The sequence below is a fragment of the Microchirus variegatus genome (assembly GCF_963457635.1).
Source record: "Microchirus variegatus genome assembly, chromosome: 19".
In the NCBI taxonomy this organism is placed as follows: domain Eukaryota; kingdom Metazoa; phylum Chordata; class Actinopteri; order Pleuronectiformes; family Soleidae; genus Microchirus; species Microchirus variegatus.
This window is the reverse complement of record NC_139820.1, coordinates 4513590-4574537: the sequence shown is the minus strand read 5'-3', so window position 1 is coordinate 4574537 and position 60948 is coordinate 4513590. Positions and strand designations below refer to the sequence as shown.

Below are 60948 nucleotides of genomic sequence, written 5' to 3'. Positions count from 1 at the left end.
CTTCCAAAATTTGACAAAAAAGTCATAAAAAAGTATGTCGTTCAAAATTTGACAAAAAAGTAATTAAAAAGTATGTCGTTCAAAATTTGACAAAAAAGTCATAAAAAAGTATGTCGTCCAAAATTTAACAAAAAAGTAATTAAAAAGTATGTCGTTCAAAATTTAACAGAAAAGTCATTAAAAAGTCATAAAAAAGTATGTCATTCAAAATTTAACAATAAAGTCATAAAAAAAAGTATGTCGTTCAAAATTTGACAAAAAAGTCATAAAAAAGTATGTCTTCCAAAATTTAACAAAAAAGTATGTCGTTCAAAATTTGACAAAAAAGTCATAAAAAAGTATGTCGTTCAAAATTTGACAAAAAAGTCATAAAAAAGTATGTCGTCCAAAATTTAACAAAAAAGTAATTAAAAAGTATGTCGTTCAAAATTTAACAGAAAAGTCATTAAAAAGTCATAAAAAAGTATGTCATTCAAAATTTAACAATAAAGTCATAAAAAAAAGTATGTCGTTCAAAATTTGACAAAAAAGTCATAAAAAAGTATGTCTTCCAAAATTTAACAAAAAAGTATGTCGTTCAAAATTTGACAAAAAAGTCATAAAAAAGTATGTCGTTCAAAATTTGACAAAAAAGTCATAAAAAAGTATGTCGTCCAAAATTTAACAAAAAAGTAATTAAAAAGTATGTCGTTCAAAATTTAACAGAAAAGTCATTAAAAAGTCATAAAAAAGTATGTCATTCAAAATTTAACAATAAAGTCATAAAAAAAAGTATGTCGTTCAAAATTTGACAAAAAAGTCATAAAAAAGTATGTCTTCCAAAATTTAACAAAAAAGTATGTCGTTCAAAATTTGACAAAAAAGTCATAAAAAAGTATGTCGTTCAAAATTTAACAAAAAAGTCATAAAAAAGTATGTCGTTCAAAATTTGACAAAAAAGTCATAAAAAAGTATGTCGTTCAAAATTTGACAGAAAAGTCATTAAAAAGTCATAAAAAAGTATGTTGTCCAAAATTTAACGAGGAAGTCTTAAAAAAAGTATGTCGTACAAAATGTAACAAAAAAGTCATGAATAAGTATTTGGTCCAAAATTTGACACAGAAGTCTACGTCCACGTCTTTTGCAACAATTCAGAGAAACAGCACACAGAATACAATAAGCATAACATATACAGAATGTCATATAAGAATCACACAATGAGCATATTTGTGTGTTTTCCTCACATTATTTACCACCAGAGTGCGCCATTGCAGTAAATACTTCTCTTTTTTCCTCTGCTTCACAGTTTTTTCTGTTGCCACATGGGTCCACCTGGTGGCAACTTGGGTTTACTACATGAATTACACAAGCTCAACACATGAATAAGAGGAAAACACCAGGATTTGAATAAAAACAATTCAGAGGCAAATGAAGATAATAATTGTGCTCATATTCTACATCATAATAAAAATATATATTTTATTTGAACATAACACAACACAAAATGCTACACAAAAGCTGTGTTATATGACATGTTTGATCATTAACGATTTGGTATAAATATGTGGTATCTGGTGTTTTTAATATACATTTTCCACTCTTGAATCATTGACAGTCTATGTGTCAATCATCTTCAGGCGCTGGTGTTGCTAAGTAACTGCATTTTTATGTCTGAACTTCATACATTTGTCAGTGCAGCTACACTGGAAACTTGCTTTTTATATCTTCAGTGCTTAGTGTAGATAGCTTCCTCTACCCATCGTGGATTTGATGTACAGCACATACACCAGCAGCGACGCCACCATCAGGCAAACTCCCGCGATCACGGCTTTCTTCCACAGCGCCATGTGACCTGTAGAGACAAAGAGGAACAATTAAAAGTGCGTCACCATTTTGAACCCTTTGTATGTTGCTTTTTTTTTTTACTATAAATGGGAATATTAATTTGCAAAATCTTAAAATCTTATTCTAACCCTATTCTTATTCTGTTGGACAATCACTCTAATCACAGTTTACACAATGTAAAGCAAGTGAGAAGTAGATCCTCATTTTCCCATAGACCATAGTCCATTCTAACATGCGTCTTGGAATTACCAGCGTTGCCCCCTGGTGGCTATTCAGTATATTCTCACTTCCAGTGTCGTCCTCAGCCAGGAAAACCAGTAAGACTATATCCATTATTTTAAAGGCGCCACATGTAAGAATGTGGCCAAACACGGTTACTACATTCAAATTCAAAATACCGAGGTTTTTTAAGGTTTCGTTTTTTTTGTGACGCAACTGGCAACCCGTGGTTGCTCGGCAGCTGAGACTCTACCGACTGCGATGATTGGTAGACGGCGGTAGGTGGCGCCACATGCCAAAATAATGATTTCAAAACATAAACAAGATTTGCAGTCTGCAAATTATTTTTTTGAATGCAAATATTTTGGCTGTACTGCTGTTTATGGCCAGTTGCTTTAGATTTATTACATAATGCACCTTTTAATATGTCTGAATCCTCGTTTGACATTTTGGAGTTTTGCATTTTGTTACCTGGAGCATCGAGTCTTTGACTTAGCCGGGCGTCCTTGTGATTATTCTTAGCCTCGCACATGTACTTGCTTAATTCTTCAAGCTTGTCGATGGTGACTGTAAAAACTGCGTCCTCAGTGGGCAACTTGACGGCGATCGTTTTCAATCGGTCGCCGTTTCTCAGCAGGGTGTAATTGATCGGTAAATCGCCAGAGTCCGAGTGACAGCGGATCTTGACAGGTTGTCCTGAGATCGCCTGATCGACCACTGAAATCTTAGGAGTGGAAACAGGAACTGAAAAGGGGAGAAAGAGAAAAGGTTTAGCGGTTAGCATTGGAGAAATTAGCTGGATAATATTCCTTTCTCCTCTTAGACCTTTCACCACATGCTAAAGCTAAAGGTTGCAATCGGGCCATGACATGATACAAAAAAAAGTCTAAGGTTCCCCTTAACGACAACTGCACAGAAGTTCATTGTCAGTGTGTGTTGTAATAAACAACAATTCAACATGTTTATATTTTCAAGTAAAAGTTAGGCTACGGTTAGCGTCTGGGGCTAGCTGGGAAGCATATTGTGACAATGGATTAAGTGTGCAGCTGGTTCTCGAGAGTGTTGCGTGACAGCGACGTAGAATTTACAGTCTCCGCATTCACAAAATGTCAAGATCTTTGTAGCGGTACTTAGCGTAAAGTAGCGGCTAAAGCTGTTTTTCCAAACACAAACGGTGTGGAACAGGTAGCGATTGAATACTCATCGGACTCACCCTGTTCAGGGACCTTCTTACGGGGGACAACGTTGTCGGGGCCAAAGGCTGCGTTTATATTCCGTTGTTCTTCACGGGTAACGCCTATGTGCAAACAGAAAGCCAGACTCGTGTAAAGTCGTTGTAACTTATCGTCTTTTTTTTTCAGACATTTGCAAAATCTACATCTTATTCTGTTGGAGAAGACCTTGTAAGACCAATCACTCAATGTAAAGCAAGTGAGAAGTAGAACCTAATTTTCCCATAGACCATAGTCCATTCAAATTATGGAATTAGCATATTAGCATATTAGCATATGGAATAACCCTGGTGGCTATTCAGTATATTCTTACTTCCAGGGTTGTCTTCAGCCAGGAAACCAGTAGACTACATCCATTATTTGGCTTATGTTTGAATGCTTGTTTGACATTTGGAGTTTTGCATTTTGTTACCTGTTAGCGGAGCATCGAGTCTTTGACTTAGCTTGGCGTCCTTGTGATTATTCTTAGCCTCGCACATGTACTCGCTTATTTCTTCAGGCTTGTCGATGGTGACCGTGAAAACTGCTTTCTCGGTGCGCAACTTGACGGCGATCGTTTTCAATCGGTCGCCGTTTCTCAGCAGGGTGTAATCGATCGGTAAATCGCCAGAGTCCGAGTGACAGCGGATCTTGGCAGGTCGTCCTGAGATCGCCTGATCGACCACTGAAATCTTAGGAGTGGAAACAGGAACTGAAAAGGGGAGAAATTGGAGAAATTCTTCTTAGACCTTTCACCAAAATCCACTGTTAATCTGTTTCTCACCTTTAGGACGCACGGTCAGGGTTTCACTGCGTTTCTTGACGCCTCTGGCTTCAGCCTCACAGGTGTAGGTGACATCATGGTCCAGGGCTTTGCCAGAAAATACTCCCGGCTTGGTGGAGATCAGACGACTGTCAGGCGGCTCCAGAGTGTAAATCAGCTCTTCCTTCTTGATTCTCTCAGAGGCAAAGCGCTCACTGTTGCAGGTCAGTGACATCTTTTCTCCTTGAAAGACGTCAGCGGGGAACACGGTGAGCGTGGGCGATGAAAACAGTTCTGTGGATCGACGTCAAACAGACGACAAGTCATGCAATCTGCAATCGGGACATGACCGGGCAACACTGCGCAAACGCCATATTCTCCGTTTAGCTCGGGTTTAGGCCCGATTCCCCCGTAAACTGTCAGCCATAGATGCAAAGATGTTCGACAGTCCGTAAGAGTATTTAGTGACAAATTATAGAATTTAGTAGAAGATTCCCTGTGTTGTGATAAACAACAATTCAACATGTTTATCTTTCAAGTAAAAGTGAGGATAAGGTTAACGTCTGGGGATAACCCCACTATGGTATGTTTTCCATTAAAAGTCACACTTTTATTCACCAAAAAGTTACAAAATGAATAGAAAACACAGTGAAGGCATTGAGAAGGTTAGAAATAATGATTTTTATTCAAAATAATCACTTTGCCCTTCAAAGAACCAGGGTTTTCAAGGGTTTTCTAATCATCCAATAGCCTTCTAACGTGATTAGCAAACACAACGTACCATTAGAACACTGGAGAGAATGGGCCTCTATACACCTATATACATATTCCATTAAAAACCAGACGTTTGCAGCTAGAATGTTATAATTAAATGTTATATTCATTGAAAAAAAAAGTGCTTTTCCTTCAAAAATAAGGACATTTCTAAGTGACCCTAAACTTTTTTACTGTGGTGTAAGTCACTCACCGTTCACTGACGCTATCCATGTGGCGATTTTTGTGACGTTCCCCATCGCTAATCTGCACTCGAAATCCAGCGGGCCCTTTGCCTGTGCAACCATGGTGTAGCTGAGGAAAGTTCCTCCTCTGCTGAGGCGTTTGGTCCTCAGGTACAAGTCGACGAGCATGTTTCTGACCGTGCAGCTGACATCGCATGTGACGTTGAGCTGGTCTCCTTCAAAGACCTTTGACTGAGAGTAGATCTCCAAAGCTGGTGGGATGGAGTCCTCTAGGGACACACAACGGTTACGGGCCATTAGCAGTTTGAGTGATCTGAGGTTTGAACTCACAACTTTAGACACCAAGAGCAAATCCCATTGATTTTTTTTTTTTACCTTAAAAATGATGTTTAAAGATGTAGTTTATGGCTTTATAGATACAGCACTGTTGAGAGGCAAATATTTTCAAGCACAGATTGTTCAAGTCGAATTTTCTGAAGATGCCCTGGAGCAAGTGTGGTGTCAACTGAGCAAAACATGTAGGGGGGAGGTAGGAACACTCTATATACTTAAATACTTAAAGTATTATTCATTAATATTCTACTCAAGTTAAAGTACCATCACAAGTGTACTGGTCTAAGAAATGGACTTAAGTTCAAGTAAAAAAGTGATCTGCCCTGTCCTCGTCGTTCACCTGTCCTCATCATTCACCTTTCCTCAACATTCACCTGTCCTCATTATTCACCTGTCCCTGTCTCATCATTTACCTGTCCTCATCGTTCACCTGTCCTCATCGTTCACCTGTCCTCATCGTTCACCTTTCCTCATCATTCACCTGTCCCTGTCTCATCATTTACCTGTCCTCATCGTTCACCTGTCCTCATCATTTACCTGTCCCTGTCTCATTATTCACCTGTCCTCATCCATCATTTACCTGTCCCTATCCTCATTATTCACCTGTCCCTGTCTCATCATTCACCTGTCCCTATCCTCATCTTTCACCTGTCCCTATCCTCATCATTCACCTGTCCTCATCTTTCACCTGCCCCTATCCTCATCATTCACCTGTCCTCATCATTCGCCTGTCCTCATCATTCACCTATCCCTATCCTCATCATTCACCTGTCCTCATCTTTCACTTGCCCCTATCCTCATCATTCACCTGTCCTCATCTTTCACCTGCCCCTATCCTCATCATTCACCTGTCCTCATCATTCACCTGTCCTCAACATTCACCTGTCCTCATCGTTCACCTGTCCTCATCGTTCACCTGCCCCTATCCTCATCATTCACCTGTCCTCATCATTCATCTGCCCCTATCCTCATCATTCACCTGTCCTCAACATTCACCTGTCCTCATCATTCACCTGTCCTCATCATTCACCTGTCCTCATCATTCACCTGTCTTCAACATTCACCTGTCCTCATCATTCACCTGTCCTCATCATTCACCTGTCCTCAACATTCACCTGTCCTCATCATTCACCTTTCCTCATCATTCACCTGTCCTCATCATTCATCTGCCCCTATCCTCATCATTCACCTGTCCTCATCATTCATCTGCCCCTATCCTCATCATTCACCTGTCCTCAACATTCACCTGTCCTCATCATTCACCTGTCCTCATCATTCACCTGTCCTCATCATTCACCTGTCCTCATCATTCACCTGTCCTCAACATTCACCTGTCCTCATCATTCACCTGTCCTCATCATTCATCTGCCCCTATCCTCATCATTCACCTGTCCTCAACATTCACCTGTCCTCATCATTCACCTGTCCTCATCATTCACCTGTCCTCATCATTCACCTGTCCTCAACATTCACCTGATACAAGGTCTCCTCACAAATTCGGCCTCCATTTTGCTGCAAGTTGGCTTGTGTTAGCAGCCGAGGGAATTTGGGTCATGGGACTGCAGCTACGTGGGAAGATTGGTTTCATTTCATGCAAGGGAAGTAGGACTTCCTCTGCATAGCATACTACGACTACCTCTACTTGTTTCCGACGTTTGTAACCAAAATCACTTGAAAATCTAGTCTGTTGACTTTCAGAGGACACATTTAAGAGACTCTGGAAGAACTGGTTGAGTACATAAGACCATTTAGGTCTGACTTCTGACCTTTTTATATTATGTTTCTTTATTATTATGGTGTCCCGTCTGATGTGTACCAGATGTAAGCATAACATAACATGTTAAAATGTTTCACTAAAAATGGAAATTTAAATAATAATAATAATCAAAAATTTAGTCTGATTACACAAAGAGGCAAAACATTACCTTCCAATTTTAAGATCCTGTTTTTAACGTCCTCCGCTATTCCTCTGAGTTCTTCATACTTCTTAATTTTGAAGACATAATTGTCCGTTGTTAGTGAAGCAATGCTTTTAATCTTAAACCACCTTTGCACATGGATCTGAAACCAGAAATCAGAATTCATGTAGCAGTTTTTAACTGGGTCACACGTTTAATATAAGGACTTGATCCAATTGGACCCACGCTGACAGCACAGCTTACCTGAATGGAAAACTGAATGACGCGTTTCACATCATATCTTATGTTCCATGAGTTGTCACTATCAGTGCTATCTCCATCCGTTATCAGAACAAGGACTTTAGTTGCATTAGGAGAGGCACCTGACGCTGGCTTTTCAAAGATATTCATCCTGAAAAAAATAATAAAAAATGAGCAATTGTAATGCTCAGAATAAACAAACCCACACATATAAACATGAACAATTATAACAATGTGAATAAATGACTTAATAAATCAACAATTAATCACTTTAATGATTAATACTTCCAGCCTTAAGGATTCTTGTTTTCTTAGTATTTTAATTTTGCTGAAAGTGAACTCACAGCACAAATCTGAGGGCCGCGTATGTGTTGGTGAGCTGCTCCATTTGCGTCTCTTTATCAAGTTTACCATCAGCTCTGCCATTTCGATAGTCGTTGAAGTCAAAAACGGTCCTGGATTCTGAGGAGAACTGAACTGCTGCAAACTGAGGCGAAAACAAAGAGCGGAATATAATACAGCATTTGTTTAATCACGACAGCACGTGCATGTCATTCGTTGCAGTGGAAGAAGTGACCTCGATAGATGTGTTCTTCAGACTCTTCATTGTGTCCTTAATGAAATCTTTGCATTGGTTGAAATCGTCCGACGTCATACTTGCTGATCCATCGAACAGAAAAACGAGGTCCAGCGACTTTTTTGTACATTCTGTAAAAAGAAACGGACAAAAGATACGCTCGTTCATTCACTGTCCACCACTTTATTCTCCACATTTTTTTACATTTTATGTACAGACTGCACTGTAAACTCAACATTTCAAGGCAACTTGATGCAATCACGAGTTTTAAAGCGGACCTAGACCGGAAGTTCCAATTAACGCTCCAGGCACTAGTCCGGGTACATCCGGTTGCGTACATTGAACCGCAGAAGAAGAATAACGTCCGTTGTGGAGGTGTTTCACGAGCGACAGTGTCTTCTGAATCTGGGTCAAAGTCATAAAAGGTTTCTGTCTGAAACAGCGCGGCTATCTATCTATCTATCTATCTATCTATCTATCTATCTATCTATCTATCTATCTATCTATCTATCTATCTATCTATCTATCTATCTATCTATCTATCTATCTATCTATCTATCTATCTATCTATCTAGCTATCTAGCTATCTAGCTATCGTTAGCTTAAAGCTGTCTATCTATCTATCTATCTATCTATCTATCTATCTATCTATCTATCTATCTATCTATCTATCTATCTATCTATCTATCTATCTATCTATCTATCTATCTATCTATCTATCTATCTATCTATCTAGCTATCGTTAGCTTAAAGCTGTCTATCTATCTATCTATCTATCTATCTGTCTGTCTGTCTGTCTGTCTGTCTGTCTGTCTGTCTGTCTGTCTGTCTGTCTGTCTGTCTGTCTGTCTGTCTGTCTATCTATCTATCTATCTATCTATCTATCTATCTATCTATCTATCTATCTATCTATCTATCTATCTAGCTATCTAGCTATCTATCTAGCTATCGTTAGCTTAAAGCTGTCTATCTATCTATCTATCTATCTATCTATCTATCTATCTATCTATCTATCTATCTATCTATCTATCTATCTATCTATCTATCTATCTATCTATCTATCTATCTATCTATCTATCTATCTATCGTTAGCTTAAAGCTATCTATCTATCTATCTATCTATCTATCTATCTATCTATCTATCTATCTATCTATCTATCTATCTATCTATCTATCTATCTATCTATCTATCTATCTATCTATCTGTCTGTCTGTCTGTCTGTCTGTCTGTCTGTCTGTCTGTCTGTCTGTCTGTCTGTCTGTCTATCTATCTATCTATCTATCTATCTATCTATCTATCTAAAGGTGTTGCCTTGGAATGGTTTGATTCTTATTCAGCAGTTGGAAGCTTCATGATTGGTGGTCCTCTACGTGGTTGGGAGAGGCGTCTTATCTCCCCTGTGGAGTTCCGCAGGGTTCCTCCCCGGGGCTCTTCCCCGGGGCTCCTCCTGTTCTCATTGTATCTGCTTCCTCTGGGTCCTATCGTTAGAAAATTTGCTATGCTGCTTTTAATTTGATCAAATGTTGGCTCCTCCGAAGTGTAACAATGCATTCTAGGTCCAACCTGTACTCACATTGAAATCGCAAAAAAAGCGAAATTGTGGAATTGTTTGACGCGTCACGTGAGGCAGAAGTCGGTCATGGAGATAGAACAATGCATTTTATAAAGCCTGAGACGTGACCTACCACCAGATCTTTAGGGTTAAAGCGTGACCTCCTGCTTTGATGTAAAGACGCATCGAAGCAGTAATTTACTGCAAAGATGCAGAACTAGTTCTACTCACGTGGCCGTGCGTCCACTACTGTTGCCGGATGGAAGTCTTGGAAGAAGGCAAGAAAGATGGACCAGATTAGACACCCATAAAAAAACAAACAATAAATCCACAGAGAAGTTGCTAAGAGAAGAAGGCAAGGAGTCTTACAGCTGGACAGGAGCGTGAAGGTGAGCAGTCGTAGAAGGACCATCCTGTCTGTCGCTGCTGCTGCTGCCGTACAAGATATTTACAGTTTACCAAGTATGGACGAAAGGGCGGTGTGTGTTTTTGTGTGGAAGTCTGCACGCGCGGGGGGGGGGGGGGGGGTTGGGTCTAACATCACAGCAGAACATCCGCTTGGATTAATTTGACTGGAAGTAATAATGTTCCCTCAGGATGTTCTCTGCTGTTGTGGAATGTTCACCTCTGTCTCCTCCTCCATGTAGTCGTCACTATAAAAAACACCGTGCTGTTGACCTCTGACCTCTGCACAGATGCTTCCTGAGGTTTAAGGTGTTCAGTTTTGGCTCAAATACTGAAATTTGCTCTCGCTTGACATTGATCTGACACATGTGGGCGGAGCTATTCTCAACCATAAACCAAAAACCATAAAAATCTGAACTCACGTTTTGAAGCATTTGGCAGACACCAAGACGTCCCCCCATTGGACGATACCAGCTGTCAATCCCAGTGGTGTCCACTCACACTGCTCGAGACTCGTTTTATTGCCTATTTTTCCGAAGAAGAGCTACAACTCCTGCGTACTGATGTTCTAAATCAGGGGTGTCGTGAAATTTGGTGGAACTCAATTTTGCCTCACCTTGGGGGGGGGGGGGGGGCCACACTCGGGTCCAGGAACTATGCCAATATAGCATCTTCGCCAGACCTAAGTTGTTATGCACATTAACCCGCTCAAAAATGACCGGAAAGCCACGGATATAATAATAATAACAATAACTAGATTGTGTAGAATTGGTGCAAATTCGCCAAAAACGCCTTTACGGCCCAACCTAATGAACGTGTGTACCAAGTTTCGTTTATTTACTGATGTTTTAAATCAGGGGTGTCAAAAATGTTGTCAAAATTTCCTCATGGTCTGTAACATCTTCCCACCAAGTTTCGTGAAATTTGGTGGAACTCAATTTTGCCTCACCTTAGGGGGGGCGCTATAGAGCCCTTGAGCAACGCACGGGTCCAGGAACTATACCAATATCGCATCTTTGCCAGACCAAAGTTTTTTATGCAAATTAACCCGCTCAAAAATGACCGGCCAAATGAAGGCCACGTATATAATAATAATAACTAGATTTTGTAGCACTTTCGCCAATTCGCAAATTAGCCAAAAACGCCTCCATTTTGGTGTTCAATCCAAAATTGTGGCCTTCCTGTAGGATTCACAGGACACTTGTCATTGACTTTTATTTACGGCCCAAACTAATGAACGTGTGTACCAAGTTTGGTTCATGTACGTCAAACCCGAACGGAGATGACCTACTAGATGAGATCCTCAGAAACTGTTAGCGTTAACGAAGCAGAGCAGAGGGGGGCTGGTCTGGCACAGAGCGCGGAGGTTCACTCGTGTCGCTGGTACTTTAGCGAGCATCCGCCTCTGCCTTCACTGAAGCAGGCACAAGCGGTGCCGTGTCAGTCAACACTGTGGTCACGGTTGTCATGACTGTAATGACGCTGCATTATGCACCTGAACGGCACAGGGGGAAAAACGCCACGTCGCAAAGGATCCAGTGTGTCCAACACTGAAACAGCAAACACCTGCCATGCGTATATCACAACCTCATGTTTTCACGCAACGTGCTGCTGAATGTTCCAACGTAGGTAGTTTGTTTTTAAAGGGCGACCTTTTTACGCGATGAATAAAATGTTTTCCCGGTGACATCAGCAACTTGCATCCCAGTCCTTTCCCCCCTACCTGTAATTGTATGTCCTCTCTCCAATGACCTCAAGGACTTCAGGGGTTTTAGCGTGGCGTGCATTGGCATGGCAACAGCACTTAGACTTTCTTTTTTCCCCCTGTGCATCCTTATTAAAATTCCATTATGCTTAATGGCCCAGCTTCATCCGCATGGTCAGAACACTGTGTGTTGATCAGTGTGTCATCATCCTTCGCTCTGTACCTCCTGAACGCTGCATTCGTGCTTTTTAATGTCCTTGCAATTCAATCAAACCAGTTTTTCCTCGTGTTCATCAGTAGCCTTGGATGTTCAAATGCAAAATGATTGTGTTAAAGTACATTTTTCATGTATCTGCACTTTAGCCTACTTTTACCTGATTTTTCCCCCTCACTGTGCAAGGTTTTTTTGTGGTTATATAAATAAAATTGACTTCCTCTTTGAACACTCAGTCGTACACACCTTAAGGTTTTTTTTAATGGAAGCCCATAGATGCCGCGGGTGTTTTGACTCGGCTAACGGGCTAGCTTCGGGTGTTAGCATTAAATTCCTGACACTTGTGGCAAGTTGCAGTCACGTTAGCACTAGCAGCTAAGCCCACGGATGCCATGGGTGTTTTCCCCCCTCCACGTAGTTTCTTGTTTATATTTTTTTGCCGTAGTCATCGTGAAATTAGCTTAGCCGTAGCGCCCACTAATATCCTTTACAATGAATTTAACGGTAAGGTTAGCACAGCATGCTAACCTTCTTGCTTGTTTTCTGGCGCTAGCGTCACTCGCCATTTCGATAAAGTCTTAGCTCGAGCTAACCCTACTGTAAAAGTGTAGAATATTAGCTTTATCTTTATAAAAAATGTAAATGAATTGAGCCACTGCGTTGTTTTTGTGCAGAAAATCTACAATAACGTAAATGTCAACCGTCGTATGTTAGAAAACAACTGTCATAATGCGAGTATAAAGAAAATGAATGCATTTATTGGGGATTTTAAACACAGCATGCTAACCTTCTTGCTTGTTCTCTGGCGCTAGCGTCACTCACTATTTTCGATAAAGTCTTAGCTCGAGCTAACCCTAATGTAAAAGTGTGGTATATTTGCTTTTTCTTTGCTAAGAATATGGATGTGTATTTTCACGAAAACACTTTTAAAGAAGCAAATATTGATTTAAAGGTGCATTATGTAATAAATCTAAAGCAACTGGCCATAAAATCCTCCTAATATGTCACAGAGACTCAGGAATAATGTTCATATAACAAATTGAACTCACCAACAACAACAGTACAGACAAAATATTTGCATTAAAACAAATATTTTGCAGACTGCAAATCATGTTTATGTTTTGAAATCATGTTTTGGCATGTGGCGCCACCTACCGCCGTCTACCAATCATTGCAGTCAGTAGAGTCTCAGCTGCCGAGCAACCACGGGTTGCCAGTTACGTCAGAAAAAGAAACCTAAAAGACCTCGGTGTTTTGAATTTAAATGTAGTAACCGTTTTTGGCCACATTCTTTTACTGCTTTTTGTCCCTATCAGTCGTGTATAAAGTACCTTAAATGTGATACTTTTTGCATTTTCATAATGACTTTGCTAAAACAAATGATAATAGTTTTTTTTTTATAACTCTTTATTTCCTCTTTTGTGACAGACGTCAAAGATTAGAGCTTGTTCTCAGCCAATCAGCTCGTCACACCTGTCACTTTGAGAAGTGTCTTTTTAAAAAAAAAAAAAACGCCGCTGGAAACCGAGGTGTGTGCTGATGACGATGCCTTCCCTTCCAAGTTTGTGGAGAACGTGGCCTTCACTGAGCATCAAACCGCGAAAGAAGTTGCGTTTGTCCAGGAAGGCTACTGTAAAAACACCGTGGCACAAAATGGCCGCTTCCTGACATACAATAAAAGGCTCATCCTGGGGTGATGAAACGCAACACAACAATCCACACAGTCAGGCGATGGACCTTCCAAACCGTTGTGTCTTTCCTGAACACCTTGTGTTCAAAGACTGTGTTTCGAACAAGACGTACAGAAACTGTCAAACTGATAAATATCTTCAAATTCCAGATATTGTGTGGAATTCAGCGAGTTTTGGGGTGGAAACGGAATTTGCTGTGATGTCGTTTGAAGCCGAATATGACAAATGACAAATACAGCATATTTACATACATAGCTCAGTTCAAACGCGTTCAACCAGAAATACTGGAAGTACAAGTGAAATTAAGTTGCTTCAGTTTCAGTGTGAACCACTTTCCATAAACAGTGTCACGCAAATGTAATTTGCTGGGAATGCTGACTCAGCATCTCCAACTGACTATACTGCATTTTTTGGGTGTAATTATGTCTTTTTTTGTGTGTCTTTGTTTCAATTGTATATTAAATGTACACTTACACTTTATTGTTGGTATGTTCTTCTCACTTTTGTCTCATTATTGTATGCAGGTAGTCCGACTAAGACGAGCTGCGGGGGCAAAATCATGGCTTGGTCCAGCCATGGTAATCTGTCACTCCTCAATCACAGATTTTATTTATGTTTTGACATATTGCACAATCTCCATATTACACAGATGTTTGTTCTACGTTTTTATATATATATATATATATGTCATATGGTAGGGGTGGGGGGGAAAAAAGTTGCTTCGATTCTGAATTTTTTTTTTCCCAGTTATTTACAATATTTTATTGTTCTATATATTTATATTGTTTTATAAAGTGGGTTCTTCTTTTTTTTTTACTAAGTTTATATAGTTTTTTTAAAAGCTATTTACAGTATTTTATTGTTCTTTACATTTATATTTTCACATACTTTTTAATTACAAGGTTATTTCATTCATTTTGAAAAAAACAAAAAACATTTTGAACTTGGCGTCAGATTATTTGTGACATAATAGTGATGAACACTGGTTGGAAGGAAGGGCCCCTGGGAATGTTTGCTTCGGGCCCCTACAGACTCTAGAATCGCCTCTGCATTATTTATATATATATATATATATTAAAAAAAATTTATTGTGTGTTTTTTTTTTTTTTTAGATCAAAGTTACACAGGGAGACAAACGCACCACATTTTCCTTTACCATTTTACCATGTTTTCCCCCGCTGCCAGTGTCTGTCTTCGGTGTGAGTTGCAGATCCGCTCCCTCGTCATTCACTTCCAGGTGCTCTCCTCCACGGTCCAGTCACATTTCAACACGAACTGCTTACGGCCTCATAAATGCGCATGCGCGCACCGCTGACGACCCCTCCGGTTTTTTTTTGCGTGCGGTGCCACGTTAGTAGCGGTAGACACAAATATCACCCAGCTACTCTCCCGACCGTGAGAGACGTCGCAGACGACAACGCCGTCGAACCGAGACCACTTTCTTGCACGAAAACCACCCGCGCAGCTCTCCCTTCTCCTCTTCTCGCTCCCGGTGTCAGGAAGAAGAAGAAGACCTCTCCACAACCACCATGTTGAAGTTTCTGCTCGTCTGCACTCTGGCTGTGGCCAGTAGCATCGCTGAGATCGCGGAGGAAGATGACGTCCTGGTGCTGAAGACGACCAACTTCGAAGAGGCGATCGCGGCTCACAAAAACATCCTGGTTGAATTCTGTGAGTAACGCCCGCTGCCGAGTCTCAGACGCCGGCTACAGCCGACATCTGTTCCCCGTGTAGCGGTCTCGGCTAATGTGCTAGCTTCGGGGTGTTAGCATGAAACTTCTGACACTTGTGGCAAGTTGCAGTCGCGTTAGCGCTAGCAGCTAAGCCCACAGATGCCGTGGGTGTTTTCCCACTCCCACGTAGTTTCTCGCACAAACTTTTCAGTGTCGTTTTATGATGCGTTTTTATTTTTTATTCTTTTGCTGTAGTCCTCGTGAAATGCACCCACTAATATCCTCTACAATGAATTTAACGGTAAGGCTAGCACAGCATGCTAACCTTCTTGATTGTTTTCTAGCGCTAACGTCACTCACTATTTCGATAAAGTCTTAGCTCGAGCTAACCCTACTGTAAAAGTGTAGTATATTTGCTTTTTATTTGTTAAAAATATAAATGTATGTATAGCCGCTGTGTTGTTTTTGTGCAGAAAATCTACAATAACGTAAGTGTCAACCGTCGTATGTTAGAAAACAACGGTCATAATGCGAGTATAAAGGAAATTAATGCATTTATTGGGGGTTTTAAACTGTTAAATGCATTTAAAACGTTTAGTAATGGTAATGATGATAATAATAATACGAATATTGGCATTTCTGACAAGTCTGACATCGGAATATCACGTTAATTGCGTGTTAGCACTTTGTAAATAAGCTTCGATTGTGTAGGAATGCAGGAGTCTGACTCGGACATGTTTCGATGAACCTCCTGTGGTTTTGCGAGTATAACTTTCAGTTTCACGACGTGAAATGTCACTTTAGAGTTCACATTATTTCCACACAGACGCATTCTTTTAGTGTGTGACAGATGTGTAAAGCAGCCATAGGTCGTTGCGGGACAGATTCTCCAATGAGATCCGCATGAATGGAGGGAGGGAGGGAGGGAGGGAGGGGTGAAGGGCTGTTGTTTGCCCCGTTCACCCCCCACCCTAAGCGGGGGCGGGATCTCTGTGAGTGTGGAGCTAGGTTGACGTGTACATCCACACACAGTTGATCTGGCCACTTTTCATTGACTCAGCCGAGAACAAGGAAGTTCTTTTTCTTTTTCATAATTCGACGTGTCTATCATTGAGCAGGTCACTTTGCATGACGTGTCATTTATGGTCAGGTGACTCACAGTTATTGTTGAGTTTTTAGTGGAAGCAACTAACTAAACAAAGTAGCTTCAGCAAGTCTAGATATGAAGATTATGACCACTGTTTTATTTATTTATATACACTAGGCTTGCACATTTAAACAAATTGTCCACTTTTTTGATAATCAATTATTATTACTTGTTTTTTTTAACTCCTTACGTGTGATTATTTTGTTTTCTTTGCCTCCGTATAACAAATAAATCATTAAAACTGTGTGTTGTAGACACAACAAGACTTTTATGAACACATTATGTTGACATTTTCTCGACCAAAACTACCAGATACAAAGACAATAAGTGGTACGTTATAAATTAAATATAAAAAAGAGAATTTAAAGGAGGTCAATTTCTCATAAATCCTCTTTCTTAAGTCCGTCTGTGAACAATTGCAGTTGATCAACTAGAATATAAAGTAAATAAACAACGAAGTAGCCTCAGTAAGTCGCAATATCAAGATTTTGACCGCTCTTTTAAAGTTGTATACACTCGGGTTGCAATCGTTCATGGAATGTCAACTATTTTTTAAATGATTTAAACACCCTCACTGTTTTTTTTTGTTGTTTTTTTTTTAAGCTTCTTGCGTGTCAGTATTTCGTGGTTTCTTTGCCTCCATATAACAAAGGAATCAAAGAAAGACATTTAAGAACATCATATCAAGGTTTGGGAGACACTGAGCAACATTGCTTTTTACATTTTATCAACCAAAACAACCAAGTAATCAAGAAATTACTTGACAGATGATAAATATCGTTCGTTGCAGCCCTAAAGTGCACATTCATTGGAGTGTTTAAACATGTACAAGTAGCAGATTTAGGGGATAAAATGAGCATTAAAGGAGCAAAGCTGGGGATGAGCTGATAAGATACTGGTCAAAATGACTTTAAATGCGATCCAGTTCAATAAAAAAACGCCATTTCACATAAGTCCTTCACTAAGCATGGTCTCTAAAAATGTTGGCTCTTTATTTCTATAATTTAAGTACATCTGCACAAGATTTATTCACATTCTACTTGTTAAAAACATGACGATTATTGAAGTATTAGTATTAAAGTTGTAGTATTAAAGTATTGATGTATTAGTAGCAATCTCCTCCCTCTCTTTTTCTGTCTATGGGTTGTTGCAGTGGGAACAAAAATCAAGTTGGGGCCACAGGTTTTGAATAATTATTTCAGTAATTTATGGCAATATTTTTCAATTGTATGATGGAATAGATTCAGTCTCATTTAACAAATGTATTTCTTTATGTTTTTCTTCTGTGCAAGTCTCTGTTTTTCAATATCATCATCTTAATCAACTCCCTGAAATCCGTGATGCTTCACATCACTGACGTAAACCTCTGCTTCCCCCTGCAGATGCCCCATGGTGCGGCCACTGCAAAGCCCTGGCACCAGAGTACGCCAAGGCAGCCGGCACCCTGAAGTCCGAAAGCTCTCTCATCCGCCTGGCTAAAGTGGACGCCACGGAAGAGGGCAAACTGGCAGAAAAGTTTGGTGTGCAGGGATACCCCACCATCAAGTTCTTCAAGGATGGAAAGAGCAAAGATTATGGCGGTGAGCACCAATGTCGTTATTCTCTATGGGCTTTTTTTTTCCAATTTAGAGCAGGGCCATTTAGAGCAGGGGTATCCAAACCAAAGATTTCCACGGTCCAACTCAGCTAATCGGGGTGAGGCTGATTTTCTGCCCCAGTCCCTCCCAGGCCATAAATAATATATCATAAAACCGACAATGTGGGCTGACCCAGGGCCGTGATTGGGCTGGACTTTAGACATGCCTGATTTAGAGGATAGCATTGATGGGTTTATGTTGATGCAATTGATTAGTTTAAGGCCTTATCCATATGGAAACATAAATTTCTCTTTATGATTTTTAAAACGTTTTACTTTAAAAGCATTGTTTGAAGAAATGTTTCATTTACCCGAAACACCCAAAAATGACTCCTAATAGTATGAATGTATATATGCCTGGTCTGTACGTGGTGCTGTAACTCTGCTACAGAAATGCACCAAAAAATGGAGCATTCACACCGTGTGTGCAGACGGGAGACAGAATGAAATAAAAATACAATTTCATAACAACATAAAGCAAAACAACAAAACAAACTCCAAAGACAATAAGATGACCCAGCAAGAGAGGGTGGAACTGCGACATCATACCTTTCCTAAAGTAGCGTATAGGTCGTATACATGAAAAAATAAGTGTGCCGTTTTGAGATTTTCACTCTTGGACCAGTTTTTAAAACAAAAAAAAGCAGAGGCACCTAAACTTTTAAGTAAGTATAAACATTTAAGCGTCTTGTCATCTTAGTTCTCTACCGAAAGCATCTTGAGGAATCAATTAATGCTTTAACTGAGTGACTAAAGAGCAGTGACGTAGACAAAAGTCAATCACATACATTTGCCTTGATGGTGTAATGTGAATATATTTAACATTTGTTGTATTACTATATTACTTAATATGTTATTGCCCTAATCCAGAAGTAGTTTTCTATTCTTTATGGATTTTTTTTTAATATTGTCATATCAGATGGCCATAGGCTTTCTCTAAAGTAATACGATCTACAGAGCTGCAGAAATGTTGGCTCGGCCAATCGGCTGTCGGCAACACGACTGAGACCAAAAGTGGGCGGGTCCTTGTCTGCACGTTTCTCTCATGCTCCCTGTGAGTTTGTTCCGTCAGCAGAGTGGAGAGAGATGTGCAGCTCCTCACGTCGTCGCCTCCTCCTCTGCTGCTCTGGGCTCGGCCCGAGTTCAAAAGGGAGGGGAGCTACGCGTTTGACCGTGGGTGCTTTTTCAGTGTGGAAATAAACGCACCCTTCACCCGTATCTCACTCACCGCACCAAGACTTTGTGCTGTATCACTTCATTACTGTGGGTTTTTTGGTGGGGGAAATTGCCTGTGTGTTGCATCAGTAAGTTGCTTAATTGCAGCAGACCGAGTTCAGAGTGACTTGTTATTTGCAGCGTCAGAGAGCTGGTGACAGGATTCCTTTATACTGTATGGTGCTTCAGTTTGAATAAAACAGAACGTCATTTCTAGGTGTTTTAACATTTTCTGACGTTTTTGGACCGAGAAAATAATCATCAGATTAATCAACAATGAAAATAATCGTTTGTTGCAGCTCTCGTTTTTCTTTTTATTCTTTTTTTTTAAAAAATATGGGTTAATGACATGACGTGTCTAATGTAGACACCTTAAGGGATAGTTGCCAAATAATTAATTTTAAAAATATTTGGTTGTGCCACCTGACATTTTTTTCATTTTGAAGTGAAAAATACTGTTAAAAATGAGATAGAATAGTTTTTCAATATATGAGACCTGTTCAAGCACATTGTTCTGGACTCAAAAATATGCATTTCACCTATATTAAAAATACTTTATACTTTATTTGTCATTGACCCATAAATATTTAAAAGCACTCCATGTTCAGCTTCTTAATGTGAATATGCTCCGTTTCCTTTGCTTCAAGTAACAACGAAATCACCAAAGCTGAATCGTTTTGATTCATAAACAAAACAAGACTTTTGGAAACATTGCAATTTCAAGGTTTTGGACACGGAGATCAAGATTTTCTGAGATTTTATTGACTAAATTTGCCGACGCTTTGTGGACCAAACAAGTACTCCATTAATCGAGCAATTAACTATGACCACCGCACTGCTATACATGTTTCTCGGTTTGACAAGCGTTGAACCGCAGTCTCACTATTTTAGCTGTTTTCAATCCTTCCATCTTTTCCACCTCAGGCCAAAGTGTTTGTCTTCTTGACAGGACTTGTTGTGTTGTTGTTACAGGTGGCAGGACGGCCCCAGAAATCGTCAGCTGGCTGAAGAAACGCACCGGCCCACCCTTCACCACCTTGTCCGACGTCGCCGAGGCTGAGGCTCTGCTCGAAAAAGAAGTGGCCGTCATCGGGTTCTTCAAGGTACGAGCGACGCGTCAACGTTTTTTTAACTCTTTTTATAATGAGTCCAGATTCACGTTTGAGCTCATTCCCTCTTCTTCTTTTTTTGTCGTATTGTGTTTTTTGGCCTCGTTCTTGGGACAGTTGTTGTAATACTTTTAAGGCCAGTTCATGGTTTCCGTGTCCACAAGTCAGCAGAGGCCCTGCTATGGCCGACGTGACGCAAATGTGCGATGCAGACGTCCGATTGAAACCCCAAATTTTTGACATCTGTTTGGACTGTACGCAACAACGGTGCGTGCTCCGGACCAGGTACGGCAATATATCGGGCCAAAGGTGAATTTGGTCCAGTTCTCACATGCGTAGAACGGCAGATCAAACTCCAGAAATGGGTGTTTCTAGTGAAACACTCACTCACTATGTAGACATTATGTTATTGACATATCTCAAATGAAAACCATCATGGGCTGCTCCATAAAACAATGATTTAGATCATTGTTTTGAGGTCTTGGTCGACACTGATCGTCGTTCTCTTACATTTTATGGACCAAACAAAATCCTCAATCAAGAGAATAAATGATGGATTAATCCAGTGTTTCCCAAACATTCTGTGGGGGCACCACTTAGCGACCATTTCTGTAACACCTACTATAATTTGAGTTCTTTAATTCAATCCAATAGATTATTTTGTGCATGTTATTTAAAAACATATACACGTACATTCAGAACAAGTCTTTGGGAACCACTGGATTATGAAAAATACACTTGCAGCCCTAAAAACGATCCATTTATAGTTCACCATCATTAAGCTGCGACGCTTAATTAATCGACCCCCTTCATTTATTCTCTTCAACCACACTGCCGCTTGAATTATATTCCATTTGTACACGTATCGCAAGTATTTGCTCTGAGCTTCATCCCAATGAAAATGTTGTTCTGTGTTGGCAGGATACCAGTTCTGAGGGCGCCCTGAAGTTCGTAGAAGTTGCCGATTCCACCGACGACATCCCCTTCGGCATGACCTCCGACGACGCCGTTTTCTCAAAGTATGAGGTGTCCAAGGACGGCGTTGTCCTCTTCAAGAAGGTGACTTCCAACTTCTAATGCATTTCCTGGTTATTTCAAAATAAAAGTTCCGTCTCCATCAAGGAGACATTGCCTATTTAAACCATATATTTAATTGGTTACAAGTTCAAATGAATATTATGTGATGGTTTAGTATCACTCTTTACTTTTTAGTCATGCAAGGTGCTTTGATGCCCTCTCCTGGACCATGTGGTAACAACTATAGATGGTCTGTACTTCTTGGCTGTAGATTTTGAACTCAACAGGACTTTTAATACACTGACATCTGTGTTATATTTAAACCTCTGGACAGATTCCTGAAATATCGTTATTTTAAGTCCTTACTCACCGTCTACTGAATATTCTAAATAGTTGATCTGGTTTTTGCGTGTGTAAGCATGTACAGTGTGGAGACGCCGGCGGTTTTTGATCCACGCTGTGGTAACGCGATGCTGCCGACCTCACAGCCTCTCCTCTCTGTTGCTAATCTCGGCCTGTCTGGATCTGTTCACGTTTAATACGCGTGCCTGTCCTCGGGCCTCGACCTCGACACGTTAAGCATATGATGAGGTATGAGGGCCTTTATTTGGTGGTGATCCTTCACTCGGCTGTGAGCAGAGAGGGAACGCATGGCGTTTGTGTAGGATGTTTTAAAATGGCAAGTTTTCACAAGTGCGGTGCAAACTTCAGCTATAAAATGAGATTATTAGTAAAAGTTATCATTCAGTGAATGTTGATGATAAAATTAATGGTGCAAAATAAGATGGAGCATTGTCACGTGTACTCCATACAGTCAATATTTGCATAATTGTCTCTTATAAGGATTTTTTTCCAATTAGTTGATTATATTTTTAGCAGATGTGAAATTTTTAATTTCTATAATTTTATATCGTCAAGTAGTGACTGAAAAATCAAAAAAGTCCTAATCGACCATACTCGTCACGATTAACACGTCTTTTTGTTCTGGTGCTACATGTTGTGCATAATTTAGCTAAAGATGGGTCAATTGGCCCAATTAACTTAATTATTTGCCATTTTTAATAATCTGCGGCCAATTATTAGATATTTTTGTTCTTACAAACTTAGTAATTTTGCCATGTCACTAAATTGTAATTTTTTCATCCATTTTTGTTTTTTTGATGGCCTGTTTCATGTATTTATTGTTTAGTTTGTGCATTATTTTTATTGAAAATACTGCATATAATTGCAATGCAGACATAAAATGTAGATGAAAACAGACCATTAATTTTGCTTTGAAGTTTTTTTTTTTGCGTTATTCATCATCAAACGGCTAGATTTTATCAGATGGAGGAGAAAAGACGCTGGCTGTCTTGATTTCTAAAAAAGAATGGCCATAGAAAAACCCACATTGGTCGACTTCTGTTGTTGTTTCAGTTAAAAACAATAAACATAAATCGATATTTCAGCGTTGGCCGTGGGGTCATGGATGATCTTTCGTTTTGGCGCACGTTCGACCACGGCTCAGAATTCCACCTGCCGCTTTATGGGCTGTGATCTATGTTGGTAACTGAAGCGCGTCGGTAACTTAACCCCACATACTGCTGACATGTGGGCTCATTGTTTACACTTTAGCGGAGCGCTCCCACATTAGGGGCTCAGTCTTGATCAACAGCTGGGGTCTTTCGCTTGTTTACTGCTACAGTTTAGAGCTTAGGTTTCACAGCCTCGACAATCAGTGCCTACCAACCTGGCAGCAGGCCGCTGGACAAATGTCAGGTGTCGTTGTGTTGTGTGCTTGTAAAAAGCTGCACCTCTGCTATTTTTATCACCTAGAAAAACCCAGTTTGGGCCTCTTAGTAGTAGTAGTAGTAGTAGTTTGACTGGTAAATCTGTTTGTTGAAGACCTGCAGCTAAATGTTCACTTGTTTCCGTTTCACAGTTCGATGAGGGCCGCAACGACTTTGATGGAGAGCTGACCACAGAAAACCTCCTGGCTTTCATCAAATCCAACCAGCTTCCTCTGGTCACTGAGTTCACAGACCAGGTAATGACTGGAGCTTAACAATAAGTTATGTATAATAGTTATGTGGTGTCCATGCTTTTATTGTACTTGATTTTCACGTTACGTTTCTTAGTGTGTGTTGAATAAATAAAACCCATATATAATAATCCACATTCGTCTCGTGTTCTGCAGAACGCCCCCAAAATCTTCGGAGGAGACATCAAGTCCCACATCCTCATGTTTCTGCCCAGAACTGGGGCCGACTTCGATGACAAAATTGCAGAGTTTAAGAAAGCCGCAGCTGGATTCAAAGGCAAGGTAGGTGAATCGTCTGTGATCATTCCAGGTTCTTTTTTTTTTAAAGTGCATTTGTGAACAAACTATTGTCTATTATTGACCTCTTTTCATCTCCTCCCAGATCCTGTTCATCTTCATCAACAGCGACGTGGAAGACAACCAGCGCATCCTGGAGTTCTTTGGCCTGAAGAAGGAGGACTGCCCCGCCATCCGCCTCATCACCCTGGAGGACGAGATGACCAAGTACAAGCCAGATAGCGAAGACATCACAGCGGAGAGCATCACCGATTTCTGCACTCGCTTTGTTGACGGCAAGGTCAAGGTGAGTGGAGCGGCTGCAGTTTGACTACTGTGTAGTATCTTTTTTTGTTGTTAACCGAGATGTTTTTCTCCAGCCTCACCTCATGAGCGAAGACATCCCCGAAGACTGGGACAAAAACCCAGTGAAAGTGTTGGTGAGCAAGAACTTTGAAGACGTCGCCTTCGATCCCACCAAGGACGTCTTTGTGGAATTCTGTAAGAGCTCCTTTTATTTTTAATTCAATTTACACTCTTATTTTCTAAATATGGAGGAGAGCCCGTAGAGGTTTTCCCATTTTAAAAAGCGTGAAAATGCATTTGTCAACCCGTCTTTTGCGGTTGAGGTGTTTAAGGCGGGGTTCATGTGTTTTAAATATCCTTTAATGATACGAGGTGAGAGAGGTTTGGCAGAGGCTCGAGCTGCAGCGTTTGTAACTCGAATCTTTCCTAACTTTGCTCGTGCTAAGCCCTTTTTCAAATGCCAAAAGGGGTCGAGGCTAAGGCTTCATTCGAACCTCTATTCATCCTCTCAAGGCATGCGAAGTCGTTTGTTACCAGAAACTGACAAGATGGAGTTAAATATAGTTTCTTTTCTTTCTTTTATTTTTGTCATGGTCCGCATCCAAATGTGTGCTATTTTTTTCCATCGCATGCAAATAAACACAGCTTATGGGAAAGCCCGTATTCCCTGACAGCTGAGGCCGAGGTCGGCCCTTAAAGGCTATGAGGCTAAAGCTGCACGTGATGTGTTCAGTGTGCTGTGTGCAGCTATACAGCACGTGGGGATGTGGACTGGATTGTGTCTTTGAAATGGCGAGCACAAATGTGTAAAACGACTGTGTGATCAATAACTCAATCCTCTGATGCCACTGTGTTAATTATTGGTGTTTGTGATTTTTAGATGCACCTTGGTGTGGACACTGCAAACAGCTGACTCCCATCTGGGACAAGCTGGGAGAGAAGTACAAGGACCACGAGAGCATCATCGTGGCAAAGATGGACTCCACAGCCAATGAGCTTGAATCGGTCAAAGTCCAGAGCTTTCCGACTCTCAAGTTCTTCCCCGCGGGACCTGAACGCAAGGTGAGCGCCGAAATCTGTTAGCCTGGCTAGGCGCCAAGAAAGAAGTTGATATTTAGATCAACGTCTCCCTCGTTTCATGCCCTGCATTGCTTGATGTACGTAGGCGAGGCCTATGCAGGACAAGCGGGATGGCGATTTGCATGGAATCTCTATGGCGTTGAGATTCCATGCAAATGACCCTGATCCCAGGGACGATAAAAGCTGCAAGTCAGTAAAAGTGATCGCCACGGATGAAGCGGCTCCTACATCGTAAATCATTAAGTTTCATTAATGCCTCAGGAGTTTGATGTAGCCACGTGCAGAAACCCGAACCTGCTGGCCTTAAAAGTTTCTACGCCATTATGCTGGTGTTAGGTTCTTTAAAGATTCCTCCTGGATGAGTTCACTCTCTGCCTCTCTCCACACCCGATCATCTCGTGCCAGCCTCCAGTTCATCGCCATCTTTAAATATGTGGTTTATACCAGCGCTCTCTCCTTGGTTTAGCCTACGACCCTGCTTAGACGAGGCATGCAGAAGACCCAGAAGAAGGCTGAGATGGTGACGGGTCATTGTGATGCTAAAAATGGAACAGTGTGCTTGACATTTATCCTGTTATTGTCCTTTTCATATTATTGTCATAACCCATTTTAGCTGTCATCCCTCCAACGTGTTGCTGCGTCATTGCTCACCCTTGCTAAAGTTCATTGGCACCATTTTTGAACGTGTGCGCCAAGGTTTGCCGGCTGCTTCTGAAATGACACCACTCGGGTGTCAAAGGCTCAGCGATGCCACGTTTTTTACACTCTTAATAGTTTTGACCCATTTATCTTTATAAACGCGTTTGATCGACAGGTGGTCGACTACAACGGCGAGAGGATGCTGGACGACTTCGTCAGGTTCTTGGAGAGCGGCGGCAAGGACGGCGGTGCTCCTCCAGCCGATGACGACGACGATATGGGACCAGAGGTGAGATCATGTCGACGTTTCGTTTACAGCGTGGTTTTGGCTTCTTCTCGTTGCAGTAGGGGCTGTTATGTTGTCTGAATAATCATGTTTATTCCGCCTATGGTGAAGAATACAATTACTTCACACGGTCTTGTTGTCCAGTGTTTCCCAAACCTTCTACATCTTTTTAAAAAGCGACAAACTATTGTGTCTAGGGACCCTAAAAAAAATCAGTGGGTCTTGACCCGGTCTTTGGGCATCATTTACATACATTACATACATTTTCTACACTAGCAACGGCGAGTAAATTCTGTTTCTGTGAGAGTGCGCGTCTCCCGTTGAAACTCAAGTGCTTTCTGGAAGCATTTTTTGGCAACATTTGTGAAGCCGCCCAGAATAGGTTTATGGGCCGAGGTCCTCTGGAGGATGACGGATTGTAACCCTAGAACTGACCCTCTTGGCTTTTTTTGTATTCCTGTACAAATGCGAACGGTATTTAAGAATGACTTCTTTATTTCTAAGTCAAATATGATTTTGTACAACACACACTAATAATACAAATACACTAATGTTTTCGGGTTTTCCCCCCCCGTCTCTTCCATGCTTCACCTAGGGGATTTTCCTCTTCCAGCACTTTCCCACTCCACCACTGCCCACACACACACACGCACACCTTCCCAGTAGTCTACAACAGCAGAGCAGACAGACTGAGGCCCACTAATGCCTCCTGCAGCTGCTGTGGCTGTTGTTTGCCCTCTGGAAAAAAAAAAAGCAGCACGTGTGAGGCTGAAATCACTCATTGGTGTCTCCATGCGTCCGACACATCTGCTCGGCCCACCTGTCCACAGACGAGACACGTGTCATGTGTACGCTACCGTTCAAAAGTTTGGGGTCACCTATACAGTTTTTTTGTGTGTGTGTTTTCCATCGAAAGCCACGCTTTTATTCATCAAGAGTTGCAAAATGAATAGAAAATATAGGTAAGATATTGACAAGATTAGAATGATTTTAATTCCAAATAAAACTGTTTTCAGCTGTGCTAACATCATTGCACAAGGGTTTTCTAATCATCCAATAGCCTTCTAACGCGATTAGCAAACACAATGTACCATTAGAACACTGGGAATGGGCCTCTATACACCTATGTACATATTCCATTAAAAACCAGACGTTTACAGCTAGAATAGTCGTTTACCACATTAACAATGTATAGAGTGTATTTCTGATTCATTTAATGTCATATTCGTTAAAAAAAGGTGCTTTTCTTTCAAAAATAAGGACATTTCTAAAACTTTTTTTGAACGCTAGCGTATATTTTGCATCACGTGATGTGTTTTTAGCTCCGTGTCAAACGCGTCGCTGCAGTGACGGAGTTAAAACTGTGCTGAGCGTTGACCTTCTCCTCCCCCCCCCCTCTGCTCTCCAGGACTTTGAAGACGGACTGGACGAGGACTCCGACGGCGAGGACGGCGGCGACGACAACAGACACGACGAGTTTTAGGAGCTGCCAGAGGAGAGAGAGATGAGAGGGAGAGAGAGAGAGAGAGGAGTCGAGTCCCGCCCCCCAACCCTTCAAACTAGTCACCATCACTACCTTCACTTCCTTGTGGACCTTCCCTGTCCTGTGAACATTAATACTTCCCCTTTAACTGCCTCTCAAGTCGGTCAGTCAAAAGGCCTAGTATTCAGTCAACCTCGCAGCTCCTGGCCCAGACTGGTCTTGTCCCCCACCTGTGAGGACTCTGTGGAACAGCACACCACCACCTCTGCGAGAGACTCCAAAGCCTTCTCTACGAAGTCAGCTGTTTGCCTTAAATGTTTAGAAAAAAGAAAGAAGAAAAAAAAAAACAGGCATTAAGATCTAGTTTTTCGAAAAAACGTTTTCCTTGATACATTTTCTCCTAACAGAAATCATCTTACCATAGTTCAGTGTGGGTCAGATTAAAGTAGTATTTGTAGATACGTGGGGGGGGCAGTGTTTCTTTTCCCTCTGATAGGAAAACAGAGGACCAGAGTCTTGTGTGTGTGGTGGTTTTGGTCTAAACTCTCAGGGGACAAGGGGGCTTTTTTTTATCCTTCTATACATGTGCTTTGTTTTGCTGCGTCGTCACTAAAAAGATCACGGCCCACAGAGTTTGTTGCTGAGACCAATAATCTTCTTTCTCATGGCAGGTGAAGGGGAAGTGGTTACTTTATTTTAATTTTTATTATTATTATTTCCCTAATTCCCAAATCTATGTCCCGTTTTCGCTCTTCATTTCCACTCGGCTACTGACTATTTTTGGGGGGGAAATCCTTCTTTTTTTATTTAATTGCTTTCTCAATGAGGTTTGTTTTGTTCATTTTTAATTTAGGACTTTTTTTATTGATGTACCTTGGTGCCCAGCTGTAGCCGGTCGTTTGGGGGGGAGGGGGGGTGGAGGAGAGTTGGCCCTTGGACACTCCCTCAGACCTGGAGTGGTTTATTCAGACCAGCTCTGATAAGGTGGCACTGCATTCATGCCTCGTCAGAGATTCATCGTGGTTACTAAAGCAGACAAAGAGATTTGGTTTCGGTTTACGTGTGTCGGGGTTGGTCTGAGAAGAGACGCGGCGGTTAAATTGTGAGGCGGGGGAGGGAACAGTTGCACAGCCCCACCTCTCACCACCCATTCTTACACCTCCACCGTCTCCCGAGGCTCCACCAAACGCCCTCGATGTTGCCGTGTGTGTGTGCGCGCGAGCGAATGATGCGAAACTGTGACGATATGAATGGCTGGTTAATATTTTCTGGTCATCCCTGCGTGTGTGTGTGTGTGTGTGTGTGTGTGGCATTGAGCGGCAGCTTGAGTGGAACAAGGTGATGATGGGTTTGACAGCCGTACAGCAGTCAAAGGGGGGGGCGTGAAATTAATGAAGCATTCCATCATATCCAAATGTGGTAAACGTGAAATGGTGGCCAATAAACAAAAAATAATAAAAGAAGTTTTGTCTTCATTTGTATTTGTTTGACTAACTGGAGCAGTTTAAGTATTAACTCGACAAGATTAAGTGTCATGTGCACATCGGCATATTCCCGAGATGCATCCTGAGGAGTTTTTCCTGAATTAATTAGATAAATTCTGACCTTTTTTCCCCCACAGAACTTCCAACTTCCTCAGTCTCGGAATTCTGACTTCTTTTAAAAAAAGTTTTTTTTTTTTTTTCTTACATGTGACATCACTAATACTCTTCCATGCATTATTTTTTTTAATTAAAAAAAACAAAATATTACATTTAAACAGCCCCCATAATGTAAAAGGCTCTAAAAAATTTTTTTTTTATGTTTTTTCCCAGGAAATAAATCCCAGCAAAAAAATCCCAGCAAAAATGATCTCATAAATTCAGAAAATTCAGTATTTCTGAGAATTTTTTTAATAAAATTTTCCTGGGGGAATTTTTCCTGAATTAATGAGATCAATTCAGATGGGGTTTTTTTCCCTCAGAAGTCTGATTTCTGTCTTTAATCTCAGAATATTTATGCTGTGTTATTTTTGCTTTCTTTAAAAATGTTTTTTTACATATGGCCCTAATACTTTTCCATACATTAATTTGTAAAAAAAAAAAAAGAGCTAAAAAGGTAAATTCAAACAGGTCACAGGGCTTAAAAAGCTATTAATTAATTACATTTCAGGGTTAAACTAATGATCTCATAAATTCAGAAAAGCAGAGCCAAAAAAAAATCCCAGTAAAAATGATCTCATAAATTCAGAAAAAGTGAATCCACTACTCATAAAGGATGACGCAAACCATTGAGACACTTCCTGTTTCTCACATGGACCAAATTAGTACGTGATTAAAGTGACATCAGCCTGTTTTTACTGTTCACGTCAACAACCAACAACACACGAAAGTTCGTGTCCCCTCCTCGTCACCTGCACTTAGCACCAGCACTCGAACCGCTTTCATCACCGCTTGTTGTTTACGAGAAACCACCACCGCCGATATAACGCCGCATCTCCGATGACTTGTACGTGAGCGGCGGGGTGACAACACCAGCTCACGTCTTATCTTTTAAGACGCGAGCTGTGTCACAGGTTTGAGCCCCGAGCGGTCGGCTGCTCATCTTCCAAAACTCTCCGCCGCTGGAGCCAAGTGTCTTAAAATAGCCCGACTGAGAGTATAAAGAGACCCGCAGAGAGGCTCGTCCCTCAGACGAAACAGCAACAGAGACATCCACCGATCTTTTCTGCAGATCTACAACTGACTCTTTGAGGGTTTTTCTTCTTCATTTCCTGGAATAACCTCACCCTCACCGACTACGATGAAGATCTACCAATGCCCCGTGCCCACGCCTGTGGGAGTCGCGGGTTACGCCAAGGACTGCAGGGGCTCCGCTCCTCTGAAGCTCCTCCGCAGCGTCCACTTCCCCAACGACATCCTCTTCCAGGACTACGTGCGGGAAGGCGAGCTGGAGAGGATCGGACGCTTCATCCGAGCCAGGCGAGTCAACCTGGAGACCATCTACCTCTCGGGTGAGTCCAAGAAACCGGAGGCGTCGAAAACGCTCACGCGAACTTACCTACTAACTTTCCACCAATAACAAACGTTATCCTGTGCCGCAGGCATGGCTGCCATTCACGAGGCCGTCCTGTCTGGGAATCTGGAGTGTGTGAAGCTGCTGGTCCAATACGGAGCAGATATCCACCAGAGAGACGAGGAAGGCTGGACCCCGCTGCACATGGCCTGCAGTGACGGATTCCCACACATCGCCCGGTGAGCATTCACGCCAACATTTGGGACACTTTAATGTAAATAAGTGAATCATCAGCTTAGAGTAGAAGTCAGAAGAGAAATACTGATAAACGGATGTCATTTGGAGTGACCCAAAGACTAGAGTCTGTACTTTTAGTCACGTGGCATGTTTGTTGGTCAGAGGATTTCACAATCTGCTAATCTACTGGGATAAAAAACGGGCCAGAAAAAGAGAAAATATCCCAGTGATTGGCAGTTTTTTGGGGCTGAAAATCCTCTTGAAAATGACCCGGGTGGTTCAAAAATGATGCGGACACTTAGGTCAGGAAACCTGCCAAGCACACGCTGGCTGCTCAGCTCTTGTGCCACGGCGGTAAGAGAAGCCGCTGCATTCTTTGCGCGCCGTTGACCTTCCTGACACCGAACTATGCCAGAGACTCGCATTGAGTTTGTCAGATCAGCGAGATCTGACACCTTTTTTTGACACGCAATTCTGTTTTCTTTCAGCTACCTTCTCGCGCTGGGCGCTGACCGGGAGCTGGAGAACGCCTGCGGGGAGAGGCCGGCTGACCTCATTGAGCCGGACAACAAGGAGCTACTGGAGCTCTTTGGGCTGGTGGTCAACGACTGATCACAGCTGGCTTTAAAAAGTCACAGACTCGTGTGATGCCTAAAAAAAACAAAAAAACAACAACCCCAGGTCGTCCCACCGCTCTGCAGCCGTGAACAGAAAAGGCTCCGTCAGTGGAGCTGTGGTGATTCAGAGAGCCTCAGATCAGGAGGTGGAGGATCCAACTGGCTGCCTCCCATGTGTGGAGTGAACTTTGAAGCAGGCAGGGGGTTCCCCTCTGATCCGCAGCTGTACCAGATTCACTCTGTACAGTAAGAGCTCCAGACCCCACGCTGCAGTGAAGCGAGTGAATCATTTGACTTTTGAGTTGTTGATTTTATGTAGGCATGTTGGCTCAAACCAAGAGGGTTCAAATGTCGTGAAACCTGAACCCCCGGCGCTGTTGCACGGCTCGTTAGCACCTCTCTGACGGAATGCTCTCCTCTGTACGATAAAAAACAAACGGCTTGTGTTGTGACACATTTGCTTACTGTTGATCAGAAGTGAGTGTTTTTTTCTATCTTTGTGTGTGTTGATTATTATTATCATTTTTTATACATGGTTTTTCAAAATAAACAATTTCTATCTCTTCAAGCGACCATTTTCTTTATTTCCCCATCAGGGTTTCTGTGGTCATACAAAACACAACACTCATCATGCAAAAACAACAGATAACAGTAAACGTGATATACGTTGTTTTTTATTATTAATACAAAATATGTTGTTTAAAAAGAACAGTATTTACAGCTCAAGTGTCAGTGAGAGTCTCTGCAGGTGAACATCACCTTCTCCTCCGCTTCACTCTTTGAACTTCCACTCCTGGCGACACATGGGGCACTGCTGCTGGACCTGCTGCGAGTTCAGCCATTTCAGGATGCAGTGCATGTGGAAACAATGGGAGCACTGACCCCAGACCAGCGGGCAGTCGTCTCCGGGCACTTTACCTGCAATGCAAATCCAACTTTAGAGACAGTTTTCAGTTTCCTTACATTTATCTTTAAATGATTTCAAGGACCTGTGGTAACCCTGTAAGTATCACACTGTTTATATGACATATGTTGACTAGTATTAACAAAATGTGTTGTTGTAGCCCCCCCCAGGACCATTTATCTTGGGCCCCAATCTCCTATGAAACGCCTCTGCTGGATGTGAATGAATTCAGAATCCAGTGAAATGTTGACGATGTTGGGGTTTTGAGGTTTTGGTCTTTTAGTCACTCACAGTCTGGGCAGCAGCCGTTGAAAGGCATCCTGCAGATGCCACAGTTCTCGTCATTGGCCACCCAAAGCCACGAGGCCACACCGTTCCACTGCCGGACCTTCACCTTCATCCTCTCGAGTCTGACAGAAGAAGGAAAACACTCTTTATTATCACCAGCGTCAGCGTCTTCATCAATATCAACAACACGTAAACTCCTGCAGCAAGCGCGGAAGCTAACGTTAGCGTATGAGCTACAGCTAACTGATAACTTATGTTCGTGTCTTTTTCCTTTTTTAACCGTGAAGCTGTTTAAAAAAAAATAAAATGTCAACACACTTACTATATGGCGTCACCGGATATTTAAGTTAAATTATGACGTGTCTCGGCAAAATAGTCATTTTATGTCCATTTTGGGAACGACAACAACAACAACAACACAGCTAGCATGTAGTTTTGAGCCGGGTAGATTCTTCTTCGCTTGTTAGCTTAATTTGAGGGTTCACAACACATTACCGCCACCTACTGGACTGAGGTGGGAAGCTTCTTGTTTTTTGTTTTGTTATCTGTTATGTTAGCAAAATGTTAGCAATTCGGCTACTGCAAAATAATACTAATATATATAGATGTATCGTGTTTTTTTTTCATACAATTGTTTTAACTGATGTCACAAATTGACATTGGACTTTTTGTGGAGTAGCATATAAAAAACAATTCACATTTCAGTCCACTAGATGGTGCCAAGTGCTCACCATTCCCACTGGAGCTGTTGCGTGAGTATACCGCAACATCTGATTTCACAAATACTTAACGATAAAATCGTATCGTTACTTAAATATCATTAAAATATCGTACTGTGTTGTCTCTGGCGAATCCCACCAATAGTACCCAGACCGTTTGTTTTGTCTCCTGTCAAATCTCCTGCTTCTCACTCTAGACCAGTAGGTGGCAGTAAGCTGACTACTAAGCGCTGAATAACCCAAACAGAAGAAGAAGTGGGAAAAGAGTGGGGGGCGAATAGCGTCACTTCCGCTTTACATTTCCGGGTGCTCCGATACTCGCGCCACCGCAGAGATAAATAGCTCGAGAACAGCTTTCTCAACTCGGAAGTTCTTTGTTCGGTCGTATAGCGTCAGTTTAACCGTAAACACCACGATGGCGGACAAAATGAGCATGTCTCTGGACGACATTATCAAGATGAACAAGAAAGGAGGCAGCGGCCGCGGTGGTGGCGGCGGCGGCGGTGGAGGATCCAGGTCCGGCGCGAGTTCTGGTCGGGCCCGTGGTTCGTCGAGGCCAATGCGGGGTCGACAGAATAACTTCAACCGCGAGAGAAACAGCCGACCCACACCGTACACCCGGGTATGAAAGAGAAGCAGTTGAAATGGAGGTGTTTTTTTCTAAAAAAAAAAAAAAAGTGCTGTGTTGCCCTCGTGTATCCGTCGTTGTTTTTTTGATAAAGGACTTAAAACACGTTGTTTAGTTTTAAATGTGTATTCCGACCACAAATGATTCACAACTTCACTTCAGTTGTGGGTGTTTTTTCACCACAATGGTCGTGTTTCGCACTTCTTGAGCAGCAACGGCTTCCAACGGCTTTAAACCGGTTCCCTGAGTGAGATTTGGACGGATCTTTCTTCGACAAGATGGCCGCCATGCGTGGTTTCTGTCCGTGTGTACAGAGGAGAGTCCACTCTGAGCCACTTGTTAATGTGCCACAATTTACTCATTCTTCTTTGGTAATGGAGGAAGAAATTATTCTATTCGAATGAAGTCGATTCTAATCGGCTGCCGGGAGAAAAGGCTTCTTCTTCGACCTCTTTGTCTTCGATCGCCTATGGACTCAAACAAAATGTTGTCGACTCCACCGTTCACGGAGAAGATTTCCCCCCCGATTCCTTTCATCTCCGAGGAATTGAAAATGTCCCCCTTTGTGATGGACTCTTCCAGTGGGGAAACCTGGACGATGCCTTTGGTCTGATTTCCAAGCCCCATTAGGGAGTAACTTTACTGGGTATAATCACAGTCTTACTAGGCCTGTATCTGCTGGAACTTTATGGCCCTTTCCAGTGTGTTACGTTACGCTAGGATGGTTTAATGCCATAAATTGGAAATGCTACTATTAGCATGTCTATAATATACATTTACTGTACTTTAAGGTAAGGGGCTTTTATGAGGGGGGGTTTAAATCTTTTAAGTATTGTTTACATGTAAGTGGGACCATACTATGTGTATAATGGTGAACCAGCTTCACAGTTATTAATCACCTTTTATTGACACATTGGTTTGGGAAAGCTAACATGGTTAGCTGAGGTTAGCTTGGTTTTTGTTTATTGCTCATCTGTTGACTCGCCATTGGGTCACTAGTTGTTGCACACTGGATTTTTGACTTTTAATATGGGAATGGCCACCAAGAATATTGCAGCACTATACTCACAAGGTCAACGGCAAATGTATTGCCCATGTAAAAAAAAAAAAAAAAGGGGCAAACTTGGAGCATACAAGTGGATATGTATGCTTAGTTTATTCTACAAAGAAGTTTAAGATTCTTTCTTGATCTGGACACCAGTCTATTCATGTTCGGCAGAAAATTCAATTATTGTTGTTTTTGTTGCCTTTCCAGCCCAGAGAGTTGCCAGACAAATGGCAGCACGACATGTTCGAGGAGGACGCTGGTGTACGCAGAAGACCGGCTGAAGTAGCTGAAAGAAGCGTAGAAAGCAATGGCAAGCTGCTGGTTTCCAATCTGGACTTTGGGGTCTCTGACTCAGATCTGAAGGTAATTCTCTAAACTACTTCACTGTAGTATTGAGTGTATGCTGTGACCGTGTCTAACACACCCCCCCTTTCCTCTTTTAAGGAGCTTTTTTCAGAGTTTGGGCCCCTAAAGAAAACGTCCGTACACTACGACCGCTCTGGCCGCAGTAAAGGATCGGCAGATGTCCACTTTGAAAACAAGGCTGATGCACTTAAAGCCATGAAGCACTATAATGGTGTCCCTCTTGATGGTGAGTATTTTGGTTGTTATTCCACAGGTGCCTCTAAAGTGAAGTGTTTACACATGTTTATTAAACTTTTATCATCTTTGACATATTTCAGGTCAACCCATGAAGATCCAGCAAGTGTCCTCAGAGTCTGATGTGTACAGTAGACCATCAACACAAAGGTAGGTCATGTCCAATGGCACATGTGCTTGACTGTAATGACTGTAGAAGTGATGTAACATTTAATGTCAAGCTGTTGGAGCTTCCTTCTGTGGTCAGTGATTTCCTATTCAGGAAGTGTTGACTCTACTATACTCTTGCCTTGTGTTATGGGCAGCCCATGGCTAGGGTTGCCAGTTTGAGCAAATAAAGAAGTTCCCTGTGGGACTGAATTTATTTTTTACAAAATAACACTATTGTCGTTGCTTTGAGGTCATTGTGGTTGAAGATCGCCGGTTGATTTACTCCAGAAGTAACGCCTTCCTTTTTCTGTCTTTTCAGTGGTTTTGACCGGAGCAGACTTGGTCAGCCCAGGTTTGAAAGGAGGGAACGCGGCGAGCGAGGCGAACAGAGACAAGGTGGTGGTGGTGGTGGTGGTGGCGGCGGCGGCAGTGGCGGATACAGAGGGCGAGGAAGAGGACGAGGAGCTGGAAACAGACCTCAACTCTCTGCAGAAGAGCTGGATGCCCAGTTGGATGCTTACAATGCCAAGGTGTGATATCGCATAAATGTAAAAAAAAAAACACTGTCAGCGTACTGTGACTGTTTACTAATAATGTTTTATGTTTTAAGTTTCAGATGGACACCAGTTAGAAGCTCAGAAGATGCTGTCCCTGTTCAATTTTTAAACATTTTGGACATAAAAAAACCAATCAGGTTAAACTGATATTGTGAATCAGACCATTTAACGTATGGACCATTATGATGTTTTATTTTGTAGCAATGTTTTCTGCAGCAGTTTTATGGTTTTTTGGGGGGGGGGGTTTATTTGTCCACTGGCTCGTGTGCTCTTTTCCTCGTGTGTGTGGACAAGTACCATGGACTTTTTTTTTTAAAGACTTAATTCAGTCGCTTGGCGGCCTATGTAATGTACTGTTAAAAATGTTAATGGACATCAATTCAGTCACTTGTACTGTATAGTCAACATTATGATGTATCTGAAAGGGTTTTGTATATAAAAACATAATACTTAACTGTCTCTGCTGTGTTTACTCTGAAGTGGACGTGGTGGGGATGATTTTTATTAAAAAAAACAAACGAAAAACTACTGTATGTGTGAGTTTTGTCAATCAATTTTTCATAGCATAAAGTAGGGTCTTAAACAAAAATACCATCCACTCATGATTATGGAACTTTGGAGGCTGCGACATGTAGACACTGTACAGTGACAAAGATGTTTAATTTTAATAAGAAATGACAATATTGTACAGTGCAATGAAATGAGTATAAATACTTGCTGTAATTGAGTACAAAATTCACATATGTGTACTTTTACTCCACTACATTTCCTAAATAAATTGTGTGCTTTTACTCCACTACCTTTCTTTTAACCGTTCTTTGTTACTTGTTGCTACCAAATAAGTCATATTGTGGTATAATACTTGGTACTTTTACTCAAGTATCACATTTTAAGGTACTTTAATACAATACTGATATTGTATTAAGAACTTCATCTGAAGGGGACATTTCTTTGTGAATATTGTCCAGGTGAGTAAAAGTATAAAATATTAGAATTCAGACTGAGTGAGTAGAATTGTAATAGTATTATTGATAGAACATATATATACACACACACACACACACACATGCATATATATATATATATATATATATATATATATATATACACATGTGTATATTTATGTAACTTAATTCCTGGGACCAATTTATTTAATTAATTTTTAATCTCAGAGTTTAGATTATGTATTTTGGTATTATTTGGCAGTAATACTGACTCCCCCCCCCCCCCTTCAGAATTAAGCACGCCGCTGCTACGTCAGCTACGTGCGCGCTCCCCGTTTCATGGAAAACGTGTCGCGCCCGGGCGCCCAGTGAACGGGGCTGCGCCGCCGCCGCCGCTCCCTTGTTCGCCATAGTTGCACAGGAGCGGCAGAGTGACGGACCGTGACTGCGGAGGCACCTGGACTCACTACAGCCTTTTTTTTAACACTAAAGGTGAGTTTCCTGTCATGTTTGCACACTTTACGACACACTGTTAGAAGAGCTTTAATTGACACACGTCACTGGAAACAGTTGGGACTTGTCTCCGCCGCCGTTAGCGGATGATAACTTGTCCGGGGCTAACGTTAGCCGCCGGCTCCGTTAGCTGTGCTGGACTGTTGCCAGCCACTTGTCTCCGCTCAGTCCCACCCTGGATCTTGAATGACAGGGTCGACGTGAAGAAAAGTTTAGCCCTCTTCTTAAATATAAAGCTATTTTTTTTTTAAAGAATAAGTCAGAAAATGTCATTTGTGCTTCAATGGCGTGTTGTCAAAACACCACCTCATGTCAGGCTGGGTTGGGGTTTTTTTTTTCCCGGAGAAGAAAGAAGATGCTGGTTTTTTCCTCAACAGTGGTACTGTTAGCCAGCTAGCCTGTTAGCTCGCCTCCTCCTCAGTCATGATGCTGTTTGTATGTTAGCTGCAGTTAGCTTCTTGTTGTTCATATTCTCAAGACTCAAGTCTGGTTTCTTTGAATTAACTGTTTTTTTACAACAATGGAAAACACTAGACATGCATATATAATAAAATATAATATGTTTTCATTCAATACTTATCTTAATGTATTGTGAGGCATATAATTGTGTGGTACAGTTCAATTTAACCCAACACTTGATTTCATTTGATTTTTGATTTTAATTAATTTCCATGCTAAATCTTTTTTTTTCCTCGTGTAAATGTAAAAGGATGATACCAATACCAGATACAAAAACTCAAGTATCTACTGCTATGGATATAATTCCAATATAATCATTTAAGACCCTAGTTTTTTCATAGTTATGATGTAAATTAGTCCCTATACTACCCAAAAATGTGCTGTTATCACATTTTATATTGTGATTTGGGTCGCAATATTTTTTTTTTTTGCAATATCTGATAACCTTGTTGATTAATGCAATGACAATATTCGATTAAGAGAGAAGTTCATATACAGCTTTCTGCTTTGGTTTTGCTGCAAATGTAGACTCAACAACAACATTGTTCTATTTATCATCGTAGTCAGAGGTCAGCCGACTCTTTAGCTCATGCTCCTGTTTACAAATCAGTGCGGCCAATTGCTTATAATGCCACTTTTCTTCTTCTTCTATCTTTTATGGTAAGTTCTCTGCTTACCAAAATTAGAACGAGGCGCAATCTGCATTTATCGCAGGGCATTTTGGGATCGCTAAAATGCTATATTTGAATAAGGTCTCACTCGGAGTGGAAAAAAAACATCTCAAAACGTGCATTTTCATGATTTTATCAGGCCATTTCTGTGGCAGTGTTATAGTGCCACATACAGGCCTGGCATGCTGGTATCTACAGCATACCGTTTAGAGTCGTTTGGGGGGGGGTTTCACTTGTATGAAGACGTTTCTTAAGACTTAAGACGCTGTGTTCATGGGAAACATGTTAAGAACAGAACAGAAAAGAAGAATATCGTAAAAAATGGAAAGTTTTGTTCTTGATCTCCCAATCAAGAACAAGGTCCGCCTTCTATCTTTGAATTTGAACTTGTTTCTTCCCCGTCTTGCTCTGTGAGCAGCTCGCTGCTGGCTGCAGCGTCCGGGTGGGGTGGGCCCTTCACACGCTGGCTTCTAGTCCATTCCTGAATATCTTCATGTTGCTGCGACACAAAAGCACTCGACGAGCCCTTCTGTCTGTATACAACTTCTGAGTGTTTGGTCTCACTGATCGTGTCTGCTTTGTTCCCTAAAGTGCAACCAATAGCCGAGCAGTGTATGCAGTAGATTTGAAATAACGAATCATAAACGTCTCTTTTCGTTTAGAGCATTGTTCTGCTGCTGTTGCAGTATCAGCTTTCCCAGTAAAAAGGAAAGGAAAGAGGAACCCCTTGATTTTTCAACACCGTGACAGAGGCTTCAGTGGCGGCTATTACATAATGCATTCCCCCCCTCCCCCACCCGTATTTCTCCTGTCATTACAAATGGCTATTATCTAAAAGTTTGGCTCTTGGGTCTGTATCAGATTTAGCGTTGCAAAACAGCGGCGTGCATTTTAAGAGCAGCGCTGCTGCAGCATAAACTCAACACTGGTTATTTGACCCATCTTGCTCCGAGTGTGCACGGTAATTCAATATGGGCTGGATGATATTTGAAACCAGATCTTTATTACCTCAATGAACTTGCCTTATGTACAGCCGTATTTACATTAATCAGAAAGGGTTATCTTAGGAGTTAATTTGATCACAGGCAGCCTGTGCAATTTCACAGCAACAGATGTTACTTAAGCACCTAAATTTATGACGTTTTAACGATTCTGTCGGGTGCGGAAATCTGTGTTGTGTAGTGGTTGAACACTACAGAAAGGGAAACTACTCGGCTGGAATAACCGCTTACAGGTATTTCGATGGATAGATGCAAGTCTGGGCAGGTGAGCATGTGTGGAAAGGTATTTTCTTTGGTTGTTGTCACTTCATAGCAGAATCGGTATCTCCGTCTGCAGGGTTTCACTGGTTAAAAATCTCAAGATAGAGAAGGCTGTACAGCCATTCTAATTTGGTCATGTTTTTGTTGTTATGTTTTTTAAATGGGTCTCAGTGCACCGTGGGGCGCTCTGTTAGCTCAGCTGAGGTCGTCATTGCTGCTCCGCCTGCCTCAGATTTTAATGTGGCCGGAGAGCTCGCATTAAAATCTGATGAATGTCCTCACCTTTGCTATCTCCGTTAAACTGACGCTAAAAACGTGATTAACTCTCTCATCTCACCACAGTTTACTCGGCATTATGTTCGAGGGTGGCTGTATTAAGTATTTACAGCATTCCCACTGTGGTTGCAGTTGTTGCGCAATGTTGACTTTCAGCCAAACGCACGTCTGCAACCGTCAGCCAACTGTTCACAGAAACCTGATAAACGTTGCTACGTTACCAAAACATAGTTTTTAAATACATACATAAATACATATTTTTTTTATTGGAAATACTGTATATTACGGCTGCAATGAGTATTCCCGTACTAAAATGATGGCCAACTATGTTGCTAATCAATTTGTTTTTTCTTTAAATAACTTAAAACAAAGAAATCATTAAAACTGAACCGTTTTGGTTGATGGACAAAATTAGACACAACAAGTAGTCGATTAATTGACTATGTAAATAATCGTTACTTGCAGCCCTACTTTATATAATGATATTGCAAAATATTCGCGAAATTGCGACGCACTCGCTCTAGTGCGAGTGAGCACTTGGCACCATCTAGTGGATGGAAATGTCAATTGATTATTTTCGTTTTTTATCCTAATTTACAAAAAAGTTTAATGTTTATTTGTAAAAAATGATATTATAAAAAAAATTATTATTGGTGTCTCAAAAGCAGTAGAATATACAACCTCTCCCATTATTTTCTTTTGTCCCAGAAATGTAAAATCGTTGTAAAAGAGGAGTTTTTTCTCACCAGCAAAATCCCAAAGATACAGTAAGGAAGGAAAGAAAAGGATTTTCTTTGGAAACAATCAAACATCAGTGAAAACAGTTTCAGTAAACGGACGTTTAGGACATTCCAGCCCTCATCTAAGGAGCTTCTTCACAACTGAAGTTTAGAGGTGAAACCTCCAGTGGCCTCTGATGTGATATGTTCTGGATTAGCTGCAGTCTTAATTTCCTTTTTGGCACAACAGTGAAGAATTTATTGTTTCCACAGTACAAACTGAAATGGTTCTCTCCGGGAGCAGCAGAGCTCAAAAATAAAACAAAAAAAATGTTGCTGGAATTACTTTGACTTATTGCTATTGATGCAGTTAAAGGAATAAAGATAAACGACAAACATTAAGATGTTGCAGGAGAATGTAGCTGAGAATGTAATGGAAGGACTTGAACTGTAATGTTAAGGGTGCTTTGTTTGGGACTCACCCAGGGATTTTTTGGGTGGTTGTGTTGTTGTGCTGTAGTGGGTGTATTATTCCATGTCTCTTGGAATAAGCTGTGCTCTTCCTGTCTTTGTTGCTCGTTTTGTTTCTGCAGAGGACTTTCTTCCTCAGATTAATCTCCAAAGCAAGCGGCAAAACCTATTGTGGGGAAATGAAGACTAAATAAACAAGTTCATTTGTGGTCAAATACGAGTCAAACCCTTTATCTGAGCTTGAATTGTTCACCTTTTTTGTCACTTTTAATCTGTGTTTTTAATGTGCAGAAACCATTGTCTGCATATACTTAAGATTAGGGCTATAACTAACGATTATTTTTCTCGATTAATCGCGTTCGATCCGTACCAAACCTGGAAATGATGATGTTCTCGATCACAAACCAAAATGAATCAGTTTTAATGATTTCTTTGTCAAATGGAGCAAATAAACCAGAAATTATTCTTTAAATAGTTGACAATTAGTTGAGTTATCCATCTCACAGTAATAACTTTAGGAAAAACGGGTCCACAAATTTGTCTCCAAGCATTGATTAGTAAATGAACTGCAACTTTTATGATAATTGGTTAATTTGTTAGTTGTTAAATGTGAATATTTTCTGATTTCGTATCACAAATACATAAAAATAATTTTTTCTCAAACAAGTAATCCATTATGCAAGTGAATAATTGACAGATTAATGGATTATGGAAAATAAATCATGAGTTAGAGCCCTAAAACATAAGAGCAGCTGCCTGTTTACTATATAATAACAACAGGACACCAACCTGTGATTTATTTTTTATTGTTATTATTATTACCTCTGCGGGCAAATGTTTCTCATAGCACAGGATCAGAGTGTTTTCCTCTGACCTACATATTATCGTCTGGGCCTGTGAAGGACCGGCCTCGGGGGATGATTGGCTGTGTTTCATGTGATGCCTCACTTCCTCCTCCTTCTCCTGGAGGTGATGGTGTTTCAGGGAACTGTGCTCAGATGATATCACACGGCAGAGTTAGGTCATCAGCAGCAGTTTTAAGATAAATGCCTCAGCTGCTGCGGCTGAGTTACCGGCACAAACTCGCATCCATTACACTGGACACTTAATGGCTGGCATCGCTGTTGTAGTCATGGGTTTGTCCATGAAGTGTCTTTTAGGAAATCATGTCACGTTGTGCATTTGAAACGCTGTTTTTGTTTATTGATTTTCTCAGGAATTAGTTTATATGATATTCCGTATGAGGGCTGAGCGGATTTAAATAGATATCTAATTGTGATTATTCTCTTTTTCCATTTGAGTAACATATTTAAAATGATTACTTTGTGATATATGTGCAGATCTGTGAGAGGCAAATATGTTTTCTTCTATATTTGATCTTTAATTGTAATTTTTCCACAAATTCTGGCTTATTTTGGCCTGCGTATAAGCAATTTCAAGGAATTGTTGGCACCTACTGGCCAAAAAGTACCACTGATACCATAAATAAACCCAAAATATGATGAAAATACTTCATGAAACTTTTTTTTTCACCACCACCTTTGTGTAAAGAGGACCTGCACATGTCTGTCGTGTAGATGGAGCATTTTGCTTTGAAAGAAAATTGTTGTTTACCAGCTAAGTTGATTTAAAAACTGTATCAGACCGATAATGGTGATGGAACATGCTCAACCTGACCTGAATTATTTTCAATAACCCACTTGTTTCATAATCTGCGTCTTCCAGACATGGCCGAGGATGACGACGTGACTCCCGAGCAGCTAGCAGCCATCGCCGCCGAAAATGAGGAACCAGAGTGTGTGAACTACAAGCCGCCGGCCCAGAAGTCGTTGAAAGAGATCCAGGAGCTGGACAAGGAAGACGAGAGCCTGCGCAAATATAAGGAAAAGCTGCTCGGCGCTGACGCCTCTAAGCCAGGTAATGCACTGTGGGTTTTTAAAGCCTCAAAATATGAGTTTCGGGCTAACGTGACCCTGCATTTTCACACCCGGTCTATTTCTGCTCCAGGGCCAGTGCGATAAAACCTGTAACTGTACATTGTTAATCTTGAAACTTGATACATCCGTGTCTTTGTCTATTTCTCAGATCCCATTGATTCCCAGTGTCCCCATGTCCAGGTGACCAGGATGACTCTGCTGTGTGAGGCCGCTCCAAACCCCCTGGTCCTGGACCTGCAAGGTGAGCAAGTCCACCTTTGTGTTTCTGTATACAGGGTGTCCGCCCATCCTTAAAAGTCTAAAAATATAAAAAAATGATGGCCTTTAAATGTATTCAATTCATTAAAAACATTATATGCAGGTCTTATAGTTTTAATTCTTTTTCTCACGGGACTTCGAGGAGGAGATCTAGAGACTAAATGTACTATAATTTTAGTATATTTTGTAATTTTTGTATATTTTTTGTTTTATACTTGGTCGGAAACTGCACTTGTACATACAGCTATTGAACCAGAGAGCACTGAGTAACACTTTGAATTAAATAACATTGCACATTGTTGTTATACAACGGAATCCCCTAATTATCGTCTATATTTATAGTGTTTTACGTCATAAAATTTCATTCAAAGTGGCATTAAAAAGTCTTACATTAGACTTGCTGAAACCTGCAGATACCCAGTGTATAGAGTGGAATAATTTATACTTTTGTTATTTAGTTTAATATTTAAAATACATAAGAGATGCAATTAAAAAAAAAAAGCATGTGTCACATTTTTAAGCATGTGAACAAGTGTACCTAATAAAGTGGCTGGTAAAGATATAGAGGTTTGTTTAGACGACATGTTGTGGCATTTATTAGCAGCACATGCTTTACACGCTGTATCATTTCAACACAAATGTCTTTCAGTTTTTTTATTTTAATAAACACTGCCTTTGGTTTAATTTGCTCTATAGATTAAATTAACTTATTTATTCATATACTCAGTATCAGTGTCTGTGTTTTACCACGTTAACCATAGTTTTTCATACCCAAAAGTGAATTTCCCCAGTGTGGGATCAATAAAGTATGGGTGTAAATTCCCTAGTTCTTGTATTGATAAACATGTAAACATTGAAGTTTTATGTTGGTGTTTGTAAATGTTGACATTTTCTCAGATTGTAATTTGTATGTAAAACGCAGCGCATTGGCCCCAAAAATCAATTTTCGAGCTATATCGACCTGGAAAAAAAGCAATATCAGTCGACCTCGTGGACATTTGGACGATTAGCAGACAGATGAACCTTGTATTTAATAATAAAACCATTAGCACGCCTGTTAACGTCATAACTCCTCGACCGTTTGTGATATCTGGAACATTCAAAAACTACCAGAAAGCAGAGAAATTGACTCTTTTTTTTTGTCTTCTCTGTCTTTATTTTTAAACAGGAGACCTGGAAGCCTTTAAAAAGCAGGCATTTGTTCTGAAGGAGGGAGTGGAATACAAAATAAAGATCAACTTCAAGGTGAGAGACACACTCGGCCACTGTTCTTGTTTTCATTTACTGCCATTATGCAAAGTATAACTGTTTTAATACAAAATTGTTGTTTTTAACCTCAAACATTTATTATTTTCTGCTCATGTTGAGGTTGAAATCGTGTGTTTTTACTCTCGTCTCCTCAGGTGAACAGGGAGATTGTTTCAGGTCTGAAGTACGTGCAGATCATGTACAGGAAAGGACTGAAGAGTGAGTGAATTCTTTTTACTCTTCTGAAGAATCTGGATTTAATTTGAGGGATTGAACAAAAGAATTGCTCCGACATAATGGGACAAACTCAAATCATGATAAATTAAAGGCTTCTTTAAATATTTGGTCGAAAAGTGGTGAAAGGCCACAAAAGTGCTTTTTAGTCAAATGTCCCCATTATTTCTCAGCCCCTGAAAATACACAAAATAGACAAAGCAATTATTTTTGTTCAATCCCTCAAAGTGAAGCTGGGAGTCCAGAATTTGACAAAAACAACATACTATACTATGTCGTCCAAAATTTGACAAAAAACGACATACTATACTATGTCGTCCAAAAAAATGTAAAAAAAAAAATTGGTCCAAAATTTGACAAAAACAACATACTATACTATGTCGTCCTAAATTAAAAAAAAAAAAAAATTTTGGTCCAAAATTTTACAAAAACTACATACTATACTGTCGTCCAAAATTTGAAAAAAAAAAACATACTATACTATGTCCTCCGAAATTTTAGAAAAAAAAATTTTTGGTCCAAAATTTGACAAATACAACATACTAAACTGTCGTCCAAAATTTGACAAAAAATGACATACTATATACTATGCCGTCCAAAAAATTTTGTAAACAATTTTTGATCCAAAATTTGACAAAAACGACATACTATACTGTTGTCCAAATTTTTATAAAAAAATATTTTTGGTCCAAAATTTGATAAAAACGACATACTATACTATGTCGTCCAAAAATTGACATAAAACGACATACCATACTATGTCGTCCTAAATTTTTGAAAAAATAAATTTTGGTCCAAAATTTGACAAAAATGACATATATACTATGTCGTAAAATTTTGGAAAAAAAATTATTTTGTGCAAAATTTGACAAAAACGACACAATTATTCAAGTGTGACTTTAATAAAATGATTTGAGTTCTTTAACAGTTGTGTTCCCCCCCCCCTCTCTGTAAACAGTCGATAAGACGGACTACATGGTGGGCAGCTACGGACCTCGTTGCGGCGAGTACGAGTTCCTGACCACGGTGGAGGAGGCTCCTAATGGCACCTTGGCCCGCGGCAACTACACCATCAAATCCAAGTTTACCGACGACGACAAGCACGACCACCTGTCCTGGGAGTGGAACCTCAACATCAAGAAAGACTGGAAAGACTAAAAAAAATAAGAAAGGAAAAGAGGCCTCTGTGTTTTGGCCGCCAACGCGCTCATTCCACCTCCACCTCTCCATCACCCCCCCGTCCGCTCCGCGTTCACCATTTTCAGCCTTCTTGGTTTTTACTCGGTCGTGCACTTTTTTTCTTCTTCATGCCTTATTTCTCGCTTCGTTGTCTTAACGCCTTCCCACGTCGCTGCCAGCACTGGTAGCAGCAGCAACGGTAGCAGCGCCCCCTGCCTGATACTTCATGAATTTCACACAAAGCATCGCTTTTCACCAACCTGCACCCGGCCCCCCCGTCACTCATGCAACCCCACTCCCGCCCTGCGCTGTCATATAGCACCTTATCGCCTCACTCCCTCACCTCCTCTTTTATTTCCTCCCAGTTTCTCGCTGCTTGAAGAGATTAACCCCCTTCCAGCCTTTCCAGAACGGTGTCTTCCTCTCTCAGTATCAAGTACAATGTGGAAACGCTACTGTACAATCGACTTTTGTTTGCCTTTTTTAAAAAATATATATATTATATATATATATATGATTGTATCAATTGTTGTGTGACGTGACTGTATTCACTTCACTGTTTAATCAGCTGCTGTGTTCATGGCAGACCCCACCACATCCAACCACCCCCCCACACACACACACACACACACACCCTGCTGCTACATCCAACATTCCTTTGCTTGCTGTTTGTTTACCAAAACTTGCCTTGGAAAACAAAAACAAAGAAAGAAATTCAGAGCTGCTCGAAAGCGTCTCCCTCTTTTTTTTTCCCCCTCAAAGACCTCGTTCAGACCTCGTATTAACATCCGAGATAAGTTCGGGTCCAAAAAAAATTGATTTTCTTCCTGCAAACGGTCGTGTCGTCCGTCTGTAACGATGTTAAAATCTCCTCCGCTGAAGTCCTCTGATCCGAAAGTTTCACAGCCTTTTAACACTAATCCTATTTTATGTTACAGCGGCGCGAGTAGAGCTTGACGCGGTGAAATCTTCATTTTGTTCTTGCAAACGGTCACAACATTGGCGTGTGTTTGCGGGGGGAAAGCCCGACGTGGTCAAAGCTAAACACCGCTAGTGAACAATCTGTACGTGAAGGGATCTCTGATGCTAACTAACGCTAGGTCTGAACGGGGTCTAAACGCGAGGGTCCCGGGCCAAAGCGAACACGGGAGTGAAAATGATGAAGGGTTGCTGCCTCACTGCATCGGCTCGCCTTCTGTGCACGAGCGGCGCTTCCCGTCAAGTACTCTGTATATCAAAGGGCTTATTTCTCTCGCTACAACGTCACCAGTAGCCCTGTCGTAGTGGAGATTTGTTTATACAGGTTACTCAGATACAGCTCTGCACATACTCACCGCCCCCCCCGAAACTAAACAGCACGACTGGAAGCAAACATGCCCCAGTTAAATCCAGTTGAACTTTTCTTGAGATCAACTGGACGTTTCAATGTTTCTCTAAGATTGGATAAATACTATTTACTTGGAAATTATGTCATTCATTCCAAAAAACTCCAAATGTATTTGTTTTTAACACATTAACCAACATTGTTGCTTTCTAGCCATGAGGCCTTAGCAGTGACTACGCTCACGTGGAGGAAAACGGCGACAAACATCACAAATTTAGCCTCGTTTTAAAAATAAATAAATACGTTGCCTTAAACTACATCATTCTCATATGAAGCCACCCCCCCTTCCCCTCCCACACACACACACACTCAGATTACTTACCTGGAAGCTCGCGGCATTCAGGAAGATAGTAGTTGTAGCATAGAAAAGCACAGGAAGAGGCGGAGCCTGAAGTGAAGACGCTGACGGTGAGGACAAAAAAACTGACCCACTTAAAAAACAAACACTACTACAGAGAAAACAAACACAGGAGACCAGTCACATTCAATTGACCTATTATAACGTGAACTGGACCAAATGTTTTTTCTTTTTATTATTTCTTCCTCGTCAGTAAATATACTCGTTTGTGGTTTTTTTGCTCCACACATTCCTTCACATTGTACAGTTTGTATGAAAACGCTGGCATGCTGGTGGGGTTGTGTACGCTGTCGTCATTTGTGATCGCTTGACTCAGTCAATAAAGATTTTGCTCAACTCGGCCTCGAAAAAACTTTGATGCTTTCACACATCAACCGAAAGGTTTTAAGGTGTTTTTTTCATGGATATTTATGTTTTAATCTGTGTGGAGAAAAATAAACAGACTGACAAAAACGACATACTATACTATGTCGTCCAAAATCTGACAATTTTTTTGAAAACCATATTTTAGGTCCAAAACTTGACAATAACGTCATACTATACTATGGAGTACGTCATACTATACTATGTCGTCCAACATGTGACCATTTTTTGGAATAAATAATTGGTCCAAAATTTGACAAAAATGACATACTATACTATGTCGTCCAAAATCTGACAATTTTTTTGAAAACCATATTTTAGGTCCAAAACTTGACAATAACGTCATACTATACTATGGAGTACGTCATACTATACTATGTCGTCCAAAATGTGACCATTTTTTGAAATAAAAAATTGGTCCAAAATTTGACAAAAACGACATACTATACTATGTCGTCCAAAATCTGACAATTTTTTTGAAAACCATATTTTAGGTCCAAAACTTGACAATAACGTCATACTATACTATGGAGTACGTCAAACTATACTATGTCGTCCAAAATGTGACCGTTTTTTGAAATAAAAAATTGGTCCAAAATTTGACAAAAACGACATACTATACTATGTCGTCCAAAATCTGACAATTTTTTTGAAAACCATAATTTTGGTCCAAAACTTGACAATAACGTCATACTATACTATGGAGTACGTCATACTATACTATGTCGTCCAAAATGTGACCACTTTTTGAAATAAAAAATTGGTCCAAAATTTGACAAAAACGACATACTATACTATGTCGTCCAAAATCTGACAATTTTTTTGAAAACCATATTTTTGGTCCAAAACTTGACAATAACGTCATACTATACTATGGAGTACGTCATACTATACTATGTCGTCCAAAATGTGACCGTTTTTAGAAATAAAAAATTGGTCCAAAATTTGACAAAAACGACATACTATACTATGTCGTCCAAAATCTGAAAAAAAATGTGAAAACCATATTTTAGGTCCAAAACTTGACAATAACGTCATACTATACTATGGAGTACGTCATACTATACTATGTCGTCCAAAATGTGACCGTTTTTTGAAATAAAAAATTGGTCCAAAATTTGACAAAAACGACATACTATACTATGTCGTCCAAAATCTGACCATTTTTTTGAAAACCATATTTTTAGTCCGAAACTGGACAATAACGCCATACTATACTATGGAGTACGTCATAGTATACTATGTCGTCCAAAATGTGAAAATTTTTTGAAATAAAAAATTGGTCCAAAATTTGACAAAAACGACATACTATACTATGTCGTCCAAAATCTGACAATTTTTTTGAAAACCATATTTTTGGTCCAAAACTTGACAATAACGTCATACTATACTATGGAGTATGTCATACTATACTATGTCGTCCAAAATGTGACCATTTTTTGAAATAAAAAATTGGTCCAAAATTTGACAAAAACGACATACTATACTATGTCGTCCAAAATCTGACCATTTTTTTGAAAACCATATTTTTGGTCCAAAACTTGACAATAACGTCATACTATACTATGGAGTACTTCATACTATACTATGACTCCAAAATGTGACCATTTTTGGAGAAAAAAAATTGGGTCCAAAATTTGACAAAAACGACATACTATATACTATGTCGTCCAAAATCTGACCATTTTTTTGAAAAACGTTTTTTTGGTCTAAAACTTGACAAAAACGTCATACTATACTGTGTAGTATGTTATACTATACTATGACTCCAAAATGTGACCATTTTTGGAGAAAAAAAATTGGGTCCAAAATTTGACAAAAACGACATACTATACTATGTCGTCCAAAATCTGACAATTTTTTTGAAAAACGTTTTTTTGGTCCAAATCTTGACAAAAACGTCATACTATACTATGTAGTATGTCATACTATACTATGACTCCAAAATGTGACCATTTTTGGAGAAAAAAAATTGGGTCCAAAATTTGACAAAAACGACATACTATACTATGTCGTCCAAAATCTGACAATTTTTTTGAAAAACGTTTTTTTGGTCTAAAACTTGACAAAAACGTCATACTATACTATGTAGTATGTTATACTATACTATGACTCCAAAATGTGACCATTTTTGGAGAAAAAAAATTGGGTCCAAAATTTGACAAAAACGACATACTATACTATGTCGTCCAAAATCTGACCTTTTTTTTGAAAAACGTTTTTTTGGTCTAAAACTTGACAAAAACGTCATACTATACTATGTAGTATGTTATACTATACTATGACTCCAAAATGTGACCATTTTTGGAGAAAAGAAATTGGGTCCAAAATTTGACAAAAACGACATACTATACTATGTCGTCCAAAATCTGACCATTTTTTTGAAAAACGTTTTTTTGGTCTAAAACTTGACAAAAACGTCATACTATACTATGTAGTATGTTATACTATACTATGACTCCAAAATGTGACCATTTTTGGAGAAAAAAAATTGGGTCCAAAATTTGACAAAAACGACATACTATACTATGTCGTCCAAAATCTGACAATTTTTTTGAAAAACGTTTTTTTGGTCCGAAACTTGACAATAACGCCATACTATACTATGGAGTACGTCATACTATACTATGTCGTCCAAAATGTGAAAATTTTTTGAAATAAAAAATTGGTCCAAAATTTGACAAAAACGACATACTATACTATGTCGTCCAAAATCTGACAATTTTTTTGAAAACCATATTTTTGGTCCAAAACTTGACAATAACGTCATACTATACTATGGAGTATGTCATACTATACTATGTCGTCCAAAATGTGACCATTTTTTGAAATAAAAAATTGGTCCAAAATTTGACAAAAACGACATACTATATACTATGTCGTCCAAAATCTGACCATTTTTTTGAAAAACGTTTTTTTGGTCTAAAACTTGACAAAAACGTCATACTATACTATGTAGTATGTTATACTATACTATGACTCCAAAATGTGACCATTTTTGGAGAAAAAAAATTGGGTCCAAAATTTGACAAAAACGACATACTATACTATGTCGTCCAAAATCTGACAATTTTTTTGAAAACCATATTTTAGGTCCAAAACTTGACAATAACATCATACTATACTATGGAGTACGTCATACTATACTATGTCGTCCAAAATGTGACCGTTTTTTGAAATAAAAAATTGGTCCAAAATTTGACAAAAACGACATACTATACTATGTCGTCCAAAATCTGACAATTTTTTTGAAAACCATATTTTTGGTCCAAAACTTGACAATAACGTCATACTATACTATGGAGTACGTCATACTATACTATGTCGTCCAAAATGTGACCGTTTATAGAAATAAAAAATTGGTCCAAAATTTGACAAAAACGACATACTATACTATGTCGTCCAAAATCTGAAAAAAATTTTGAGAACCATATTTTAGGTCCAAAACTTGACAATAACGTCATACTATACTATGGAGTACGTCATACTATACTATGTCGTCCAAAATGTGACAATTTTTTGAAATAAAAAATTGGTCCAAAATTTGACAAAAACGACATACTATACTATGTCGTCCAAAATCTGACCATTTTTTTGAAAACCATATTTTTGGTCCAAAACTTGACAATAACGCCATACTATACTATGGAGTACGTCATACTATACTATGTTGTCCAAAATGTGACAATTTTTTGAAATAAAAAATTGGTCCAAAATTTGACAAAAACGACATACTATACTATGTCGTCCAAAATCTGACAATTTTTTTGAAAACCATATTTTTGGTCCAAAACTTGACAATAACGTCATACTATACTATGGAGTACGTCATACTATACTATGTCGCCCAAAATGTGACCATTTTTTGAAATAAAAAATTGGTCCAAAATTTGACAAAAAAAACGACATACTATACTACGTCGTCCAAAATCTGACCATTTTTTTGAAAACCATATTTTTGGTCTTAAACTTGACAATAACGTCATACTATACTATGGAGTACGTCATACTATACTATGTCATCCAAAATGTGACAATTTTTTGAAATAAAAAATTTGTCCAAAATTTGACAAAAACGACATACTATACTATGTCGTCCAAAATCTGACAATTTTTTTGAAAACCATATTTTAGGTCCAAAACTTGACAATAACATCATACTATACTATGGAGTACGTCATACTATACTATGTCGTCCAAAATGTGACCATTTTTTGAAATAAAAAATTGGTCCAAAATTTGACAAAAACAACATACTATACTATGTCGTCCAAAATCTGACAATTTTTTTGAAAAACGTTTTTTTGGTCCAAATCTTGACAAAAACGTCATACTATACTATGTAGTATGTCATACTATACTATGACTCCAAAATGTGACCATTTTTGGAGAAAAAAAATTGGGTCCAAAATTTGACAAAAACGACATACTATACTATGTCGTCCAAAATCTGACAATTTTTTTGAAAAACGTTTTTTTGGTCTAAAACTTGACAAAAACGTCATACTATACTATGTAGTATGTTATACTTTACTATGACTCCAAAATGTGACCATTTTTGGAGAAAAAAAATTGGGTCCAAAATTTGACAAAAACGACATACTATACTATGTCGTCCAAAATCTGACCTTTTTTTTGAAAAACGTTTTTTTGGTCTAAAACTTGACAAAAACGTCATACTATACTATGTAGTATGTTATACTATACTATGACTCCAAAATGTGACCATTTTTGGAGAAAAGAAATTGGGTCCAAAATTTGACAAAAACGACATACTATACTATGTCGTACAAAATGTGACCATTTTTTGAAATAAAAAATTGGTCCAAAATTTGACAAAAACGACATACTATACTATGTCGTCCAAAATCTGACAATTTTTTTGAAAAACGTTTTTTTGGTCTAAAACTTGACAAAAACGTCATACTATACTATGTAGTATGTTATACTATACTATGACTCCAAAATGTGACCATTTTTGGAGAAAAAAAATTGGGTCCAAAATTTGACAAAAACGACATACTATACTATGTCGTCCAAAATCTGACCTTTTTTTTGAAAAACGTTTTTTTGGTCTAAAACTTGACAAAAACGTCATACTATACTATGTAGTATGTTATACTATACTATGACTCCAAAATGTGACCATTTTTGGAGAAAAGAAATTGGGTCCAAAATTTGACAAAAACGACATACTATACTATGTCGTCCAAAATCTGACAATTTTTTTTAAAAACGTTTTTTTGGTCTAAAACTTGACAAAAACGTCATACTATACTATGTAGTATGTTATACTATACTATGACTCCAAAATGTGACCATTTTTGGAGAAAAAAAATTGGGTCCAAAATTTGACAAAAACGACATACTATACTATGTCGTCCAAAATCTGACAATTTTTTTGAAAAACGTTTTTTTGGTCTAAAACTTGACAAAAACGTCATACTATACTATGTAGTATGTTATACTATACTATGACTCCAAAATGTGACCATTTTTGGAGAAAAAAAATTGGGTCAAAAATTTGACAAAAACGACATACTATACTATGTCGTCCAAAATCTGACAATTTTTTTGAAAAACGTTTTTTTGGTCTAAAACTTGACAAAAACGTCATACTATACTATGTAGTATGTTATACTATACTATGACTCCAAAATGTGACCATTTTTGGAGAAAAAAAATTGGGTCCAAAATTTGACAAAAACGACATACTATACTATGTCGTCCAAAATCTGACCATTTTTTTGAAAAACGTTTTTTTGGTCTAAAACTTGACAAAAACGTCATACTATACTATGTAGTATGTTATACTATACTATGACTCCAAAATGTGACCATTTTTGGAGAAAAGAAATTGGGTCCAAAATTTGACAAAAACGACATACTATACTATGTCGTCCAAAATCTGACCATTTTTTTGAAAAACGTTTTTTTGGTCTAAAACTTGACAAAAACGTCATACTATACTATGTAGTATGTTATACTATACTATGACTCCAAAATGTGACCATTTTTGGAGAAAAAAAATTGGGTCCAAAATTTGACAAAAACGACACACTATACTATGTCGTCCAAAATCTGACAATTTTTTTGAAAAACGTTTTTTTGGTCTAAAACTTGACAAAAACGTCATACTATACTATGTAGTATGTCATACTATACCATGTCTCCAAAATGTGACCATTTTTGGAGAAAAAAAATTGGGTCAAAAATTTGACAAAAACGACATACTATACTATGTCGTCCAAAATCTGACAATTTTTTTGAAAAACTTTTTTTTGGTCCATATCTTGACAAAAACGTCATACTATACTATGTAGTATGTTATACTATACTATGTCTCCAAAATGTGACCATTTTTGGAGAAAAAAAATTGGGTCCAAAATTTGACAAAAACGACATACTATACTATGTCGTCCAAAATCTGACAATTTTTTTGAAAAACGTTTTTTTGGTCCATATCTTGACAAAAACGTCATACTATACTATGTAGTATGTTATACTATACTATGACTCCAAAATGTGACCATTTTTGGAGAAAAAAAATTGGGTCCAAAATTTGACAAAAACGACATACTATATATACTATGTCGTCCAAAAGCTGACAATTTTTTTGAAAAACGTTTTTTTGGTCTAAAACTTGACAAAAACGTCATACTATACTATGTAGTATGTCATACTATACTATGACTCCAAAATGTGACCATTTTTGGAGAAAAAAAATTGGGTCCAACATTTGACAAAAACGACATACTATACTATGTCGTCCAAAATCTGACCATTTTTTTGAAAAATGTTTTTTTGGTCTAAAACTTGACAAAAACGTCATACTATACTATGTAGTATGTTATACTATACTATGACTCCAAAATGTGACCATTTTTGGAGAAAATAAATTGGGTCCAAAATTTGACAAAAACGACATACTATACTATGTCGTCCAAAATCTGACCATTTTTTTGAAAAACGTTTTTTTGGTCTAAAACTTGACAAAAACGTCATACTATACTATGTAGTATGTTATACTATACTATGACTCCAAAATGTGACCATTTTTGGAGAAAAAAAATTGGGTCCAAAATTTGACAAAAACGACATACTATACTATGTGGTCCAAAATCTGACAATTTTTTTGAAAAACGTTTTTTTGGTCTAAAACTTGACAAAAACGTCATACTATACTATGTAGTATGTCATACTATACCATGTCTCCAAAATGTGACCATTTTTGGAGAAAAAAAATTGGGTCAAAAATTTGACAAAAACGACATACTATACTATGTCGTCCAAAATCTGACAATTTTTTTGAAAAACTTTTTTTTGGTCCATATCTTGACAAAAACGTCATACTATACTATGTAGTATGTTATACTATACTATGTCTCCAAAATGTGACCATTTTTGGAGAAAAAAAATTGGGTCCAAAATTTGACAAAAACGACATACTATACTATGTCGTCCAAAATCTGACAATTTTTTTGAAAAACGTTTTTTTGGTCCATATCTTGACAAAAACGTCATACTATACTATGTAGTATGTTATACTATACTATGACTCCAAAATGTGACCATTTTTGGAGAAAAAAAATTGGGTCCAAAATTTGACAAAAACGACATACTATATATACTATGTCGTCCAAAATCTGACAATTTTTTTGAAAAACGTTTTTTTGGTCTAAAACTTGACAAAAACGTCATACTATACTATGTAGTATGTCATACTATACTATGACTCCAAAATGTGACCATTTTTGGAGAAAAAAAACTTGGGTCCAAAATTTGACAAATATGACATACTATACTATGTCGTCCAAAATCTGACCATTTTTTTGAAAAACGTTTTTTTGGTCTAAATCTTGACAAAAACGTCATACTATACTATGTAGTATGTTATACTATACTATGACTCCAAAATGTGACAATTTTTGGAGAAAAAAAATTGGGTCCAAAAATTGACAAAAACGACATACTATACTATGTCGTCCAAAATCTGACCATTTTTTTGAAAAACGTTTTTTTGGTCCAAAACTTGACAAAAACGTCATACTATACTATGTAGTATGTTATACTATACTATGACTCCAAAATGTGACCATTTTTGGAGAAAAAAAATTGGGTCCAAAATTTGACAAAAACGACATACTATACTATGTGGTCCAAAATCTGACAATTTTTTTGAAAAACGTTTTTTTGGTCTAAAACTTGACAAAAACGTCATACTATACTATGTAGTATGTCATACTATACCATGTCTCCAAAATGTGACCATTTTTGGAGAAAAAAAATTGGGTCAAAAATTTGACAAAAACGACATACTATACTATGTCGTCCAAAATCTGACAATTTTTTTGAAAAACTTTTTTTTGGTCCATATCTTGACAAAAACGTCATACTATACTATGTAGTATGTTATACTATACTATGTCTCCAAAATGTGACCATTTTTGGAGAAAAAAAATTGGGTCCAAAATTTGACAAAAACGACATACTATACTATGTCGTCCAAAATCTGACAATTTTTTTGAAAAACGTTTTTTTGGTCCATATCTTGACAAAAACGTCATACTATACTATGTAGTATGTTATACTATACTATGACTCCAAAATGTGACCATTTTTGGAGAAAAAAAATTGGGTCCAAAATTTGACAAAAACGACATACTATATATACTATGTCGTCCAAAATCTGACAATTTTTTTGAAAAACGTTTTTTTGGTCTAAAACTTGACAAAAACGTCATACTATACTATGTAGTATGTCATACTATACTATGACTCCAAAATGTGACCATTTTTGGAGAAAAAAAACTTGGGTCCAAAATTTGACAAATATGACATACTATACTATGTCGTCCAAAATCTGACCATTTTTTTGAAAAACGTTTTTTTGGTCTAAATCTTGACAAAAACGTCATACTATACTATGTAGTATGTTATACTATACTATGACTCCAAAATGTGACAATTTTTGGAGAAAAAAAATTGGGTCCAAAAATTGACAAAAACGACATACTATACTATGTCGTCCAAAATCTGACCATTTTTTTGAAAAACGTTTTTTTGGTCCAAAACTTGACAAAAACGTCATACTATACTATGTAGTATGTTATACTATACTATGACTCCAAAATGTGACCATTTTTGGAGAAAAAAAATTGGGTCCAAAATTTGACAAAAACGACATACTATACTATGTCGTCCAAAATCTGACCATTTTTTTGAAAAACGTTTTTTTGGTCCATATCTTGACAATAACATCATACTATACTATGGAGTACGTCATACTATACTATGTCGTCCAAAATGTGACCATTTTTTGAAATAAAAAATTGGTCCAAAATTTGACAAAAACAACATACTATACTATGTCGTCCAAAATCTGACAATTTTTTTGAAAAACGTTTTTTTGGTCCAAATCTTGACAAAAACGTCATACTATACTATGTAGTATGTCATACTATACTATGACTCCAAAATGTGACCATTTTTGGAGAAAAAAAATTGGGTCCAAAATTTGACAAAAACGACATACTATACTATGTCGTCCAAAATCTGACAATTTTTTTGAAAAACGTTTTTTTGGTCTAAAACTTGACAAAAACGTCATACTATACTATGTAGTATGTTATACTTTACTATGACTCCAAAATGTGACCATTTTTGGAGAAAAAAAATTGGGTCCAAAATTTGACAAAAACGACATACTATACTATGTCGTCCAAAATCTGACCTTTTTTTTGAAAAACGTTTTTTTGGTCTAAAACTTGACAAAAACGTCATACTATACTATGTAGTATGTTATACTATACTATGACTCCAAAATGTGACCATTTTTGGAGAAAAGAAATTGGGTCCAAAATTTGACAAAAACGACATACTATACTATGTCGTACAAAATGTGACCATTTTTTGAAATAAAAAATTGGTCCAAAATTTGACAAAAACGACATACTATACTATGTCGTCCAAAATCTGACAATTTTTTTGAAAAACGTTTTTTTGGTCTAAAACTTGACAAAAACGTCATACTATACTATGTAGTATGTTATACTATACTATGACTCCAAAATGTGACCATTTTTGGAGAAAAAAAATTGGGTCCAAAATTTGACAAAAACGACATACTATACTATGTCGTCCAAAATCTGACCTTTTTTTTGAAAAACGTTTTTTTGGTCTAAAACTTGACAAAAACGTCATACTATACTATGTAGTATGTTATACTATACTATGACTCCAAAATGTGACCATTTTTGGAGAAAAGAAATTGGGTCCAAAATTTGACAAAAACGACATACTATACTATGTCGTCCAAAATCTGACAATTTTTTTTAAAAACGTTTTTTTGGTCTAAAACTTGACAAAAACGTCATACTATACTATGTAGTATGTTATACTATACTATGACTCCAAAATGTGACCATTTTTGGAGAAAAAAAATTGGGTCCAAAATTTGACAAAAACGACATACTATACTATGTCGTCCAAAATCTGACAATTTTTTTGAAAAACGTTTTTTTGGTCTAAAACTTGACAAAAACGTCATACTATACTATGTAGTATGTTATACTATACTATGACTCCAAAATGTGACCATTTTTGGAGAAAAAAAATTGGGTCAAAAATTTGACAAAAACGACATACTATACTATGTCGTCCAAAATCTGACAATTTTTTTGAAAAACGTTTTTTTGGTCTAAAACTTGACAAAAACGTCATACTATACTATGTAGTATGTTATACTATACTATGACTCCAAAATGTGACCATTTTTGGAGAAAAAAAATTGGGTCCAAAATTTGACAAAAACGACATACTATACTATGTCGTCCAAAATCTGACCATTTTTTTGAAAAACGTTTTTTTGGTCTAAAACTTGACAAAAACGTCATACTATACTATGTAGTATGTTATACTATACTATGACTCCAAAATGTGACCATTTTTGGAGAAAAAAAATTGGGTCCAAAATTTGACAAAAACGACATACTATACTATGTCGTCCAAAATCTGACCATTTTTTTGAAAAACGTTTTTTTGGTCTAAAACTTGACAAAAACGTCATACTATACTATGTAGTATGTTATACTATACTATGACTCCAAAATGTGACCATTTTTGGAGAAAAGAAATTGGGTCCAAAATTTGACAAAAACGACATACTATACTATGTCGTCCAAAATCTGACCATTTTTTTGAAAAACGTTTTTTTGGTCTAAAACTTGACAAAAACGTCATACTATACTATGTAGTATGTTATACTATACTATGACTCCAAAATGTGACCATTTTTGGAGAAAAAAAATTGGGTCCAAAATTTGACAAAAACGACACACTATACTATGTCGTCCAAAATCTGACAATTTTTTTGAAAAACGTTTTTTTGGTCTAAAACTTGACAAAAACGTCATACTATACTATGTAGTATGTCATACTATACCATGTCTCCAAAATGTGACCATTTTTGGAGAAAAAAAATTGGGTCAAAAATTTGACAAAAACGACATACTATACTATGTCGTCCAAAATCTGACAATTTTTTTGAAAAACTTTTTTTTGGTCCATATCTTGACAAAAACGTCATACTATACTATGTAGTATGTTATACTATACTATGTCTCCAAAATGTGACCATTTTTGGAGAAAAAAAATTGGGTCCAAAATTTGACAAAAACGACATACTATACTATGTCGTCCAAAATCTGACAATTTTTTTGAAAAACGTTTTTTTGGTCCATATCTTGACAAAAACGTCATACTATACTATGTAGTATGTTATACTATACTATGACTCCAAAATGTGACCATTTTTGGAGAAAAAAAATTGGGTCCAAAATTGACAAAAACGACATACTATATATACTATGTCGTCCAAAAGCTGACAATTTTTTTGAAAAACGTTTTTTTGGTCTAAAACTTGACAAAAACGTCATACTATACTATGTAGTATGTCATACTATACTATGACTCCAAAATGTGACCATTTTTGGAGAAAAAAAATTGGGTCCAACATTGACAAAAACGACATACTATACTATGTCGTCCAAAATCTGACCATTTTTTTGAAAAACGTTTTTTTGGTCTAAAACTTGACAAAAACGTCATACTATACTATGTAGTATGTTATACTATACTATGACTCCAAAATGTGACCATTTTTGGAGAAAAAAAATTGGGTCCAAAATTTGACAAAAACGACATACTATACTATGTCGTCCAAAATCTGACCATTTTTTTGAAAAACGTTTTTTTGGTCTAAAACTTGACAAAAACGTCATACTATACTATGTAGTATGTTATACTATACTATGACTCCAAAATGTGACCATTTTTGGAGAAAAAAAATTGGGTCCAAAATTTGACAAAAACGACATACTATACTATGTGGTCCAAAATCTGACAATTTTTTTGAAAAACGTTTTTTTGG

General features: G+C 38.6%; 6 protein-coding genes across 7 annotated transcripts; 4 read left to right on the top strand and 2 right to left on the bottom strand.

Annotated features, from left to right (window-relative positions):
- Positions 1 to 1552: 1552 nt before the first annotated feature.
- Positions 1553 to 10018, bottom strand: LOC310940893 (platelet endothelial cell adhesion molecule-like). The gene is made up of 12 exons (XM_083905939.1): positions 9968 to 10018; positions 9830 to 9865; positions 8046 to 8176; positions 7813 to 7955; positions 7472 to 7619; positions 7235 to 7370; positions 4985 to 5245; positions 4039 to 4311; positions 3688 to 3966; positions 3257 to 3340; positions 2515 to 2787; positions 1553 to 1831 (listed from the first exon to the last, which is right to left on the bottom strand). The coding sequence occupies exons 1-12, from the start codon at positions 10008 to 10010 to the stop codon at positions 1713 to 1715; spliced, it is 1926 nt and encodes a 641-aa protein (XP_083762065.1). The 5' UTR covers positions 10011 to 10018; the 3' UTR covers positions 1553 to 1712.
- Positions 10019 to 14942: 4924 nt separating this feature from the next.
- p4hb (prolyl 4-hydroxylase, beta polypeptide) lies at positions 14943 to 28933 on the top strand. Its single transcript, XM_083905948.1, has 11 exons — positions 14943 to 15284; positions 17816 to 18013; positions 20257 to 20387; positions 21315 to 21452; positions 23332 to 23436; positions 23587 to 23712; positions 23813 to 24013; positions 24087 to 24207; positions 24893 to 25074; positions 25907 to 26020; positions 27426 to 28933. The coding sequence occupies exons 1-11, from the start codon at positions 15143 to 15145 to the stop codon at positions 27498 to 27500; spliced, it is 1533 nt and encodes a 510-aa protein (XP_083762074.1). The 5' UTR covers positions 14943 to 15142; the 3' UTR covers positions 27501 to 28933.
- A 1251-nt stretch (positions 28934 to 30184) lies between these two features.
- On the top strand, positions 30185 to 31909 carry ppp1r27b (protein phosphatase 1, regulatory subunit 27b). Its single transcript, XM_083905966.1, has 3 exons — positions 30185 to 30492; positions 30583 to 30733; positions 31220 to 31909. Exons 1-3 carry the CDS (start codon positions 30282 to 30284, stop codon positions 31341 to 31343), a joined length of 486 nt encoding a protein of 161 aa, XP_083762092.1. The 5' UTR covers positions 30185 to 30281; the 3' UTR covers positions 31344 to 31909.
- Positions 31910 to 32024: 115 nt separating this feature from the next.
- anapc11 (APC11 anaphase promoting complex subunit 11 homolog (yeast)) lies at positions 32025 to 32962 on the bottom strand. Its single transcript, XM_083905968.1, has 3 exons — positions 32863 to 32962; positions 32544 to 32662; positions 32025 to 32266 (listed from the first exon to the last, which is right to left on the bottom strand). Exons 2-3 carry the CDS (start codon positions 32650 to 32652, stop codon positions 32121 to 32123), a joined length of 255 nt encoding a protein of 84 aa, XP_083762094.1. The 5' UTR covers positions 32653 to 32662; positions 32863 to 32962; the 3' UTR covers positions 32025 to 32120.
- A 632-nt stretch (positions 32963 to 33594) lies between these two features.
- Positions 33595 to 36701, top strand: LOC310940906 (THO complex subunit 4-like). 2 transcript variants are annotated; one of them, XM_083905958.1, is made up of 6 exons: positions 33595 to 33881; positions 35143 to 35298; positions 35380 to 35527; positions 35619 to 35685; positions 36005 to 36215; positions 36302 to 36701. In XM_083905958.1, exons 1-6 carry the CDS (start codon positions 33675 to 33677, stop codon positions 36314 to 36316), a joined length of 804 nt encoding a protein of 267 aa, XP_083762084.1. In that variant the 5' UTR covers positions 33595 to 33674; the 3' UTR covers positions 36317 to 36701. The 2 variants fall into 2 exon arrangements, with proteins under 2 accessions (XP_083762084.1, XP_083762083.1); XM_083905957.1 differs by having other exon boundaries at positions 36296 to 36701.
- Positions 36702 to 37606: 905 nt separating this feature from the next.
- On the top strand, positions 37607 to 46528 carry LOC310940912 (rho GDP-dissociation inhibitor 1-like). Its single transcript, XM_083905964.1, has 6 exons — positions 37607 to 37678; positions 43283 to 43474; positions 43643 to 43735; positions 44921 to 44997; positions 45156 to 45219; positions 46193 to 46528. The coding sequence occupies exons 2-6, from the start codon at positions 43285 to 43287 to the stop codon at positions 46390 to 46392; spliced, it is 624 nt and encodes a 207-aa protein (XP_083762090.1). The 5' UTR covers positions 37607 to 37678; positions 43283 to 43284; the 3' UTR covers positions 46393 to 46528.
- Positions 46529 to 60948: the final 14420 nt, after the last annotated feature.

Excerpts from the sequence above, each read along its gene's own strand:
- LOC310940893 (XM_083905939.1), bottom strand. The coding sequence starts at position 10,010 with ATGGTCCTTCTACGACTGCTCACCTTCACGCTCCTGTCCAGCT. Across the intron at positions 7,371-7,471 it reads TCATTCAGTTTTCCATTCAG|ATCCATGTGCAAAGGTGGTT; the intron begins GTAAGCTGTGCT and ends TTCTGGTTTCAG. Across the intron at positions 3,967-4,038 it reads CCTGACCGTGCGTCCTAAAG|TTCCTGTTTCCACTCCTAAG; the intron begins GTGAGAAACAGA and ends TCCCCTTTTCAG.
- p4hb (XM_083905948.1), top strand. The coding sequence starts at position 15,143 with ATGTTGAAGTTTCTGCTCGTCTGCACTCTGGCTGTGGCCAGTAGCATC. Across the intron at positions 20,388-21,314 it reads CCGTCATCGGGTTCTTCAAG|GATACCAGTTCTGAGGGCGC; the intron begins GTACGAGCGACG and ends CTGTGTTGGCAG. Across the intron at positions 26,021-27,425 it reads ACGACGATATGGGACCAGAG|GACTTTGAAGACGGACTGGA; the intron begins GTGAGATCATGT and ends TCTGCTCTCCAG.
- ppp1r27b (XM_083905966.1), top strand. The coding sequence starts at position 30,282 with ATGAAGATCTACCAATGCCCCGTGCCCACGCCTGTGGGAGTCGCGGGT. Across the intron at positions 30,493-30,582 it reads GGAGACCATCTACCTCTCGG|GCATGGCTGCCATTCACGAG; the intron begins GTGAGTCCAAGA and ends CCTGTGCCGCAG. Across the intron at positions 30,734-31,219 it reads GGATTCCCACACATCGCCCG|CTACCTTCTCGCGCTGGGCG; the intron begins GTGAGCATTCAC and ends GTTTTCTTTCAG.
- anapc11 (XM_083905968.1), bottom strand. The coding sequence starts at position 32,652 with ATGAAGGTGAAGGTCCGGCAGTGGAACGGTGTGGCCTCGTGGCTTTGG. Across the intron at positions 32,267-32,543 it reads CAACGGCTGCTGCCCAGACT|GTAAAGTGCCCGGAGACGAC; the intron begins GTGAGTGACTAA and ends TTTGCATTGCAG.
- LOC310940906 (XM_083905957.1), top strand. The coding sequence starts at position 33,675 with ATGGCGGACAAAATGAGCATGTCTCTGGACGACATTATCAAGATGAAC. Across the intron at positions 33,882-35,142 it reads GACCCACACCGTACACCCGG|CCCAGAGAGTTGCCAGACAA; the intron begins GTATGAAAGAGA and ends TTGCCTTTCCAG. Across the intron at positions 35,299-35,379 it reads TCTCTGACTCAGATCTGAAG|GAGCTTTTTTCAGAGTTTGG; the intron begins GTAATTCTCTAA and ends TCCTCTTTTAAG.
- LOC310940912 (XM_083905964.1), top strand. The coding sequence starts at position 43,285 with ATGGCCGAGGATGACGACGTGACTCCCGAGCAGCTAGCAGCCATCGCC. Across the intron at positions 43,736-44,920 it reads CCTGGTCCTGGACCTGCAAG|GAGACCTGGAAGCCTTTAAA; the intron begins GTGAGCAAGTCC and ends ATTTTTAAACAG. Across the intron at positions 45,220-46,192 it reads GTACAGGAAAGGACTGAAGA|TCGATAAGACGGACTACATG; the intron begins GTGAGTGAATTC and ends CTCTGTAAACAG.